General features: G+C 44.1%; 2 protein-coding genes and 1 long non-coding RNA gene across 4 annotated transcripts; 1 reads left to right on the top strand and 2 right to left on the bottom strand.

Annotated features, from left to right (window-relative positions):
• Positions 1-14,537: 14,537 nt before the first annotated feature.
• PCTP (phosphatidylcholine transfer protein) lies at positions 14,538-34,127 on the bottom strand. The gene is made up of 6 exons (XM_080995023.1): positions 33,755-34,127; positions 25,735-25,852; positions 18,474-18,553; positions 17,991-18,162; positions 15,898-15,965; positions 14,538-14,774 (listed from the first exon to the last, which is right to left on the bottom strand). Exons 1-6 carry the CDS (start codon positions 34,112-34,114, stop codon positions 14,712-14,714), a joined length of 861 nt encoding a protein of 286 aa, XP_080851149.1. The 5' UTR covers positions 34,115-34,127; the 3' UTR covers positions 14,538-14,711.
• A 9,750-nt stretch (positions 34,128-43,877) lies between these two features.
• On the top strand, positions 43,878-62,544 carry TMEM100 (transmembrane protein 100). Of its 2 annotated transcripts, none has more exons than XM_080995122.1 (4): positions 43,878-44,026; positions 44,120-44,225; positions 55,561-55,745; positions 61,076-62,544. In XM_080995122.1, exon 4 carries the CDS (start codon positions 61,141-61,143, stop codon positions 61,543-61,545), a length of 405 nt encoding a protein of 134 aa, XP_080851248.1. In that variant the 5' UTR covers positions 43,878-44,026; positions 44,120-44,225; positions 55,561-55,745; positions 61,076-61,140; the 3' UTR covers positions 61,546-62,544. The 2 variants fall into 2 exon arrangements, with proteins under 2 accessions (XP_080851248.1, XP_080851249.1); XM_080995123.1 differs by having other exon boundaries at positions 44,120-44,229.
• Positions 62,545-65,793: 3,249 nt separating this feature from the next.
• Positions 65,794-67,227, bottom strand: LOC308470749. Its single transcript, XR_013982625.1, has 2 exons — positions 66,570-67,227; positions 65,794-66,350 (listed from the first exon to the last, which is right to left on the bottom strand). It is a non-coding gene; the product is annotated as an uncharacterized lncRNA (long non-coding RNA).
• Positions 67,228-71,615: the final 4,388 nt, after the last annotated feature.

Genomic DNA, 71,615 nt, shown 5'->3' with positions numbered 1-71,615 from the left:
GGGTCATGTGGCCAGCATGACTAAACCGCTTCTGGCGCAACGGAACACCATGACAGAAACCAGAGTGCACGGAAATGCTGTTTACCTTCCCTCCACAGCGGTACATATTTATCTACTTGCACTGGTATGCTTTCGAATTGCTAGGCTGGCAGGAGCTGGGGCAGAGCAACGGGATCTCAATTTGTTGTGCGGATTTGAACTGCCAACCTTCTGATCGGCAAGCCCAAGAGGCTCAGTGGTTTAGACCACAGCGCCACCCACCTACATGTGAGGGAGTGTAGTATGGACAAGCAGGCATGCTGTTGCTGCTCCAGTTGCCCTCCATGAGTTGGAGGGCAAACTTCTGAAATAGGGAACCTCCTGTGGTCATGGAGGCTCCCCACACATCTTAGACCCCTGATTCTGCAGGGTGGACAACCTGTAAGAAGGCAGGTTCGCTTCAGAAGTTAGCCCTCCAACTTGTGCATAGCAATAAGAGTTATAATGTGGAGGGGGAGCAACCACACTCATCCCTGCAGGTTTAAGCATTGCAAAGAAATGTTCAGAACATTTCACCATTAAAATGAGTTGCCATGGGGATTTATGGATGCTTCCTTCTTGTGCGCAGATATGATGAGGAGACCTTAGGCAGAGGATGGTCTGATTCAGGGCAGGAAATGGTGCCCCTCAAACTCTGCTCCTGAAATATACTCGAAGTTGAGTGTTGATTTCATGCTCCTTATTTCAGCTCATGGTCAACAGTGAGTGAGTCTTCCCCCAAAACCTCTGACTATATATACATTATTTACACAATGGGTCCCGCGTGATTAGCTGATTCACTTCCTCCTGGAGCCTGATTGGGCTGCTCCTGCAGGCCAATCAGGTTGCTGATTCACTTCCTCCTGAAGCCGGATTGGGTGGCTCCTGCAGACCAATCAGGTTGCTGCCTTCTAGGATCCTACCTGTCTATTGTTCTAGGAGCCAAGCTCAGTACATAACAGCTTCCCTTTTGTTCATTGGATTTAAGGTAGGGTTGCCGTATTTCAAACAGTGCAAGCCCAGACAGAAAAGTTGTTGAGCTTTCTTTCTTTGAAGTTTTTGAGCTTTTTTAAGGGAAATCGCCAAAAACGACACTGCCGACATGGGTTGCCCTACATCTGGATTTCCCCAGACCATTTTTGTTTTTTGTTTTGGCAATTTTCGCTTCTGCCGGTATTATGGATATCTCCAGGAAATTCCGGACCTTAAACCCTAGTTTAAGGATGCTAGCATAAGGAATGCCTTAAAAGACAGAAGGGATGGGAAGTAACCACTATCCTCTAGCCTTAGGAGCAGAGATAGCCACAGGACAGCCATATTCTGTGTCCTGAACCCCTGGCATACCTGACAGCAAGACAGTATGCCATGTCCAAGTCTGAGGGTCAATCCACACAAGCAAAGTCCAAAGGTCAGGAAACACAGCCCAGGGTCAATCCAAGTAGCCAAATCTGAAGTCCAGTAGGCAGGATACAGTCCAGAATCAAACCAGAAGCAGTCCTGTAAAGGTCCTGGAGCATCCAAGCGCAGGTTCATCAACCTGGGCAGTTGAGCCAACAGAGCTCTACTGACTGCAGCACCTGGGCTTGATGAGGCAGGTGACCCTCACCTGTTCTGAGCCAAATCCAGCTGAGGAATCACACATCTCCTCCCATAGCTACTAAGCCCCACCTGGCCAGCTAGTGAGCTGGGCTGTGGGCCCTTGCCTGCCTCAACCTTCTGGAGCATCCCTCCTGCTGCTCCCTATGGCTCAGAGCCCACCGTGTTTGAGGAGACAGGGGGGCCTCTGGCTCTGGTGATGGGTCCTGCTGCTCTGGTTCCTGTGTGCACTGACCCCCATCCCCTCACAATCCTCCGTCATCCTGTACTTCCTTCCCCATCCCCTGCTTGCCCCAATGTGTCCCGGTCCCAGCTCTGCTGTGATCCTCTTCCTCCTCCCCACCATCCTGCCACTTCATGACATTCTATCACTAGGTTCCCACAAAAGAACAGGGAACTTAAGGCAGAATTGCTAGGTTTAGTCATGGAATTTCTTCCAAATTTTGGCTGGATGTGGCATTTCTCTCCTCCATCCTTTGTCTTGTGGCTCTTCTTTTTGAGATCTTTTTTAAAAATCACAAGTCAGCACGTTTTCCTTTAATCTCCTTTTTCCTAGGCAGTGGTATTTTATCACAGGTATATGGAAGAAAACATTTGCTTGGTGCAAGAAAAAGCCACAGCCTGACATCCCATAATGCTCCCACGAAAGGTTTAATCTCTCAGCCTGACAAGGTTTCAGAGTGAGCACTAGATGGCACTAGCATATTGGATTCCCACCCAGCAGCAAAATCCATCCTTTCTCCAACACACTGTGTGATAGAAAACACAAATCAACAGCAAAATTGGGGCAGACGTTTTGAAAAAGAAAAGTGCATTCATTTTCCGTTGCAGCTGATTTAAATTGACTATAATATAATCTCTCTTGCTTCATTCTACCACTTTGATGGCAAGGAAAGCATTCTTTGTATCTTGGCTAAGGTAACTGTAGCTATTGCCATCTTAAGAAGGGAAATTGGAGGGTGGGGGAAATTGCTCAGAGCATTTTGAATATATCCAGCCTTTCATCAACATGCATTCTGAAAGCACAGTAATTCTGGTACAAAATTGACATGTATCAGTTTCAAACTATACACCTCACTAAGCTTAGGTACACATTGCTGACTTAAAATTCAGCAAGGTCATTCCCTCCATGGTTGTATTTAAGCTGATTTGCCCATCATTGTATATGCATCAGCAGAGGCTGGTGTTCGCTAAAGTCACCACCTACTGAATGCCCATACTAGTGGCAAGTCTGGGCAGTGATGTCTTTACCTGATGGAATTGCCTGGTTGGTTTTCCCACCCTGTCTCCACTCACATAAATCCAGAAAGGAAAGGGGGTTTCTCCAATGTACATATTCAATGCAACTTGAATCAGTATTTAATAATAATAATAATAATAATAATAATAATAATAATAATAATAATTTATTATTTATACCCGGCTCATCTCGCTGGGTTTCCCCAGCCACTCTGTGTGGCTCCCAACAGAATACTTAAAACACCATAAAACATCAAACATTAAAAACTTCCCTAAACAGGGCTGCCTTCAGGTGTCTTCAAAAAGTCAAGTAGTAGTTTATTTCCTTGACATCTGATGGGAGGGCGTTCCACAGGGCAGGCGCCACCACCGAAAAGGACCTCTGCCTGCTTCCCCATAACCTCACTTCTCGTAGGAGGGAACCGCCAGAAGGCCTTCGGAGCGGGACCTCTGTCTGGGTTGAACAATGGGGGTGAAGGAGAGCCAATGTTACTTACTGAGAGCCAATGTTATGTGATCTCAGTGGCCACTCCCAGCATAGCTGTCAACTTACAGATTTGAAAATAAGGGACCAGCAGTCTTGAAAATAAGGGACCAGCAGCCAAAATAAGGGACCTGCAGCCTCACCTGTTCCAGGCACTCCAGTCTTCCTGTCCTCCTGCAGTCTGGTCAAACTCATGCTGGTAGCTTCGAGAACACTGTCCAATCAACTTTGTAACCAGAGGTTCAACTGAATAGAATCTGAATCACATGCACCACAAGGCCTATGCAGCCTCAAATTAAGATGGCTCCCCGGCCTGGCTTTGCACTGCAAAGTTTGCAGCAGCACGTGAAACAAAATGGTGTCCAGCATTCAAAACCCCCCTCAGCTTGCATTAACTAGCCACACACAAGGCATGCAAGCTCTACCCCCCCGTCGTTCTTAGACTTCTTATTGGGTGAGCAACACAGCCAAGCAACACAGTTGGAGTCTCCCTCCTCTCTGGCCAGCAGGGAGGGAGGGAGAGGAGCTGCTTCCTTTGAAATTTAAGGGACATCATTTAAGGGACATATAAGAGACATCCATCAATAAGGGACAGCAGCGGGACATGGCGCTGGAATAAGGGACTGTCCCTTCAAATAAGGGACACTTGACAGCTATGACTCCCAGTCACCAGTCTGGCTGCCGCATTCTGGATTAGTTGAAGTTTCTGGATCACCTTCAATGGTAGCCCCACGTAGAGTGCATTGCAGTAGTCTAAGCAGGAGATAACTAGAGCATGCACCACTCTGGCGAGAGTCTGTGGGCAGGTGGAGTCTCAGCCGGAGTACCAGATGGAGCTGGTACTTGGGGAAGCTGAATTGGGGAAAACTGTGTAAAATACAGCATTTCACCAGAAATTATAAGGTAGCTCTGGTTCCTGGGACTGATTCAGAAATGGGCATTGGAAGTGCAACAGAGCCTGAGTAAACAGGAAGTAATGTACACACTGCCAAAGATCCACGATCCTCTGCTTCCAAGAGAACAGAGTTATAATGCAACTTCAGGGATTAGGGATCACTTCCCCTCTCCCCTCCCCTGCCTCCAACTTCTTCTCTTTATCTATTCAAAATTCATATCCTGCTGTTCCTCCCTAAGAAACACTATAAAATATAAATGAACAATAGAAAACAGTAAAATATCACAGCAGGCTAGAGAATTCCAAGGCCAATTAAAGAAGTTTAACCTTACTTCGATTATCTAATATGTGCAAGTGTAAAATGTTTTAACACAGAATCAGCCTGTTAACAAATGCCTTTTCTCACGTCCTGATTTTTTTCTTTTTTTAAAATAATATTTATTAAATTTTAAAGGGTTACAAAAAGAACAAATTAAAAAACAGCATATTAAAAAGATACAAAACATCACATCGCAATAATAAAAAAAGAAAAAAGAGAAAAAAGAAAAAAGAAAAGAAACAAAAAAATGCAATGAATCTTCCCATAACTTATCTTTCATTTGCTTATTTCCTTGACCTCCTCACACCTCCCTTTTTTGTATTCTAGTTCAATTAGCTATTTCAGCAAGTCCTTTCCATCTTTTCCAGTTTTTGTCCTCTATTTTATCTTAATATAATGTAACTTTACTTTCCCTCCTTCACCATTTAGCAATCTATTTTTTCTTAATCCTTTATAGCATTTCTGCTAAAACCACATTATTTCATTCCAACATCCTTCTAACATTCCTTAATTTTACAATGTTTCTGTAAATAAACTTTAAATTTCTTCCAATCTTCTTCCACCAACTCTTCTCCCTGGTCTCGGATTCTGCCAGTCATTTCCGCCAGTTCCATGTAGTCCATCACCTTCATCTGCCATTCTTCCCAGGTGGGTAGATCTTGTGTCTTCCAATACTTCGTGATGAGTATTCTTGCTGCTGTTGTGGCATACATAAAAAAAGTTCTATCCTTTTTTGGCACCAATTGGCCGACCATGCCCAGGAGAAAGGCCTCTGGTTTCTTCAGAAAGGTATATTTAAATACCTTTTTCATTTCATTATAAATCATCTCCCAGAATGTCTTAATCCTTGGGCACGTCCACCAAAGGTGAAAAAATGTGCCTTCAGTCTCTTTACATTTCCAACATTTATTATCGGGCAAGTGGTATATTTTTGCAAGCTTGACTGGTGTCATGTACCACCTGTAGATCATTTTCATTATATTCTCTCTTAGGGCATTACATGCCGTAAACTTCATACCTGTGGTCCATAACTGTTCCCAGTCAGCCATCGTAATATTATGTCCTACATCTTGTGCCCATTTAATCATAGCAGATTTCACCGTTTCATCCTGAGTATTCCATTTCAACAGCAAGTTATACATTCTTGACAAGTTCTTAGTTTTGGGATCTAACAGTTCTGTTTCCAATTTTGATTTTTCCACCTGGAAGCCAATTTTTTTATCCAAATTGTACGCCTCCATTATTTGGTAATAATGGAGCCAATCTCGCACTCTATTTTTTAGTTTTTCAAAACTGCAATTTTAATCTGTCTCCCTCTTGATCCAAATCTCACGTCCTGATTTCAGGACAGCTGCATCTTTTCTGCCTGAGAACCATCGTTCCCCTACACTGTCTGAATTCAACAAGTTTCCACTGCCAGTTTCCTCTCAATGGCGGAGCTGCTTTTCTGAGTGTTTTGCCATTTGTGAACATTGCCTGAGCAGCTAGTCATTTTGCACTGCCATTCAGAATTGTGTCTTCCCTTGATGTTTAGACATCAGAGTGACAGACATACAGCAGTACAGCAGGCCTCTGTTGTGAAAAACCTCCAGATACAAGAAACCACCTCCAGATACGAGAAACAGCCTCCAGATACGAGAAACAGTCTCCTCGCTGCAGATCTTGGAGAGTCTCAACAGCAGGCTAGAGAGCTGGAAGGATCAGAGCAGCTGGCGTAGCCCAACAGAATGACGGCAGTGCAAAAGGAAAAAGCCAACCCTCTGGGTTTGTAGAGGGGAAACATGCCACAAGAAAGAGGCACCAGCTAGCACAAGCATCAAGGGACCCATCTGGCCTGCAGGCATCAGGCAGACTAAACCAGCATGGCCGCCACTTGAGAGAGGCTGCTTTCGGCCACCCAGAAGGCTCCTATAAAATTCATCAGAGTGTTATTTATATGGCACGCTTCAAAGCTTCAAAGTGTTTCATTTGGATCATCTCAGTTATTGAGATGGTGACTTTCCCCAGCAACTGGGTGACCATTGTGCTAAAGTGAGGCACACCACACACACACACACACACACACACACACACACACACAAACGCACTTGCTGCAAAGCATCAGGGGTTCAAAGGAAGCATTCGGGCAGCACAGTTTCAACCCACATACATATCTCAAGACCTAAAAGGTCACCTCTCCCTGTATGGACCAACCTGGACTCTGTGCTTCTCATCTGAAGCCCGTCTTTATGTCCCCCACCCCAGAAAGGTTTGGAGGGTGGCTTCAAGGGAATGGACCTTTTCCGTGCTGGCTCCCATTTGTGGAATGCTCTCTCCAGAGCTGCTTGCAAAATCATTCCTCTTTACCCAGGCCTATGGCTATTAAATAATCTATGGCCTGTGAAAGTGTGGGGAAGAGGGCTGCTGTTACGATGATTGTTTTACTATCAGGCTGTCTGTCGTTATGTTTTTTATTATGCTTTTTTCACTGACTTTCTGCTGAGGAAACTGAACCCTGGGTAAGCACTTGGAACCCCTAGAGTATCTCACAACTCGGAAATTGGGGTGACATAAACAATCTGTGAATATCTATCTCACCACTGGCTTAACACTCATTTCATGTCATCAAGTACCTGCCATTCTGTGAGGGAGGGAAAAACTTCACTAATGAATGCTTCTCAGCACCCTTTGTTGTTGTTGTTTAGCCGTTTAGTCGTGTCCGACTCTTTGTGACCCCATGGACCGGAGCACGCCAGGCACTCCTGTCTTCCACTGACTCCCGCAGTTTGGTCAGACTCATGTTTGTAGCTTCGAGAACACTGTCCAACCATCTGGTCCTCTGTTGTCCCCTTCTCCTTGTGCCCTCCATCTTTCCCAACATCAGGGTCTTTTCCAGGGAGTCTTCTCTTCTCATGAGGTGGCCAAAGTATAGGAGCCTCAGCTTCAGGATCTGTCCTTCCAGTGAGCACTCAGGACTGATTTCCTTCAGAATGGATAGGTTTGATCTTCTTATCAAACTACAATTCCCAATATTTTTTGGGTGGTGTGCGCAATGACAAACAAGTGGCAGAAAAACAAAAAAAGCACACCATCGTGCAACTTTGTAAACTAGCTGGACCTTTTGTCTGTGGGCAGTGCAATTTCTTTTGGCATTCAGCAGCCACTGGACATTCCTGTCCTTTACTATGCAACAATGGAAAACAATGAGCCTTAAAAACAAGCCACTGGTAGCGCTGGTTTTGATTGTACCCTGGGGAATTTTTTCCCCCCTTTTTTCAATTTGTTCCCCACCCACTACAAAGTATTCTCAAAGCAGCTCTCAAATGTCAAGCAGATGACATTCGAGTTTATCAAAATCCATACCATACTGTTGCATTTTAGAAAATGCCTTCAGCAGCTGGTGAAATCTCTCTAGCAAAAAAATTAAAAAAAAAAACCAAAGTAGCAGAGCATTCTCTATGACATCACTTTTGCCGACTGCCATCTGCAACCAGCACACATGGAAGCCTACAGCTGTTTCTAAGACATTAATCCTGCCGACAGGGCTGCTGAGATACGGCTGCAGTTACTGTCTCTTGGTACCCATGGGGCAGGAAACATAATTCTAAATTTCATTTCCCTTACTGTGATGAATATATTCTCTTTTTCTCTCTCTGTCTCTCTCTCTCTCTCTCTGTGTGTGTGTGTGTGTGGCGAGAGACAGGGTAACAGAGAGAGCATTAATTTTGCTGCATATCATGAAGAGATTTTTACACACTTACAGGTAAGAGTTACATAAGTAGCTATCATCTGCAGGAAAATGAACAGCCCCATGAGATAAATATTATTTTCCCTCTAGGCAATGGTAACTATCCTGATTCTACAGTGCCATTGCTTCCCCCCCCCAAAAAAAACCCAGAGAGACACACTGTCTCACTTTGTGCAGTATTAAAATCTGTGTAACTGAGTCCTCTTGAACTGAGAGTCATTGAAAAGTTAAACACTGTTCAGATAAAGCTGGCTGAGTTGTTTGTTTTGTTTTAAGATGCTTTTCCTTTTCCTAGCTTTCCATGGGGGTCACAGCACAAATGAAGCATTTCCCACCCCATCATTATCTGAGATAGGAGCAGGGTTTCTTGTCTACCCCCCATCTGTGTGTTCCCTTCTCATGCATCTCAGTCTGCTCACTGAATGGGATCAGATTATTCGGTTCAGCAATGACCTCACATTTCCTTTTGCTGATTGTAATTTTCTCCACCGATGGGATGATATAGCAGAAACGCCGCAAACCCCGATTTTTAGACAAGTCATTGGCCTCTCCTCTCCTTTCTTTTCTGGGCTTCTTCCAAACCTTGTATAATATCAGGAAAAAGGAAACTGAATGCTGATGTGACTTCTCAGATAAAAGCAAAGTGTTGCGTCCGCACTGCTTTCATTTCCCAAACTGCTTGCCGTTCCAGTCTGTGGGGCTCTGCAAATGGTGAGCGGATGACGCTGCCCTTGGATCGTACACTCTACCTGAGTCTCTTTCCTAATGCTTTGATCCTCTTTCCTGGCCACTGTATTCCTGTACCAAGCAACTTCCTTCAGCATTTCCTCATTGCTGAGGCTCTGTCCCAGGTGTCGATTTCTCCCAGTTTTTGTACAGCCACTTTATTCAGGTTGGTGGCATTTTGCTTCCCACAGACGCATTTCAAACAAGTGATGGCATCACTTTTCTGAAGGTGTTTCCCCCCCACCCCTCAAAACCAGATTCAAGCACCTCAAATCCTTTCCTCTCAAAAGCTCTATAAAGTCTGGGGTCCTTTCGGTTCTGCACGGCAAACAGAAACTGAGCAGGAAGACCAAAGACTCACATTCATTGAAGATATTTGTGGAGATACATACTCATATGAATGTGGCAAATGATGTTCGAATGTTGGATGCCACCGTGACCCATCCTGTAAGCTAACTGTGGGGAGCTTTTCACACACACATTCCTTGTGTTGTTCCTTTCTTTCGAAATGCACGTGTCCACACATAAGCCAAGGATCATAAATTGGGCCACAATATAGCTCCCCGACCGAACCTCAGCTTGACCAGGAGATGTAGCTGAAACCACAGACTCAGCACTCAGGTCTGCCAGAATGAAAAGTGTGTGTATACACACATGCCGTGTATGCGCAATCTATTCCCGAGAAAACCTACTGCAGCATATCGGATTTCATGTCCGTCCCCCCCATGTTAACCTTTTCCTATGTCTGAAAGAGAGGAAAACGCCTTTGAACGCGTCTGCTACCCTTTGTACTGAGATCAGATGCATCAAAGGCTTTGTAGTTCCAGCAGTCAGTGCAAAGGATGAAAGTTTCGCCTGTGCATATAAATTGGCTGGACTCTTGGTTTGCCTAGAGCTGCTGCCAGAAGTCTGAAAGCACATGATGTTTTTGTTTCTAAATCAGCATTCCTTGGCACCACTTCTGGGTCCGTGTAATTTCTAGTAAAATGATGAAGGGTTTAAATTAAAGCGTCGCCCTATGAGGAAAAGCTATGAACTTATCAACAGTGTGGAAAGAGGGAGGGAGGGGAGCCCCTCTTCATTCCCCTTCCTTTCCTCTCTTATTTGGTGATTGGCGTATATATAGTAAAGGTAAAGGTACCCCTGACCGTTAGGTCCAGTTATGGACGACTCTGGGGTTTCACGCTCATCTCCCTCTATAGGCCAAGGGAGCCGGTGTTTGTCCACAGACAGCTTCCAGGTCATGTGGCCAGCATGACTAAGCCGCTTCTGGCAAACCAGAGCAGCGCACGGAAACGCCATTTACCTTCCTGCCGGAGTGGTACCTATTTATCTACTTGCACTTTGACGTGCTTTCGAACTGCTAGGGGGGCAGGAGCTGGGACTGAGCAACGGGAGCTCACCCCATTGCGGGGATTCGAACCACCAACCTTCTGATCGGCAAGCCCTAGGCTCTGTGGTTTAGACCACAGCACCACAAGCGTCCCCTGTGTATATATGGTACTAAGGTTATTTTGAACCTTACAAACTTATTCAACAGAAACTGGAAATAAGAAATATTGTGTGGGGATGTTTTCCCCTTTGCTTGTAGAAGTTGTTGACCTTTGGCTTCATCCAATGATGCTGACGCAGCCTAGTGCAGGGGTTGCCAACCTAGCGCCCACAAAGGCCTTCATTGGCACCCCTGGAATGAACCAGAATCCTCAGATTCCCAGCTCTCTCTCTTTAAAAAGTAAGCTTCTAACATTTTTAGAACCTGTGATATAGGGCAAAAGTACTGATACCTTTCTTCCATATTTTTTTTAAAAAGAAATCAGCCTGCTCTATCCTTTCAGTGTTTTACTTTGCCTGCTCCCCAAGGAAATATCGTTCCCTGAAAAAAAAAAAATCCTGCAGACACCCAGCTGTGAGAGAGGGGGAGCATCGTTTGGGAGAGAGGGGGAACGACGGGGTTTTGTGACAGAGCGGGAGGAAGGTACAGAGTGTGGTTTGTGAGAAAGGGAGAGGTGTGTTTGGGAGGAGAGGGAGAGGTGTTTATCTGAAATGTGTGTATATGAGTGAAGGAGGGAGAGATGCATGTGTTTCTGTGCTCTGTATATGTGTGGTTAGCATGTGCGCAAAAGGGGGGCACTTTGAATATTTTTCCTGGTACAGTGGTACCTCAGGTTAAGAACTTAATTCGTTCTGGAGGTCTGTTCTTAAGCTGAAACTGTTCTTAACCTGAAGCACCACTTTAGCTAATGGGGCCTCCTGCTGCCGCCGCGCTGCTGCCACACGATTTCTGTTCTCATCCTGAAGCAAAGTTCTTTACCCAAGGTACTATTTCTGGGTCAGCGGAGTCTGTAACCTGAAGCGTCGGTAACCTGAAACGTATGTAACCTGAGCTACCACTGTACTAATGTTCCTGCTTGTTATTAGACAGCAATAGCATTATTGTGTATGCCTGGGAAACCCACGTTGTGTGAACTCCACAATACTGAAGTCAGCAGGATGACTATTTCCTCTCTTGTTTTGTGTTATGCCACCCGCCCCCCTCAAAGGCAGCCATGTTGTGTTATGCCATGCCCCCCCAAGAGAGACATTTTGTGACTGGCGCCCACAGCATTTTCTCCAATTTAAAAATGTGCCCTGTGTTCCAAAAGCTTTGGCAATCCCAGTCTCATGCTTCTTTAAACAGCATGATTCTTTAAGAGAATTTGCTACCAAAATATATGATTATGGCTATCTACTTTGATGGATTTGAAAAAATATTGGAAAGATCTATGGTTGGGGGGGGGGAAACCCCTATCAAAACAGCTGCTTAAGTCACAATAGCTACATGTAACCTCTTTGTACAATAGCAACATAGCTCTGATTCTCAAGATAAGTCTCTATTTTTGTGGGGGGGGGTTTTCTTTTTTGCATTTTTCCTGTAGAAATAAAGAAGATTGACTTTTCAACACATATCAAATGGGAAAAAATATTCCCACCAACCCAGCCATTAGCTTTCTGAAACAATGTCAGATCTGCACTCATCACAGCTCTGCCTCTTGCAAGATGATGTGCAAAGGGAAATACAAAGCTGGCTTATGCTCAGGAAACATCTGGCCAAACTTTTAATTCTCAAGCAGGTCACTGGCCATTCTCAGAGCCGATGGAACAGCAAAGTGTGGGAAGACAGGAGTATAGCCTAGCAGACAGCTATGGAACGGAAAGAAGTATTGGGAAATGTCTTCTTGCTGGTTGATTTTCTAAGGATTTGCTTCCAAACTGTACCATGTGGTCATAATTTTGAGCTTCCGATGGAAGAAATTACATTGTGCACAACATCTCAAAACTAGCTACCAGCAGAATTGTCTCAATGAACACTGCTTTGAACATCAGCGGGACTGGTGGTTTGCAAACTTTCAATGTAACTGACTATTTGTTTTCTCAATATGGTTATTATGTTATGTTTATCTGATAAAACTTAAAATAGTTTCTTAAATAAAAATAATAAAAAGCTAGCCACACGATGCATATGAGGCAGATCTCTGCTGAGTTGGTAAAGAAGCAGCTCTTTTAGGGGGTATTTTATTGATATTAATCTTTGTGTTCACAGAAGAGTTGATTGGGGGGGGGGGGCGACAAATCTCCCAAACAAGCCATGGGTTAAAATTAATTACTGGATTTATTGATAAATGTATACATGTACCAATGTTGACCGGAAAATGAGATTAGTGGAATATGCAAAATATAAAGCAGGCCTCCACACAGCACACCAGGCACAAATGGTGGCTCAATAAAAGTCCTGTTTTGTTTTGGCTGACTGCCTAGGACTGGGAGAAGGGGCAGGTGCCAAGCATGGCTGATAGGTTGAATTTGGCTTGGCAAACTGACTCATTGTTACAGATACATATTTATACATCTTCATTCAATACGGAAGTTTGCTGTACCCATTGCCAGGATGCAGTGCCTACTTTTGCTATACTGCACAGACCTGAGATTGTTCATAGAGGAAACTTTCTCCTCCGGTTTTTTTTTCCAAGGTTAAGGGGACCGCATAGAACTGTTTCTGTTAAGCGAAGTTTAGAATTATGCTACAACTAAGAGCTATTGGTCCTACCGCCTGTCCCCAGTCCTTTCAATCCAGTTAATAATGTGTATGTCAGAGCCCTCAGTTAAGGACAAAAAAACATGCTGAGACTTGTGCTGTTACTTTAGCCTGAGAAGCATTTGCGAAAATAAACAGCTTACAAGATTGTGGACATAGAGGGAAAGAGTCAATGGTGCCTGCTACAGCAGATAAAACATCACATTGAGATACAGAAGAAAGTCCACAATGGGACCTGTGCATCCACAAGAAACAGCTTCCTCTGTTGTTAAGACAGAGCAGAATGAAAGAGATCTGTGCAAACAGACTAACTAGCTCACTTCAAATGTCTCCCACAAGAAATAATAATGTTAATGCCCGTTTCACACAATATGACCAATGGGACACATGAGATCATATACTTTTCTGGGCTGATTAAACATAATGGCTATGATCCCGCGAACATGTGTGCAACAGGGCTTTGCATTCCTCTTTTTCCAAAAGCTTTTGCTGATACTGGGGGGAAACAGTGCTATATACCCAGGGTGTTGTTTACCTGGATGAGGCACCAACTCTCGAGAACCAAGAAAGCAGACAGATATGGCAGGAAATCATCATGTGATCTGTCTGCTAGGTCTTGGGCCTGGGTGATCAAAAACCACCTAACAGGAAAGATGCAAGCAGAAATATAAAAATCTGAAAATAAGGCAGTTTGTCAACTCTAATGTTGTTTCTTCCAATCTCGGCAGGCACAGAATGTATTGTTATATTTGCGAAGCTGGGCATCAAATGTGGAAGGCACACAACACGGAGGGAAAAAAAGTCCCACAGCGTTACCCAGTGTGCCTTGAAAGGTTATTAGCAAAGTTATTGCTAATCATTTTTGTTTTGCTCAGATGAATAACTTGACATTTGAAATCTTTTCGCACAATGGCCCCAACCCCAAAGAAGAAGTTAATTGTGTTTATGGCCTGCTGAGATTAATAGCCTTTAGTCACAACTAATGGATGTCAGTGGGGTTTATATAACTTTCGCTGGATGTCGACCAGTCGTTTTGTGACTATTTATTCCAATAAAAGATAACATCTCATTTGCTCATTGAAAATCCTGTCCACTTTAGCTTTTAATGAACTGTTTAAGTCACATTTCTTAGAAGACAGCGGAGGAATAGAGTAAGAAGAGATCAATTAAAAGGCACCCAACAGTTCTATTTAGCAGTGTCGACCAAAGTACAGCTAGTGTACTCTGTATCTTGAGCATCTTGATGCAGAACTCAGAGTGCACAGCAGTATGGGTTTCTCTACTAGTTTCAATGAAGGGAGAAGTTCTGCATGCACAGCCCTCTTTGAACATAGTGCTGTTCCCTCTACTGAAGCGATGCATCAGAGCTCCTGTGTTCAAAGGTGATCATTACATGCCTCAAATGTCGAAATGATACATGAAAGCCCTCAGAAAATTAAGTGGCAGTGCATCAAACAGATGGAAAATGAAAAACGAAAAGTTTTAATATGTTTCATTGTCACATGCCTGGGAACTTACATGGCTCATGATTACTATCCCGAAAGGCAGATGTTATTCAGTGATGTGTCCATGGCTCATTATCCATGCAAAATATACCTTTAAGCTATTGATCTGGATCACATTCAAGGAGCAGTTTTATCTTTTGCGGTAACTGTGGCAAGCTTTCTCCATATCAATCAAGAAGTTAGGCACTCCAGTCTGTAAAGAAAGGGATCACAGAATACTTATGCATCAACTTTATGGCCTAGTAGGCAACTACTGATGTTCAACTGTTTGTTACACCTATGCCACTTCAAACACAAAAGTAATTGTGCTCTGTGGCTTAAACAAGCATTATAAACCAGGTTAGAGGGGGATTCATAACTGGTTTTTAAAATTTGTTAATCCTGGTGACCCTCCTACACAATAGCAACATGCCGCCACCATTTGCAGCTTTCAAAATATACAGATTTATAGGATCCAAAGAATATCCAAACAATATCCCATGCTGCTAGCAGCACATAAACCAAAGGTTTAGAAGAAAGTGTTTTTGTTTGATATTATCAGTGAGAGTTGGAGGCTCTGAACAAGTTACTTAACTGGGCAGGGAAAGGATAGAAATGAAAAGATTAAAAGGGAAAGAAATGCACAAGCAAATCCTAAATGTGTATCATTCCCTGATGGATTTCTGAAGTAGAAAAGTTTTGTAAGTATTGGCCTCTTTAAGGCAGTATACTTGGTGCTGTGGGAGGAGCCCAGAGCACAGCCCTTCTCCCCTGCACTAGCAGGATGCCACCTTCAGGTGAGTACTGCATGAACAGAGCTATTGTCTCAGACTAGCAACTGACAATAGGGAATGGACACAAACAAGTCTGGATTGTTGCTCTGGGCTCTATTCTGAGACTGAGAGAAGATATGATAGCCATCTTCAAATATCTCAAGGGCTGTCACATGGAAGAGGGAACGAGCTTGTTTCTCCTGCTCCAGAGGGTAGGACTTCAACCAGTGGCTCAAAGTTACAAGAAAGGAGATTCCCACTAAATATCAGGGGGAAAAACTTCTGATAGAAAGAGCTGTGGAGGTTGTGGACTCTTCTCCTTTGGAGGTTTTAAAACAGAAGTTGGCTGGCCATCTATCATGGGTGCTTTAGCTGAGAGTCCTGCTTTGCAGAGGGTTGGACTAGATGACCCTTGGGGTCCCTTCCAACTCTACAATTCTATGACTCTTCCCCTTTCAGTACCTGTAGTTCTGCCTACAGTGCTGGCAACAGAGAATCAGGCCAGAAAAGCCATGGGCATAACCCACTGGGCTTGTTCCCTACAAATTCCAGCCCCCTGCTTACCTTGGTTCCCCAGTTGACAAGCCACGAAGGAACCTTGCCACCAGGGTCATCAAAGTATGACATGAAAACTTCAAAGCAAAAGAAAGGAAGAAAAGAGGCAGTCAGAATCTTATTTAAGCAACAGCAGCTATTCATTCATATATCTATTTTGTGGTCACCTGACTAGCAGCTATCTAAGCTGCTTTTAGTGTTGTTATTTAGAACCATAAATGTACAGAATTTATTCCCTTATTTCTCTGGAGTTTTCCACTGTTCCATCCCATGATATCAGATATATTTGCTGAAACCCCTCAACGGTTTCTGAACAACGTTTGCATGACTGCAAGAGGTTTTTTTCTTTCTTTCCCCAAAAAGCTCTTCTCCTCCACCCTCTTCAATTGTGCAGTGTTTTGTACACCCAACTGCTGTTCCTGTAAGTTCAGACCAATTGTACATTGTCTGGTCCCAGGGCAATAGCTGCAAAAAGCGCAGTGAAAGCAAAACACTTTATTCCCATTCAGCTCTGCAATAAATTTAAAGGTCTTTCTTCAATGTAGAGGCTAAACTGACAGAGGCTTCGAAAATCCTTCTCAGTTTCATCTCTGGAGTTATGGAGGCCTGTTGCAGAGTTGGAAGGGAAGTTTCCCAGTTTCAGCAAGCTCTGCCACTTTTGCGCATATCCAACCACATCTAATTTTTCTCTCTCTGATCACCAAGAGGAAGGGATTGTGCATACAACAACAAACGATTCCCCCTGCCAACCCCAACCCTGCAAAAATTTCTATTAGAAAGAATTATGAATAGTTAGGGCCTAGGATACTTGAACCCATTAGCAGAACTGAAATATCTGCATCAGAAGTCAACTTTGCTCATTAATGGGGCATCTGCAAGTTTTCCTAGTCTTAGAAACGAGGTATGACAAGAACCACAAAGCTAGAAGCGATATGACTGGGCTGGAGAGGTGGTAAAGAGGGGATTTAACTTGTTGTCTCCACTTCAGTCCAATCAGGATCACACACCACATGCCCCTAGTGGCTGCTATGTTCCTTGGGACAAAAACTTCCACTGGTGCCAATGGCAGCTTTCTTCTCTATGCAAATAGCAGCCACAGTGGAGGAGATTCAAAACAGCGCTGTGGGGTTTAACAAAGAGTTAATCATTAATTTTCCTATAACCGCCACAGTCCTGAAACAAATTACTCTCCCCGCAGGTATTTACTTCTACAGAATAAAGGATGATCATGCCATCACTAATTTTGCCCCTAAAGAATTTATACAAATCTGGTCCGATCACATTGTGGTTAAGCAACTCCTGTTACCAGATTACACAAATTAGTTGGCTGGGATGAGCACACATGTGTGCATAAGAATTAACCACCCAAAATATTGGATGCAAGCCTCTAGTGTTATTTTGTACACACCTGTTCAACTATCTTGCTTTCAATCTTAGCAAAATTTGTTAGTGTTAAAAAAGCAAGTGAATATGTTTTTCATAATCCTAACGTGTAAATTTAACATTTCTGCTCTAAAAAGGGATAGGCGTATCTGCCATTTGCAGTTGACAATTTTCTGTTTCTCCCAATCATTTTGCACACTTCTGTAGCAATTTGTAAATTGGTTTTCTAAAATAATCAGCAAAATTTGCCAACATTGTAGTGCAAAGCTCTCAAAGTAAGCACATTGTTGCATGTCGTTTTGACAAATATACACTTTTAATCAATAATTCTTAATGTTTTTATACTGTTGTAAACTGCTTAGAGGTTGCTGTGTTTACAGTCAAGCAGAGTAAAAAAAAAAGTTAAATAAATATAAATAAGATTTAGAAGCAACTTCCCCTAATATAATGCATTTCTGTATATTGTTTTCTTTAATATGTGCATTTATATGCACACTGTATCCTGAAAAATGCATTTCTGTACATGTTACTTGGCTGGGAAACTATTGCAAAATTCAGAGTAATGCAAATTTCAAAGGATAGCTCTGCTTTGGGTTTGTGCCTTGTTTTGAAAAGTGTGTATTAGGTAGGTTCACCTTCAAATGTGAATTGAATTGAACTTTCTCCTCATGCCTAGCTCTAAGCAGGTATTTCTATAAAGTTCTTTACTGATTTCTTACCTTTGGAGCCTTTCTTGCCATCGCTTTCAAAGGCCACACATTGTTTATAATTCTTTACTCTAACAATCCCAGTCTTCTCTGGGAATTTAGAGGTATTCACGCTTTTAGCCAATATAACATATATCTTCTTCCCTTCAAGTTCCATATCTTTACGCTCACGAACGAAAACATACTATGCTGAAGTTTAAGAAATAATCAGGATGTGCCTGTATATATAATATACATATATAATCGAGACAGAAGGTATACTGGTGCAAATACGAAAAGCAATCCTGTTTCAAGAAGCCTGCATTGGTTTTTGTTTTGCTCCTCAAAGGGTATGACAGAATATGGTTCACAAGAATGTGCATCAAAGTCTTAACTTTTTCTTTTCCCTTAAGAGTCAATTTTCCCCCCTCATTTAAACTTGCAGAACTGTGCTGTGAGGAGTTTGCAGCCTCAAATAGTAAGAGCAAAACTGCAACCCAAGACTTGAAAGGATACATCTCTATTTGCCATGGGGAAAGGGAACTTCACTTCCCAGTGGATTACTGTTCTGCCCTCAAAAGGTTTCTCACTTATATCTAAAAATCGGAGGGGAAATGCGTTAGATGCAGACTATGTTTTATTCAGCTGGACTTACATAAGGTTTTCAATGCATTTGGTGAATTGAAAATGTGAAAGGAGTCAGACACGAATCATAACTGTGTATGTGTCAGACCTCAACAAGGGTCGGGCACAAAGGGATAGACATAATTGGTTCTTTTTTTAAAGAATTTGACCCAAAAGCTCACCTAGTCAAGCATCCTGTTCTCACAAAGGCCAGTAACTAATGTTCAGAGGTACCAGAGGCAGTACATAGATACAGTAGCACAGCAAGTAGCCATTCATAAAGTTATCCCCCACTATTTGTCTAAAAAAAACCCTTTAAAACCATCCAAGTCAGTGGATAGAGTTATATCTTGCGGTAGCAAATGCCCATACAGTGGTGCCTCGCAAGACGAAAAGAATCCGTTCCGCGAGTCTCTTCGTCTTGCGGGTTTTTTCGTCTTGCAAAGCAAGCCCATTAGCGGTTTAGCGGATTAGTGCTACAGTATTAGCGGCTTAGCGGGCTTAGTGGATCAGCTGATAAGCGGCTTAACGATAAGCTGATAAGTGGCTTAACGATCAGCTGATAAGCGGCTTAACGATAAGCTGATAAGCGGCTTAACGATCAGCTGATAAGCGGCTTAGCATCAGCTGTTAAGCGGCTTAGCCATCAGCTGATAAGCGGTTTAGCGGCTTGGGAAAAAAGGGGGGAAAAGGAAAAAAACCTGGCAGGAACTCGCAAGACATTTTTGTCTTGCGAAGCAAGCACATAGGAAATTCGTTTTGCGAAGCACCTCCAAAACGGAAAACCCTTTCGTCTAGCGGGTTTTCCGTCTTGCGAGGCATTCGTCTTGCGGGGCACCACTGTATAACAGAGGGTTGTGTGAAGATTTCCTTTCGTCTCTCCTAAATCTTCCAACATTAAATTTCATTATTGTTTTATTATGATTATTTACTGAGTTTATATACCGCCCTAAACCCGGAAGTCTCAGGGCGGTTCACAGAAAAGATCAATATATGTAATCAAAATAAAAACAACAACCCAATAACCCCCCCCCCCAAAAAGAGTCACTTTTTAAAAGGGGATAGGACGTCAATCCGATCAACCAAAGGCCTGGTTAAAAAGGAACGTTTTTGCCTGGTGCTTACAGGTGTACAATGAAGACATCAGATGAACTTCCCTGGGGAGAGCATTCTGCAGATGGGGAGCCACTGCAGAGAAGACCCCGTTCTCGTGTTGCTACCCTCCGGATCTCTCAAGGAGGAGGTACACGAAGAAGGGCCTCAGAAAATGATCTTAGGTGACCCCATGTTCTAGTCTGGGGGGGGGCAAATTTCTCCACATTAAGCAAAATCTCATTCACCTCTATCATGTCCCTCCTTACTGATCAGGCCTGTCACCACCTGTTCAGACCCTGCAAGTGTATTTGTGAAACTAGGATTTTCCTCTCCCGTGTGCATCATTTGATACCTGCTAACACAGAACTGCTTTTACCATATTAATGCTCTTTCACCCAGTTTGTAGAAATCAGGCCTACAACAGCCCGATTACTTGAGAGGACATTTCTTACCAAGGACAATAGAAAAAAAAGTTGATGCCAGGCCTAATCAAGGAGAGAATTCTAAAACTGCAGTGCCATGACTGAAAAGACCCTAAATCAGTAATTCCCAAAGCCCACCCCCCACCCCCAATGGATCACTAATGAAGATTGTGGCAGACCACGTTTTTTTCTGCCTGTTGTACAGTTTGTAATGCACCGTGTTAGACGCTATAGTTTTTAAATGTATTTTACAGTTTCTTTTATTTGTCATATATTGCATTTTACTGTATTCCATAGAATTCAAATCATGACACAATAGATTACAATAAAAGAAGCAATTCAAATGCAATTTTAAAAAACCAACATGAATATTTAATGCAGTGGGTGTGTCGTCGCCAATATTTAACCAGACACCGACATGCCAGAGACCACCTGAATGACCGCTCCCCACATTAAACGGGGGGTGCCCTTTGCGTGGACACGCGCAGCCCCTGGACCCTGTGCGGCTCCATTAGCACAGGCTTGGCCAAAAACAGCGATTGCAGACCTGGAAAGCTTACATGCCACGCACCCCAATATCACGGTTTTCTGGTCAGAGCTTCTACCATGCTTACAATGGCGTGGCAACCTCAAACCCACCAGACTTAACTACACTGTTGAATTGCGCTCTGCAACCACGCGCATGGGAGGTCGGGTCGTGAAGCATCCCAGCATTAAAGTATACATGAAGGAACTATGCAGGCCCAATGGTGTGCACCTATCGGGCCTTGGTAACAAGTGTTGGCTGAGCGACATCAGGCATGGCCTGTCGGATTGGTTGGTGGATGGTGAAGGGTCTTTTCAGGTGTAGGTAGTCTTGGCGGCGAGACGGCAACTTTGCAGTCTCGGGTGGCAGTATCAGGCCTTGGGCGGAATCCTTTGGTCTATCTTCCTGAATGGGGGGGTATGCAGCGGTGACCCACGCCCCCTTCCTCTTTGTGGCGGTGATACCAGGGTTCCCTGTTAAAGGGTTTTTTGAGGGGAGGCTTTGACCGTACGCAGAGAGGTCATCATTGGTCTCCCCCGTAACGACGGCGTAACGGGGTCGGCTATCTCTGTTCTCCAGAGCCGGCCCATTCCCCCCCCCTCCCGGATAACCCTGATGTCCCCTAGATCCCCGGCTGGAGACTGGGAGGGATAAACGCCCAAGGCCTGAGCCAAGGTCTACCCACATCTGAAATATAATAAACTTGTGGCCAATTTAATCCCATAGCACGTTGTCTTGAGTCTTTATTCCACATGGGGGGGGGCCTCCCAGGGTCTGGGGGACTCCGCCTGTCCACGCAATTATTCTTGCAGTCCACTGATAGTTCACAAACCATGGCTTGGGAAGCCCTGCTCTAACTTAAGCCTTCTCAAGTAGGTAGGCTTCATGGACAGTTCTCAAAAGTTGGGGAAGTTCCAATGGGGCAGGGAAAGGTATTCTCTAAAGTTCCTTATCGTCCCAATTAGCTATGGCAGGCAGACCATAAAAGTCACTTCAGATGCTGTATTTTCTCCAATGAATGTGAGAATGGCTGCATGAAGGACTATTTTGCTGCAGACACATATGCTGAGATGCCAGTATGCCTCACAAATATAGGAAGGGGCCTAACAAGAAGTTATTGTCTTGGAATACATTATTTCCGTGCGATGCAATATGTAATGCCAGCTGTTTGATGGATAGTGCTGTTCCCACTATAAGACACCAAATAATATCACATTTTCCACCAGAGGTCACTGGAGTATTAACTTGGTGCCACTTGACAACCTATTCATTTTCCTACGTCTTAAGCAGCAAGCAAACTCAAAATTGAAGGTGTGAGAAAAAGAGTAATATTTGACATTTAATGGGCAATACAGGGAGTTCCACTTTAAATGGATATGTTCTCTCACATACCAGAAGGACAAACTGAACCCTATTATTTGAGAAGACATGCTATTATTGTATCTTAGGTCATCCTATTGCTTGCAGAGTCTAGCTTCTTTCAGAGTGAGATAGCCTAGATTAAGGACAGTGAGGATGGCTTGCTGGTTAATATGTCTCTGGTATCTGTAAATCTGTTCATATTTTTACCTTTGTTCAACTTTTATTGCCTTTCCAAAACAGCCTTTTCAAGCTCACTATCAAAGCATGGGCTGCCAAAATGTCCATGGGTTCAAAATCTGGGGAAATATGGTGAGATAAGCTACAGTGGCCTACTGAGATGCATGGGTTCTCAGATCACGTTTGTTTGTTTTTCCAAATCTCCTCACTGCCCCATAAAGCCCTCCCACACTGGGGGTCCTTGGAGAACAGCACCAAAAAGACATGAGAAGTTGCTACTGAAAGGACATTTTGCTTCTCCCCCTGCTAATCTAAGTGGCCTAATCAGTAGGCTTCCAGTATAGACGCTAAGGTGAATCCTGCCCATAGATATTAAAATCTCATTATTCATTACGAAGGTTGCTAGAATAATCTGCCGCTTCATTTATGTACACTGGAAATTATTGAAATGTTTCTTCTTGTGAATGTAGAGTCCCGTCGGGGAAAAGGTGGAGTATAAAATTAATAACAATAACAATAGTAATGCATACTTTTGTTCCTTAAAATTGATTAATCAAAGTATGCAATATTTTCTATACACACACACACAAATTGAAACTTCGCTCTTTGTGGAAGTTCCACAGTCTTAAGTTAAGAAATGCACCAGAAATATATTAGTATTCACCTTTTGAAAACATCTTGTCTGAATGACAATGGACATCTAATATGCTATATATATAGATAGATAGATAGATATAGATATATTATATAACATAGATGTGAGCATGGCATCACACAAGGGATAATGGAAGATATTTGAAACATTCCCTGCTTATCGTAGGCCAAAATATGTGAAGCTCTGCAAATCAGACGTGGTGAGTCATTTGCAGATGGGGAAATTCATATCCTATTGCCCCGTCATGTTGAAGTCATGGGTTTCCTTCCCCACCCTTTGTGTCTGTGGCATGCAGCAATAGAGTGTCATCCCAATGGAAGAAGTGTATCTGCTCTTATTAATCTCACAATAGCTAAAAGTTAGCCAAGATGACCAAGCCCTCCCCCGTGTATCTCAAGGGACACTCAAGTTAACTTCAACATATAATCGATACATGTGGACATAGTGGGAAAATCTACATTACATGGTAGGGAAGGGCAGTTGATGCAACTTGGAAGTGCTCTGTCAGTAGCGTGAACCAAGGAAAAATCAAAATATAATTAGAACAAACCTATTATAATCGAATGTATGGAGAGACAGTTCAGTGCAGGCAGTGTCCTAAGTCACTTGAGCAAAAGAGGTGGGTGAGGACAATGGCTGAAAAGCAGTTTCCACCAACTCAAGAAAAGCAGAGCACCATTTCTTTGGAAGGATACATCTTAAAATGCTTTTCCATGGGTGCTACTTAGAATAAATAGCTTTCCAACATCAATCGATGTCACCAAATTCAGTGTGATGTGTTGAGAAATGCTCTCTTGTTCTGGGGCTGAAAAGTCACTGCCATGCTATCTTCTAAAAGGTCTCAGCAGAAACATGTCATCAGAACTAGCTGTGCATGAAGAAACCCCAAGAGTACAATGGTATCTCTAGATGCGAACAGGATCCGTTCCGGAGCCCCGTTCACATCTAGAAGCAAACGTAACCCGTGTCCGTGCGTCTGCACGTGTCATGTTTCGGCGCTTCTACGCTTGCGTGTGATGTCATTTTGAGCATCTGCGCATGTGCAAGCGGCAAAACCCAGAAGTAACGTGCTCTGTTACTTCCGGGTTGCTGTAGAGCGCAACTCAAACGCGCTCATCCTGAAGCACATTCAACCCGAGGTATGACTGTAGTGGTTTCAGCAGGGAATAATCTTAGGTACAGTGGTACCTTGGTTTGCAACCGTTTTGGATTACAACCGTTTTGGATTATGATCACGTCAAACCCTGAAGTGCGTATCCCTTTTTTTTTTTTTCCAACCCATTTATTTTTTTAATTACAACCATTATTTTTTTTTGAGGCCCCAATGGCGAAAGCGCGCCTTGGGTTTCAACCTGTTTTGGCTTACAACCAGACCTCCGGAACAGATTATGGTTGTAAACCAAGGTATCACTGTACTGTTACAGCTGGATCACCATATGATATGTTGCACAACTAGATAAGGATCTCATGTATAGTTTATATGAAAAGACAAATAGTCACTTGTTTAAACTAAACATGGAGAAGAGTGTTAGTTTCTGTTTCCCTCACTGAGCAGCAGCTGCTAGTCACAAGACTATGTTTTCATTCCACAGTCAAGTTACTGTTGGATTCTCACGGGAAAGGGAGACTGGATGTGACGTTTACTGGTTTCCTGGTTTTTTTGTTCTTTCGTTTCTTTGGGGGTTGCTCTCTGCTCTCACAGAGGCAAGGTGTATATTTGTATGCTCTCAGCATAGCTTAGAAATAAAGCATAGCAATGTAGTACCATACCTGACCTCATCCTTTCGTTTGCGGACTCTGGGATTTAACTCTGCTGGGCTCAAGGCAAGATGAGCCGTATCAGCTCAAGGGCCAGAGCTGAACAATAAACTAACAAAGAGAACCGGAACTTTGAAGTTTAGGATAGGGATGGAAATGCACAAATGTCATTCCATTAAATAAAGATGTACACAACAGTATGACATGACACCACCTCTGACAAATTTCACCTAAAGCAAATTTTGAGGCAAAAGTGGAAGTCCTTGCTCACACAAAACTGCATCGGAATTAATGTTGAAGTAAAACAATAACTTCCAAGAGGACTCGTGATATTTCTCAGTTTCACACACCCCTAAGTTGCCACGAAATTCACCTTTAGTGATATTAAGAGGCAAATCTGGAGGCTCCTGCCCACGCAAAACATATGAGGAACTCTGAGGGAAAGAATTTCAATAACACTAGTTAAATTTCATAGGGGCATCCCTGATTTGGAGGAATGGGAATCCATGTAATGAATATTATTATAATTGTTTTAGACAACCAACTGGACAAAAATAAGGGGAAATTCTCTCCAGAATCAAAGAGATCAAAGCTAAAGAAGGTCTTAGAGTACAGTAGCCAATTACAAAAGGCTGCTTCATCTTTTCATAGATATTCAGGAGAGGGAATTTCAGCAGATGTGGCTTGCATAACACATGTGATTCCCTTTGCCTCCAAAATAATTAAAGTTTCTGCTTTTGCATCTGACTGCTCTAACAATCTAATAAAAACTGGTGATTACGGGGGTATCAAACACCAGTCCCCAGATTCCCCAGATGTCACATAATGATCAAGAGACAAGTCCATTTACCCATAAACCAACACAAGAACAGTGTCGATGGATCTAAGAAAGTTGGTTTTAACACAAGAAGTGGCTAGCAAGAAAAACATTGCTTCTTATTTGTTTTTCAGGGCATCACAAGTGGATGACTATATTAGCATTAACGCTTTGGTAATGGAAATCTACTTCATGCATTTTTCATACTGAAAAACTGTACAGAGCACTTGAAAGAGCGAAGTAGAAGAATCTTCAAAACAATGGTGGTCAAGAAGTGGAGGAAAAGAACCTATCACAGTGACCAAAGAAAATGACATTTTGGTCTTGAATAATTTACTGACCTCTAAGATACCGGTCCCATTTTGTTCTGTAGGTTAAATCCATGTACACTTCTGCACATACATCTGGGGAACAATCACCAAGAGTGGCATAGACTTTATACTCGTACAGTCCAGATTTCTGAAAAAGCAAGAGAAATAGGAGGGAGCAGGTAGGGGAGAATCAAGAATCCTGTATTTCAGGCCTTTGCTTGGTTGCACTAGCAATGTCCAAAAAGACTCTTTTATACCACTGTGCTTGCACAATGAATACATTTACAACATACAAATATACTCTGTGATGTTTGCGTTAAAATAGAGGTGAGTTGGTCCATTTGCCTAAAGAACTGGACAGCTCAATGACAGACTTATCTTAAAATATATACCAATCTCTCTGCTAGGCTGGATATATCTTTTTTCTGTATAGGTAAAGGGACCCCTGACCATTAGGTCCAGTCGTGGCCGACTCTAGGGTTGTGGCGCTCATCTCGCTTTATTGGCCAAGGGAGCCGGCGTACAGCTTCTGGGTCATGTGGCCAGCATGACTAAGCCACTTCTGGTGAACCAGAGCAGCGCACAGAAACGCCGTTTACCTTCCCGCCGGAGCGGTACCTATTTATCTACTTGCAGTTTGACGTGCTTTCGAACTGCTAGCTTGGCAGGAGCAGGGACTGAGCAACGGGAGCTCACCCCATCGCGGGGATTCGAACCGCCGACCTTCTGATCAGCAAGTCCTAGGCTCTGTGGTTTAACCCACAGCGCCACCCGCGTCCCTTTTTTTCTGTATAATCCTAAACATATTACTCAAAAGCAATAATGCTTTCTCATATTTACACACTAGATGCCATAGAAATCATCCTATATAAATGTGGGTGTTGTAAATATAACTCAGTTGTTTATTTTAAATATCAGAGACTACTGTATAGTCAAATGAAAGTCTTATCAGCATCTAATCCCCCTTTATGCTTTGAAACATAAACTGCAGCAGTCGTACTTCTGTTATGATAGTCAAGTGAAACAATAAATATATATTTCAGCATTCTGACTATATTCTACTTTTGTTAGACTCCAGCAAACCCCCCCCCATCTTCACCCTGACCAGTCCAGCCCTCTGCACAAATCAAATAAACCTTACACTAAGAGTTGGATAACCCTTTGTTCAGAGAGTTGCATTATTTGCTAGCAATACCAATTGCAGAAACAGAAGATTTTCGGGTCTAATTCATCGAGAAGATGCAAAAATGTCAAAGTACAGTACACGGGAATGGAATTTAAACTACCTTTTACCCTTTTCAGTCTTGTATTCTGTAAAATATTTTTTAACAGAGCTCTGTTATCATGAACTTTCTCATTCAATAAACATCACTTCATCCTTCAGCACCGTCAGCTAGACCCTTTATGAACCCAACATTTAAAGAAAGGAAATATTTAAAATAAAGATACGGCATGACTCACACAGCATTTTGTAATAAGGCATTACAACACTGCTTCACAAACAAATTCTGGCAATGTGAAGTAGACCTCCACCCAAGCCTACGCCCTCCGGAGTTCTATTTTCCAAAGATACATCAAGCCTGCAATTATTTAAGAGTGATTCCTGAAATTTTACACTCTGTAAAATCGCTCTACCTCCATTTATTTAAAGGACTACCCTTTACTGCAGAACATTACAAGAAGAGTCTAGACCATCATCTACCACAACAGATGGTTTTAGTTGTGGTTTTAGTTCACAAGGCTTGCAATATCTCAGATAATCTGAGCTTTCAAAGGTTAGCAGACCTATTTTCCTGTACGAAAGGAATGTGAATATCAACTGAAAGTGAGATTATGACGTGCCTGCAGATTACAGGAGATGTTTGTTTAGAAGGCTGGAAAACATACAGTACCATGAAGTGTTCTCAGACTGGGCCATTGCAATAACAAAACAAAACAAAATTGTTAAACATTAGTCTGCATTTTGTTTGCCTATAGCTAGTCTAGATTTTAGTATGATCCCACCGCTCTGGCAGTGTTAGTTGCTTTCCACCACGAAGAGACTTTCCTGTATTTAGAGATTTCTACCAAAGTTGCTACAGTGACACAGATTTCTTTAAAAGCAAAAAGAGAGGCGTGGGTTACAAAATATTTTGGACACTTTCAGAGCTTTTTCTTTCTGGTTTATTTTATAGATTTGTTTATTCGTAGTCTGCGATAAAGCTGGCTTTAGTCAGCAAGCAAAGCCTCTCTTTTTTTCTTTTTTAAAGCAACTCTGGGACACTTGCTAGAACCCTTAATGTTCCAGGTTTCGTTTCCAAATCTCTGTTCCTTAGGCATGTTTGCAAACTGCTAAATTATTATTACAATAATTTTATTACCCAACCTTCACCCTATGGTCCCAGGGCAGGTTACAACTGTTTAAAATACAACATTAAACATTTTAAAAACTTACAATTACGCACCCCTCCAAAAAAACACACAAAATAGGGTGTGTCCTAAAATTGTACATCTCAGGTGTCAAAGGCCAGAGCAAAGCATGCTACCACAGTATGATACTACCACAATAGTTAAAAAAGCTGTTCATCAGAGAATTAACAAGCCAACCCTAATTAAAAAGAAGTGCAAATATGTGAAGAAAAGCTATGTAATCCCAACTTATTTTGCATTCCTCTAATTACAGTGGTACCTTGGTTGAAGAACGGCTTAGTTTATGAACAACTTGGATTAAGAACGCTGCAAACCTGGAAGTAGGTGTTTTGGTTTGTGAACTTTGCCTTAGAAAAAGAACCATGTTTCGCTTCCTGTTGAGTGTGTTCCATTTGTAAACCGAGTCCCCCGCTGCTATGGGAAAGCACGTCTTGGTTTAAGAACACTTTGGTTTAAGAACGGACTTCCGGAACCGATTAAGTTCGTAAACCAAGGTACCACTGTACCTTGGTGGATTATAAGTGGATTATAAGTGGATTCCACCACTTATGCTACCTGCCAACCTGTTTTAACTTTCGCTGCTGGCATAAGTCTACAAATTGCAGCGTTTCTTTTGATAAAACAAATACAACAAATTGCTTCCTTTAAAACCGAGCCAAGTATGACATCTGCCTACTTTCTTCTTGAGGGATGATACTGCATTCCAGTCACCAAACAATCACCATGTAAACTTAGAATGACCTCCCAGGCAGGGCTTAAATGGCCTTTGAGCCTCACTGGGATGACAGTGTGATTGTTCCTATAGTAGAAGAGAAATCGGAAGAGAGGCATTTCTCATTTCAATAATCAGTCTGACCAATGCAGAACTTGTATTCCCATTTAAAAAAACAAAACAAATTAAACATACAAGCCACGTGTCAAATTGTTCTTGATCTGTGTCAGCATTTGCTGACTGGACAGAATTATCACACCAAAAAAACAACCTAGCATTTAAAATACATTACAGTGGGACCTCGGGTTACATACGCTCCAGGTTACATACGCTTCAGGTTACAGACTCCACTAACCCAGAAATAGTACCTCGGGTTAAGAACTCTGCTTCAGAATGAGAACAGAAATCGTGCTCTGGCGGCGCGGCGGCAGCAGGAGACCCCATTAGCTAAAGTGGTGCTTCAGGTTAAGAACAGTTTCAGGCTAAGAACGGACCTCCGGAACGAATTAAGTACTTAACCCGAGGTAGTACTGTACTTCCAAGCCCCCAATTATCCAAATTCCTGTCGTATCTAATACAGCAGGGCTATGCAACACACACCAAAATAGAAGAGGCTTCAAGCATTCCACCAACGCACGTCCCAATTTTGATAGCACTTCGGTTGGTAAAGAATTGGGCTTCCTGCCTGCACTAGACTCCACTTCCAGGCTTCTCTGCCAGCTGCTTGAATCACGCTGTCTCTGACCACAGGCAGCCCACAAAGTTTTCCTCTTGGCCAATAAACCAGCAGGGCTTCAGTATTTCAGTATTTCAAGGCAGAATGCCCTGCTGAGTTGGCCAGCTGTTTATCCTGAGGCGGAAGCAGTCTGAAATCTGTGCTGAGGAGGCTGGGATTTGTCCTCAAACGTATACAAGAGTGAAATCAATTTAAAACAGACAGATCTGGGCCAGACAGATCTAGGAATATGATGGCAAGGACTGGCATACAGGCTTCAGCAATGAATTAAGAGTGGCGTGCTTGCTGCCATCTAGGGCTGGGTGATACCTGGTTTTCAATATAGTGATATATCATGATGTCTGAAATAAGGATGGAGATATGTAGAGGCCCACACTAGACCACGGCCAAGATAGGAGCATGGTACTTTTCCACCTGAGTAAATAAGCTCATGACAAGAAATTAAATGGAGTAAATTTGAACACACAAGAGCAGCAAGCAGAAATCTTCCAGAAAACAAGCCCGTATTTTTTGCTCTATAAGACTCACTTTTTCCCTCCTAAAAAGTAAGGGGAAATGTGTGTGTGTGTGTTATGGAGCGAATGCAGGCTGCGCAGCTATCCCAGAAGCCAGAACAGCAAGAGGGATTGCTGCTTTCACAGTGTAGCGATCCTTCTTGCTGTTCTGGCTTCTGAGATTCAGAATATTTTTTTTCTTGTTTTCCTCCTCCAAAAACTAGGTGCGTCTTGTGGTCTGGTGCATCTTATAGAGCAAAAAATACGGTACTTAAAAGTAGGTTGCAGCGTTTAGAAAATAAATATTGTTCGTCTTCTAACTCTCAAGCACACTCCAGCTTTCCATACTCTTTCAGTAAGGGACAAAAAAGGAGAGGAATTTGTAGATTTTTTAAAAATGCAGTTTTTCCAAGGACACAAACTGCTTTGGAAGGGAGGGAAAGAATAAACTCTGCCTGTGTCTGTACTCCTGGCGTTCTGCCCACCTCCCTGACCCATTCAAGGATGCTGTAAAAAGAAAAAGAAAAAGAAAAAGAAAAAGAAAAAGAAAAAGAAAAAGAAAAAGAAAAAGAAAAAGAAAAAGAAAAAGAAAAAGCTAATCCTTGAACCAAGGATTAGATCAGCACAGGTTCTCAAACATTGGCCTACAAAACTTCCTGTGAAAGGGAGCAAGGGAAAAGAAAAACAGACAACTGTGGTGCACCCCCATGGTTAAACAAGACAAAGTCCAGCTGTTAGTACTCAGTCTCATCTCCTCTCAAGTCTGGGAAGCAGAAGACTAAAAGAAAATAGAAGCCTCAGGATCATGAAAGGTCATGAAGGATGGGATGACACAGAAGCAGAACACCCATGAAAAATGGAGCTAACCCCACTATAAAGGTAAAGGTAAAGGTACCTCTGCCTGTACGGGCCAGTTGTGTCCGTCTCTAGGGTTGTGCGCCCATCTCACTTAAGAGGCCGAGGGCCAGCGCTGTCCGAAGACACTTCCAGGTCACGTGGCCAGCGTGACAAGCTGCATCTGGGGAGCCAGCGCAGCACACGGAAACACCGTTTACCTTCCCACTAGTAAGCGGTCCCTATTTATCTACTTGCACCCGGGGGTGCTTTCAAACTGCTAGGTTGGCAGGCGCTGGGACCAAGCAGCGGGAGCGCACCCCGCCGCGGGGATTCGAACCGCCGACCTGATGGTCGGCAAGTCCTAGGCGTTGAGGTTTTACCCACAGCGCCACCTGCGTCCCCTAACCCCACTATAGTTATGGCAAAATGCTTGTCAATCTAAATCCAGAAGCACCCTTGAGATGCAGGTCTCCACCGTTCCATTTCAAATGGAAATATATAGCAATTTAATCCTTAATCTGTCTGGACTGTAAGTAGTTTTACAGGAGGATCACTTTGAGGAGGGGGTAAAGGTAAAGGTAAAGGGACCCCTTGGTCTAGTCGTGACCGACTCTGGGGTTGCGGCGCTCATCTTGCTTTACTGGCCGAGGGAGCCGGCGTACAGCTTCCGGGTCATGTGGCCAACATAACTAAGCCACTTCTGGCGAACAGGGAAACACTGTTTACCTTCCTGCCGGAGCGGTACCTATTTATCTACTTGCACTTTGACCTGCTTTCGAACTGCTAGGTGGGCAGGAACTGGGACCGAGCAATGGGAGCTCACCCCGTCGCAGGGATTCAAACCGCCGACCTTCTGATCAGCATGTCCTAGGCTCTGTGGTTTAACCCACAGCGCCACCCACGTCCCTAGAGAACGATTAGCCAATCTCATTTCCTAAATCAAGTTCTATAGTCATAGTAAGTGCCGCACATCCCTTCTGCTTGAAGTCTGGCATGGTGGAGGGAGCAGAGGACACTCCAACACCCAGCCAGGTTTGACCCACAGGCTGTCAGTTGCTGATCAGTACTCTACAGAAAGCTGTCAGTCCCTATTTTATGCTTCCTATCTGGAATACCCAAATACTGCTACTACATCTCAAGGGAGGACCCTGTCTATTTCAAGGTCACGTAATAAACACTTCTCTGCCCTTCTGCTCCCCTCGGTTGATTCTGTCCATTTGTTAACTCCCACTCCAGGGCATTAACTGGTTGTTTTTTTCCTTCCTGGCAGTGCTATTATATCCCTAACATCTGCATGACAGGTAGAAACACAACAGGTAAGCTGCTCCCTATTACTGCAGCTTTGATTTCTGCTTTTCCTGTACACAGGAACAATGCAATGGCCAGGGGCTGCCTTCTGGCATATGTTTTGCAATACTACACGCGTATCCTTTAAAAGTTCACTCACAAAAAATCTAATACTGAAAAGAGAGATGGAGTAGATCTTAATTTTTCAAATGAGGTTCAGGCCTTTGAGCAAGTCTTGTAATCTGTCCTGGAAGGAAGAAGCCCTGCTCCTACGTGGGTGTGGATAAACAAAGAATGACTATATAATGGAGGACAGGATTTTTTTAATGGCAACCCTAGGAACAATAAAGATCTACATTGGGATCTGCTGCCCCTGTGGATCCTGCTCCAAAACGCAATCACCTTACCTTGCCAGCCCTGTTTTGTTTGATACAGTGGGGCTTCTCCTTAAATAATGAGAGGCTGCTGTTGCCCAGTGGAAAGGCAAGGCATTTTGTACATGTTCAGGAACTTTGTAATCTATTTCTTTGAAGAAGAGACATGGCCAACAATCAAGAGCAGGCTGTAGTAGAGAATAGCAGTTGGCAAACCTGATACATTCCCCACTCCTCTAAAGGATGGAAGTGGTTTTAGAAGTGCAACGGAGGCCTCAGGCCGCTTTCTCTCAGCCTTGCCTACCTTGCAGGTCTGTTGTGAGGGCCACGGGGCATGAGGGGGGGGAGCCCCACTGGCCACCGTGGAGGAAAGGCCAGGTGGAAGTTTGGCCAGGGGGGTCTGACTAACGAAAAGAGCTGCTGTCCCACACAGTGTTTCACAACCTTGGGTCCCCAGCTGTTTTTTGACTACAATTCCCATCATCCCTAGCTAGCAGGATCAGTGGTCAGGGATGATGGCAATTACCACAAAAACAGCTGGAGAACCAATAACATTCAACCCTGGCCTGGCCTAGCTCTTGTTAGACTACAACTCCCATCATCGCTAGCTAAGCAGGACCAGTGGCTGAGCATGGTGGGAACTGCCACAAAAACAGCTGGAGACCCAAGTATGGGCAACCCTAGTGTTTCTCAACCTTGGGCCCGCAACTGTTATTGGACTACAATTCCCATCATCCCTAGCTAGCAGGATCAATGGATGGGAATTGCTGCGAGAACAGCTGGAGACCCAAATATGGGCAACCCGGGCCTAGTGTTTCTCAACCTTGGGCCCCCAGCTGTTGTTGGACTACAACTCCCATCATCGCTAGCTAAGCAGGACCAGTGGCTGAGCATGGTGGGAACTGCCACAAAAACAGCTGGAGACCCAAGTATGGGCAACCCTAGTGTTTCTCAACCTTGGGCCCCCAGCTGTTATTGGACTACAACTCCCATCATCCCTAGCTAGCAGAATCAGTGGCCGGGGATGGCGGGAACTGTAGTCCCCAAACAGCTTGGAGGCCTCTTCTTTCCCTCGCGTTTCCACGGCAACGCGGCGCCGGTCCCTCAGGCTCCCTTGCTCCGTCTAGGCCTCGGCGGCCTTTTCCCCCCCTTCCCTTCTGGTCCGGCCGCAGCGCCGGCGCCGCTGGGCCCGCCGTCGCACCTCGTCGAAGAGCCGGAAGATGCAGAAGCTGGCGGTCTCGGCCATGAGCTCCCAGGCGGCCCTGGCCGCTTCCCGGGGCTTGGTCGACTCCCGGCAAACGGCCAGGAACTGCTCTTCGCCGAAGGGGCCGCGGGCTTGCTCCGCCTTGCGCGAGGAGCAGCACGTGGAGGACGAGGACGAAGACGACGACGACGACGACGAGGGGCCGGCGCTGGCGCCGCGGGACATCCCCGACCACACGGGCAAGCAGCGGGCCGGCCACCACCGCCACCTCCGACGCCCGCCCTTCGCCTCCTTCGCCGGCGGCAGAACCTTCGGGCGCCTCTGCAGCAGGGCGCGGAGGGCCTCCGGGGGGCACATGGCCCGCGGCGGCGGCGGCTGGGAGTCTCGACGGCGCCGGAGGCCGAGCTGCTCGCGACGACTTTCTGCCGTCGAACGGGGCGCGGGCGGGGGCGGTGCCGCGGTTAGAGTGCCGGGGTAGGGACGCCGAGGAAGGCCTGGGTTCAAATCCCTCCCCAACACCCTCACACCCTCGAGGGGGGTCTCTAAAGCTCGCTTGTCGTGCCTCCCAAGCGGGGTCGTTGTTGGGGGGGGGGTGCTTTGTTATAGGCCGCCCTCCAGGATTTAATTTTGGGGGGGTTATTGGGGGGAGGGGAGGAGCCGAGTTATCTGCAACTCAGTTGGCCAGTTAAGTATTTTTTTATTTATTTACTTATTTTAGTTAAGTTTTTATTTATCGACTTGGTTTATAGAGGCTGATTTACATTTAATGAGGGGAAATACAAAAACGAGAGAGAAGGTAAAAAAAGTGGTTATAGAAATGCTGAGAATAAAGTAATTATGTATGGAAGTCAGAAAGAGGGGCGGGGGGAGGTTGATGCTCTGTTAGAGCAATGCTTGGGTTTATTGAATTATGTAATGAAACTGATCGTGATAAAATTGAAAATGCAATAAAATTATTATTTTTTTAAAAAAAGACTTGATTTATAGGGGCAGCTGTACCCCCCCTTCCTACGCCCATGCTGCCCTCCCCTTTGGTCGAAAAGTTGGGTTGCTGCTGCACAGGGCACCCCCTCTGCTGTTTGTCCCATTGGTTAGAGGTTAACGCATGTCTTGAGTTCAAGCTCCACCACCCTCTGTCTGAAAGGGTCTGCCCTGCGACATGTGAAGGAAAGATGGTGCCTCTGAGCATGTGCAGGGCGCACTCATGTTCTCCTTCCCTGTCTTGTAGTGGGCGTTCTGTGGGATTTATTTGAGCCAGGATGAGGAGCCTGAACATCCGAAGTAACTATAAGGGGCAGGAGAAGGATTTATCTGCTGTTTCTACCATATTAGAGATTCATATGTGTCTGGCTTTGATCTGAGTTCAGCCTCACCACCCTCTTTCTGAAAGCCATGAATCTACAGTACCCTGCAATATAGATTGTGCCTCTGAGTCTGTGCAGAGTGCACTCAGGTTCTCCTTCCCTCTCTTGGAGTGTGGGTCCCATGGGTTTCATTTGAGCCAGGAGAACCAGCCTGAACATAGGAAGTAACTATATGGGGGGCAGGAGAGGGATTTCTCTGGGGTTTGAAGAGTCCTGTTCACCATGACCTAGCCCCATGTCTAGGAGTGCATTTTTCTCATCCCTACTGACACTTCATACATGAGATAATACACCTGTGAAACACTTAGTGGTTACATTGCAGTAGCTGCTCCCACCTCCTTCTGTACTCAACATAAATTGGATGGATTAGAATCCCCATTTCACCGGTAAATAATCCAGTTTTTTGCTGTAGGCGGAACAATGATTTACAGCCCCCTGGTTTAAGAGGAAAGCCAACCAGAGCTCAGCATTTTCCAAGGATTCCCCACCTGCAGCTGAAATAGCTATTAAGTTCTGCCAGGGTTCTCTGGATGTTGAAGTCAAGAGTTTTCCTTCCCCTGACATCAGTTTGAAGGGTGGTGATTACTCCCAGTCTGAAGGTGTTGTGCATTCAGTCTGACTAGGGAAACTGAGGTTTTGAATAAAGTACTTGAAATGTTTCCAGATTATGCCTCAATTATTGCCTTTTCTATGCTTTCGTCTTGCACTCTGTATGTTATCTGCCAGTAAGGATCCTCAGTTGCTTTAATGTGTTGTAAATACAAAACAGTGAAAAGAACTAAAACTAAATGAATAGAGGGAGATATTCCAGGGCAACCTTTAAGACAAAAAGAGCCACTTGGACCGAAGGGGAAAAAACTGGGAGCCGCAAAACCATTGCGACATTTAAAACAGTGGGGAGTGTCGGGGCACACAATGCGCCTCCTCCCCTCGCTAGTATCTGCCCCGGAGCCGCGGCAAAGGTGTAAAAGAGCCACATGCGGCTCCGGAGCCGCGGGTTGCAGACCCCTGTTCTAGGGCTTCTAAATCATGCTGAACAATCAGACCAAACAGTTGCTTTTTAATAGTGTTGGATGGGAACTTCATGGTTGCTTATCTTGCATTTTTTAAAAGTCTTCTACAAAGGCTGGGATTGTGACTGTTTAGTTTTATCTGTAGTTTTACAGGGAACGTTCTGCAAGATTATGTTGCTAATGTAGTGTGGAAGTAGCAGTTGCTTGGCAATTCAACAGCAACCCACATGTAAAGAGAGCGAGAGAGAGCAGAGCACCTCTCAAAGCTATCCTTATTAGAATAGTATTAGCATGTTTCCATATAGCATTGTATCCCTTGGGTAAAAGATTGGGTTTTAATGGGTTATATATTTTATGGCTACATTAAATGCCACATATATTTTTCTCTTTAGTGTGTGCCACAGGTCTTCTTAGCCAGGATCCAAAGAGTCCAAGTGCTCACTGCTTCTGTAAGCATATTAGTCCCTTCCAGATTTCTTCTCCGACTGCTGCACTGGAGATTATTACTGAGCATCTTTCAAATTCCCAGAATGACTTTACAAAGGATGAAAGAGGCGCTGGTGGGAAGTGGAAGCCACAGTAATGCCATTCATGAGTCTTTAGATCCCACCGTTTTAACTCTGCAGAGTTGTTACATGCACAGAGAGAGCTCAGCTGCATGCACATAAAACATTAAAGCAGAAGTTGTAGTGGATTTTTCTCCTTTTGCCCTGTACTTGACATATGTATTGCTGATTTGAACACCAATTAGTCTTGCTCCCCACCTATGCTTTAGGGAAGGTTGTTCGCCATTTTAATTCTGTGTTCTTGATTTAACTATGCTCACCTTAAAAAGAAAAACTCATTTTAAAATGTTATGGGGGGTACGGGTTCATGACAACACACGTGCTGCCCAATTGGTGCTGTGCATAACTGCCTTTGTTTGACCATTTGCAGCCTCCAGATAACCTCACACAGCAGTTTTCATTTAGATTGGAGATGGGGAAACTGTAGCCCTCCACAAGGGCTACATGGCCGCCAGCCTACATGGCCTGTAGTCAGGGATGATGGGAGCTGGAGTGCAGCAGCGTCTCAGAAGCCACAGGCATCCCTGATGCAGATGTTGAAAAAGGGGAACTTGTGACAGCCTATAGTTCAAGGGTCATGAAGTGGAACAGCAGTTCCCTAGCACTACCTCCGGGAAGTTGATCCAACAGGAATAACTCAGGCCACTGCGGTACAGTGCCTCCCACTCCCAGTGGGAAGGGAAGGAGCTAGGGAAGCCCTCAGCTGTTTCATAAGGAGGTTCTCCATCCCTGCCATAAACAATACAGAGTCAATGAAGCAGGAGAAGTCAAAGAGGTAAAGTCTGGGATTAAAGTTTGAATGCTGCCTTGAACTAACTAGCCATATCTGCAGGTCTCTTAATTCCCGCATAATTGCACCACAGCAGGGGCCTCAATTTGATTTGGTCCTACTCTGGGGCTTATTTTGTGTAACCGTTTGCAAAGCTGGTGTTTTATATCATTAAAAGAAAACAACAACCCAACATTGTTCTTTTAAGAAGAATTGAAGCCACCTAAATCCAGTCAGCTGCATTGGTTCCAGTCTCCTTACGTCTGCCTAATTGGAAAAAACATTTGGTATTTCAAAGGGTCTTTTGGCATTCTCACAAAGCACTCGGAACAAATCATGATTATGAAAAGTTACACCCTATCCTTGGATTTGTTAGTTTTCCAGGAAAAGAGACCTTGTTTTCTTAATAACAAGGGGGAGTTTATTAAATCCAGGCACTGACTTTATTGCATCTGGCAGACAGCGCAATGAGAAATAAAAGACTTGCTCCTTGCTTTCACACAGATCTTTTTAAATTCTGCCTCCTGGCCCCTGCTGGGAATTTCCCATTCCAAACTTCCTATGCTACTTGTGGAAGAGTGAACACCTCCCCTTTCCATGTTGCCATGAGGATTTTTGCAACCATTTTGGCAAACAAGTCACGTTCCCTCTTTCTCCTCGTTGAGGCCAGCCAGCCGTGACAAAAATGCAGATCGATATGATTTGAAGCCCTTGCACTAGAAACCGCATGGCATATGAGACCAGCTCCAGAGAGTATCAAAGTTCAAAAAACTGACCAGGGCTTCAATGGACCATAAGGGCAGTGGCTACTAAAAATGACTTACCGTATTTTTCGCTCTATAAGACGCACCAGACCATAAGACGCACCTAGTTTTTGGAGGAGGAAAACAAGAAAAAAAATATTCTGAATCTCAGAAGCCAGAACAGCAAGAGGGATCGCTGCGCAGTGAAAGCAGCAATCCCTCTTGCTGTTCTGGCTTCTGGGATAGCTGCGCAGCCTGCATTCACTCCATAAGACGCACACACATTTCCCCTTCCTTCTTAGGAGGGAAAAAGTGAGTCTTATAGAGCAAAAAATACGGTAATCTCCATGTACCGATCCACGTGCGCCCCATTATATTTTAAACTTAGAGAGGCCCATGAACATATGTTTTACTTCAGTGCATTGACTTTTGTACAACTCCGGAAAGCTTTTACAGAGTTACGATTAAATACAATAAACTCTGCTTATAGAGATGGGAGACATAGAGGCGTACCAGTAAATGAACGTGTTTGTATTAGGGGATGCCCTGAATTAGAGGACCTTACGCATTATATTTTACGCTGCCCCTTATATAATGAAGCAAGAAAACAGCTTTTGACACCTATAACGATAAGGTCCCCTGGCCAGAACCCTCCTGACATGATTCTTTATCTCCTTGCAGACATAGATAAGTATGTGACCTGGCGTGTAGCATTTTTTGCAACTGCCGCCAGGAAAATTAGAAAAAATTATATAGCCGAGATAGCTATCAACTGTAAAGGAGATGAATTTATTTGACCCCCATCTACACCAAGCTGTGGGACGGGGGTGGTGCTGTGGGTTAAACCACAGAGCCTAGGACTTGCTGATCAGAAGGTTGGTGGTTCAAATCCCCGTGACGGGGTGAGCTCCTGTTGCTCGGTCCCTGCTCCTGCCCACCTAGCAGTTCAAAAGCACGTCAAAGTGCAAGTAGATAAATAGGTACCGCTCCGGCAGGAAGGTAAACGGCATTTCCGTGCGCTGCTCTGATTTGCCAGAAGCAGCTTAGTCATGCTGACCACATGACCCAGAAGCTGTACGCCGGCTCCCTTGGCCAATAAAGCGAGATGAGCGCCGCAACCCCAGAGTCGGTCACGACTGGACCTAATGGTCAGGGCTCCCTTTACCTTTACGATGATTTTAGCTTATGAATTTTATTGTCTAATGTTTCAATTTGTATATTAAGGAGTTTCTATAGCTTTGTGCAGATTAGGTCATGTTTTGTCAATGTAAATGTTTTAAGTTTGTGTATCAAACTAGTATATATTTTATTGAATGACATTGTATACATTGCAGCAGCCTTTGGCTATAAGCAATAAACTTGACTGACTGACTTATTGCACATACAGAATCTGACCAGATTGGTTGTTGAATCTCATTTCTCTGGAGGTGACAGGACAGCATCTTCCACTGCATCCAAGGGGAAACTGACTAGCTTATGGGATGCAAGGCATCTCTTCCCTCCAACACTTTGCCTGCCATTATCCACTGCCTCCTCACTCTGCCTAATGGTAGGACCGGTTCTGTCCTGAAGAATATATTGCTCTAAGAGCACCACTGTGCTGATCTTTCTCAGAGCAGCTTAGGAAGCCAGAGGTAATGTGAGAGGATACAACCTCCATGTCTTCCAGATTAATGGGGTCCAATGGCTTGCCCAAGAGCCCCCAAAATACTGGACATGAGCCCTGAAAGCACTGTCGCTGAGCCCAAAAATAAATCTGTGGCTCAGAATTTAGAGAGGAAGAGTTCCCCAGCCCCTCATCACTGAGGACCATGCTCCTCTGTGCAGTTGGTGGTGGTCTGGTATCATTCCTGTAGGATTTGTGGGAAATAAAAAATAGTGACCACCAGTCATACAGAGAAGCACCATTACTATCAAAGCCCACATTTTTTCCTAAATCTCCCATTCACCAAAATGTTCCTCCCCAATTTTTATTTTGCCAGCTGCAAATGGGGCAGTGAAATGTCGGATATCGGAGAGTATTCCTGGTCAGCAGTATAAAAATAATAATAATAATCTTGATTCACTTACAGTGGTACCTCAGGTTAAGTACTTAATTCGTTCCGGAGGTCCGTTCTTAACCTGAAACTGTTCTTAACCTGAAGCACCACTTTAGCTAATGGGGCCTCCTGCTGCTGCTGTGCCGCCGGAGCACGATTTCTGTTCTTATCCTGAAGCAAAGTTCTTAACCCGAGGTATTATTTCTGGGTTAGCGGAGTCTGTAACCTGAAGCGTATGTAACCCGAGGTACCACTGTATTTACTAGCTTTTTACTAGTTTGTATACCTGTGTATTGTTGATTGATTGATTATTTATATTCTGTATTTTGTGTTTTAATATTGTAACTTTGTGTTGTGAAATGCCCCGAGACCTATGGATATAGGGCGTTATACAAAACAAACAAACAAACAAACGAGTGTGTGTGATTGTGAAGAGTCTGACATACTTGGAATGCACTATGTAAAATGGCAGGTCAGGCAGGAAGGAGGGAACCGGTTTTATTTCCGACTGAGCAGATGAGTAGAAGCCTGTTTGCATGTTTTCCCTTTTGACGCAACTTCTTCTAATAGCAAACTCCGGTGGTGAGTGGTGATGGAAATGAAGTGAAAACAGGACTGCATAGAATCCAGAGTGTGGCAGAAGCAAACTATCCATCCATCTATCTATCATCTATCTATCTATCTATCTATCTATCTATCATCTATCTATCTATATATTTTTTTCTGGGGTATGCATACCCCTAAACATTTTGTGAATCTAAGTTTGGCCTCATTGAGGGGCAGTATTTCAATATGAGTAGGAAAATGAGAGTACCCCTAAACTTTTTCTCTCTTTTTTAGACGCTGGTGACAATAATGGTGAGCCCTTTAAGAAAAGTGGATTTATAAATTAAGAGACTATATAGAATTGGCAAAATTAACTTCAATTATAAGATATCAATCAAATCAAAAGTTAAGAATGCAGTGGAAGTATTTCGAAGATTATATGTCAAAATATTGTTCTAAAAATGACATGTTAATAGGCTTAGAATAAAAAACGTAAGCAATAACAAAACCAATAAAGAAAGAAGGAAAAATCAGAATTTAACAAAAATAATTTATTAAAGAGTGCAAGGGGAAAAAGGTAGAAAGAAATATAAAGAAGTTGAATTGCTGTGGAGAGAAGTAGAGGGGTGGAGTTGGGTTTTAGAATTGTGTATAATTATGCAGCTGTTGTAATTTAGATATTTTATGTGAGGGAATCATTGGGAATTTGGGTTATTAGGTATATATGTTAAGTTTCAATAAAGATCTTTGAAAATTAAAAAAGAAAAAAGGCTGAAAAGCAGAGAATGTTTAGCCTAGAAAAGAGGCCGCTGAGATATGATAGCAACCATCAAGTATTTGAAGCCCTGTCACACGGATTTGCAGCAAATTTGGAGCTTGCTGCTGTTGTTTGCTGTTGATTCATTGGTTCAAATGACAATAAATGGGATTCTTACTGATCATTAGGAAGAATAGCCCCTCCTCTGACTGGGGAAGATCCTTCCCCACTTACCAAAGGTGTCATGGACTTTGAAGACGCTCAAACTCAGGCCAAAAGGGAGAAAGAGGAAGCGCTTGTTTGGCAAACCATGATCAACTCTTGTCCCGAAACCTATGTCCCCACTGTGGAAGGACGTGTGGATCCAGAATTGGCCTCCACAGTCACTTATGGACTCACTGATAAAGGCTGTGTTCATGGAAGACAATCTTACTCGGCTACAAGTTGTCACCAAAGAAAGAAGACTTGGCAGAGGCTGACCTGCAAACACTGGTACCTGAGTAAAACTCTGCCCTGATATCAGCTGGGCATGTTAGTGTTGTGGGGAGCCTGACGGTTTGCAGGGTTAGCTTGTGCAACCAGCATCAGAGGGTATGGAATTATTTGACCCCCAGAGCCATCTGAAGGCAGTTCTGTATATGGAAGTTTTAAAAAATGTTTAATGTTGGCTCCCAGTACCTTTCTGAGCACAATTCAAAGTGTTGGAACTGACCTTTAAAGCTCTAAATAGCCTTAGCCCAGTATACCTGAAGGAGCATCTCCATCCCCATCGTTCAGCCTGGACACTGAGGTCCAGCTCTGAGGGCCTTCTGGCGGTTCCCTCCCCGTGAGAAGTGAGGTGACAGGGAACCAGGCAGAGGGCCTTCTCGGTAGTGGCTCCCAACCGTCAGATGTCAAGGAAATAAACAACTATCTGACTTTTTGAAGACATGTGAAGGCAGCCCTGTTTAGGGAAGTTTTTAATGTTTGATGTTTTATTCTGTTTTTAATATTCTGTTGGGAGCTGCCCAGAGTGGCTGGGGAAACCCAGCCAGATGGGCAGGGTGTAAATAATAAGTTATTATTTTTATTATGTTTTTTATATATGTTGAAAGCTGCTCAGAGTGGTTGGAGCAATCGTCAGATGGTGGAGAATAATAATAATATAGGTAAAGGTAAAGGGACCCCTGACCATTAGGTCCAGTCATGGCCGACTCGGGGGGTTGCGGCACTCATCTTACTTTATTGGCCGAGGGAGCCGGCATAAAGCTTCCAGGTCATGTGGCCAGCATGACTAAGCCGCTTCTGGCGAACCAGAGCAGTGCACGAAAACGCCGTTTCAAACTGCTAGGTTGGCAGGAGCTGGGACCGAGCAACGGGAGCTCAACCCGTCGCAGGGATTCGAACCGCCAACCTTCTGATCGGCAAGTCCTAGGCTCTGTGGTTTAACCCACAGTGCGACCTGCAGCCCCAATAATAATACAGTGGTACCTTGGGATGCGAACGGGATCTGTTCCGCAGCCCCGTTCGCATCCTGAATGGAACGCAAGATGCAACAGCGTGTGTGCTTGGGTCATGTTTCACCGCTTACGCGGATGCGCTTGACGTCATTTTGACTGCGCATGCACGAGCAGCAAAACCCAGAAGCGCTCAACCTGAAGTGTATTTATCCCGAGGTATGACCCACAGGACGCGGGTGGCGCTGTGGGTTAAACCACAGAGCCTAGGACTTGCCAATCAGAAGGTCAGCGGTTCGAATCCCCGTGACGGGGTGAGCTCCTGTTGCTCGGTCCCTGCTCCTGCCAACCTAGCAGTTCAAAAGCACATCAAAGTGCAAGTAGATAAATAGGTACCGCTCCGGCAGGAAGGTAAACGGCGTTACCATGCGCTGCTCTGGTTCGCCAGAAGCGGCTTAGTCATGCTGGCCACATGACCCGGAAGCTGTATGCCGGCTCCCTCGGCCAATAAAGCGAGATGAGTCAGCCACAACTGGACCTAATGGTCAGGGGTCCCTTTACCTTTACCTTATGACTGTATAGGCTGTCCCTATTTCCATCAGAGCAGTGTTGGAGGGTACCCTAATGTACGGGTTACACACACGCAGCGGAACTAAATGTTAAACACCCTCCTCTGGGGGAGCCCCTAAAATGAACCATTCTGAACTTTCTGTCTCTCTCTCTCCTCCCTATCTCAGAGTCAGGCAACAAAACAAAGGATCTATTTTCCTTTTCTACTGCAAAACGTCTTTCTGTGGCGCCTCCCCCTTTTGCGCAGCCCCCCAATCAGGCCAGTGCTACCCATGATGAGCGTCTGTTCCCTCCCACACAACTTTCCTTTAATCCTGTGAAATTGTCTCCGGTCCCTTGATCTTTTCCTCTCTCCCACTTCTTTTTTTTAAACTCCGGCTCAGCAGTTTGTTTACGGTCCCTTGCTTCCCCTTCTTCTCGCGCTGCCGGACAAGTGTCTGCCCAGTGGCATTCCGGGCGAGCGAAGGTAAGCTCCGCGCACGGCTGGCTGGATTTTGTCCCTTTTTTATTCTTATTTTTGTTCCAATTTTTTTTTATATATTATTATTTTTTGCTCCAGCTGTTGGTCGCGCTCGAGGGAGGGAGCCCAGCGTCAGAAGCGTCGGCGGAGATCTGCCAAGCATTTGCTGAATGGGAGAATATTCATCGCATTGGAGCTTTTGAAAGTGGGTCTATTTCTTTTCCTTCTCTCCCCGCTCCTGGTTTGCTTTTGTATTTCGCCTTTTCTGCTTCTTAAAAGCGGGGGAAGTATTAAAGTGGATGGGGAAACCCGGCCAGTTGGGCGGGGAATAAATACATAAATAAATTTATTATTATTAGTAGTAGTAGTAGTAGTAGTACCCGCGCCAACTCCAAATTTCACTTTTCCTGGACTTTATATCAAAATGCCATGCTATGATACTATAAGAGAAAACGACGTTCTTTCTTTCTTATGAAATGATGTGCTTGTGATAAACTTCGATGGTGGTGGAGTGTTCAAATGAGAGATAAATTGGGCAGCGAGCACTTTTCTTAATGGCTTGGGAAAAAGAGACCACCCCCATCCTTCCAAGATTTCTTGGTTTCCTAGTCCTCTTACACTCTCCCCCTTTTGGGCTTCCAACAGTGCAATCGTCTGCCAGTCTACTCGGAAGTAAGTCCCATTGTGTGCAGCGGGGCTTACTCCCAGGTAAGTATGCATAGGATTGCAAACGTAGGGCGACTTACTGGAGAGTAAGCCCCCATCGAACACAATGGGACATACTTCTGAGTAGACACACGTGGGACTGGAACTTATGGTTGCTACTCTAATAATTGAATTCGAACCTCGAAAGAGAATTTCCTAAAAGTTAATGCCCTGGGAGAGCTAAGCCTCTGTTTTCAGAACTGGCTTCTCTACCAGAATCATGGGAAGGAGAGACTGACCAAATTAAAAAACCCTTTCCCTATGAATCCCCATTAGAATCTTATTATTGAACCCAGGTCTCTTGTCGCCTTGAGAAATATATTAAATATTTTGCATTTCTCTATGTTACTGTCCTAACAGTTTAGCAGTTTTCATCCTGCAGCAGACACAGGACCAGAGTGGTCTTATTTTATTTTATTTTTTGAGATTAGGGGAAAGAAGGGGGGGCATGAACTTTTACTTTTAATGCTTGTATTGTGGTGTACAAGGACACCTCCCAGCAAACCAAGTATGCAGGGCTACGCTCAACAAAAGGATCTGATCCGGTAGACATGTGGCTCAAATCACCTGACATCAAATGATCAAAAAGTGTGTGTGTGTGTGTTTGGGGGGGGGGGGGAGGGAATTGTGGTTGCCAAGGAAGGAGCAAGGGAGATGGCATGGAAACTCTCCTGTACGTTACAATTTTCTTAAAAAGCAACAGGTCTCTGTTTTATTTATTGGTGTGTGTTTTTAAGTGGGTAAGCGGAAAAGCAATTTAACCTCCTTCTCCCTTCCCTATACAAATACTACTGCTCTAATTATAGCATTAAGGCTGCAAGCCCATGCAGACTGTGTCAGGAGTAAGTTTCATGGGTAAAGCTTACTTCTGAGTAAGTTGCATGAGATCGCATTAAAACTGCAGGAAACTGTTACACCCAGCAAGGGTCTTCTTCTTGTTGTTGTTGTTGCTTATTGTTTACTGGATCTTTGTATTTTTAAAGAGGAGCAAGGACACAAGTGGCAATTCACATTCTTTCAAAGGCGCAGTGTTGTAGTTAGTCATGGAGATTTACTCTGCATGTGCTCAGTGACTTTCTCAGTGCTTCAAATACCCCCAGGGCTACATCCTAGCCTGAAAACAGGTTCTGAGGTGACCACAGATTTTCTTGATGATGATTTAATGTACTGTAGCCCCAGGAATATTATAGGAGACATAAATGCCCAGAGGACTTGCAGTCTAGTTCATACAGTTCTTGTGGAGTATAAGGAGACATTTGAGAATGTATAGCAAAGGTTGGTTAGAAGGGATTTTGCAGGTGATGGAGGGACAGCTTAGATGGTACTAGGGCAAATCTGAAAGGGGGCTGAAGATAGAACCCACTTCTCACCCTCTCCAGAATATCATAAGGTTAGATCCATTTTGGTGGTCACAGTCATCCTGCCACAACCCCTGTCCGTAAAACTCTGCAGAGATTTAAATATCTGCAAAACTTTCCTGACGGGAGATGACAGTGGGACAAGATGAATGCCTTATGGACCACCGCAGCCTTCTGAAAAGCCAGCTATTATCTACCTCTGGCCTTGGGTGAAGAAAATAAAGTGGTCATTAGAAGGACACTGAATAGATTAGAGAAGCGTGTTCTGAACCCACATGGAGTGTCGTGGCAGGAAGACATAGGAAACAGTGCTTTTCAGGCTGAAATCTCTCAGAAGAAAAATTTCTTACTTCATTAGTGGGGCATTACTTCCAAGTAAATATGCTTAAGGTTGCAGCTGTTGGCTGCAATTGTGTTCCCACTTACCTGGAAATAAGACTCATGGAACTAAATAGCGCTTACAATCTGAGTAGACATGCCTTGAAATGCGCAGTCAGTGACAATCTTGCATATGTCAAAGCAATATTTATCGTCCTAACTCCCTTTGCGCCTGTTCTGTATTACCTCTCCTGAATCAGTCCTGACGCATAAATCAGTGCTCCGTTTATTCCTAGTTGATTACCGCTTATAAAATTGGTGAAATTTGAAAGTGCTTACTCCTATGTACTCAATGCTCGTTCTGCTTGGGGTTCTTCAGCTGGGTCCCATCCAAACGGACTAGGTCTACATCTAGGAACACAGGAAGCTGTTTTATACTGAGTCAGACCATTGGTTCATCTAGCAAAGTTCTGTATACACCAGGGCCCTCCAGAATTTGCTGCACTACAACTCCCCAAAGCCCCAGCCAACAGAGCCAATGTTCAGAGGCACTGGGATCTGTAGTCTCACCGCATCTAGAGGACCAGTGATTCCCCATCTCTGTTCTGTGCTGCCTTGCAGTGGATCTTTGGGATTTGAGACAGGAGATTTTCCCAGCACCACCTAGAGATGACAGTAATGCCTACTGCATTCATAACATGAGATAACCCTTCCTTTGACACCAGGTTTCCCAAACCTGGGACTCCAGATGTTTTGAGACTACAATTCCCATCATCCCTGACCACTGGTCCTGCTAGCTAGGGATGATGGGAGTTGTAGTCCAAGTTTAGAAAACCCCAATTTGACACAACATCACCTACATCTAGTAAACAAATCTGAACAAAAGCTTGATAAAAAGGGTTGTCTGGAAGCTCTGCTTTGTCTCCATCCTCCTCAAACAATTTAAACCTTTTGTCTTTTGGGATTTTCTGTACAGTAGTACCTCTGGTTACGTACTTAATTCGTTCTGGAGGTCCATTCTTAACCTGAAACTGTTCTTAACATGAGGTACCACTTTAGGTAATGGGGCCTCCCGCTGCCGCCACTGTGTGATTTCTGTTCTCATCCTGAAGCAAAGTTCTTAACCCGAGGTACTACTTCTGGGTTAGCGGAGTCTGTAACCTGAAGCGTCTGTAACCCGAGGTACCACTGTAGTAGCCAGTGAACTGAAACCAACAGCTTGTGTCTCACATTTTGCCTCAAGGCTGGTCAGTTTCATCTCAGCCTTTATGCTAGCAGAATACGGTTTCCTCGTCCCCATGCACTGAAACACCTATCGGCTTGGTTTTAAACAGGGCTGCCCTAGGTCCGGAATTTCACGGACATAGCCGGGATTCGTCCTTCGAAAATGGCGTCTGGGGGGAATTTTCGGAAAGTGGCAAAAACGACGGGGGAAACCCTGGTGTATGGCAGCACATATTGGAAATGTTGCTTTTGGGGGGTGATTTTTCCAGGGGGGCAGGGTACCTTCATGGGGGGGATTGTGCAAAAGCTAAACTCCCCCCCCTCAAAAGTAACAACTTTGCCAAACAAAAAGCTCAAAACCCTTTTTGTGTCTGGATTTTCACTTTCTGAAACATCAGGGAGAAATGGTGTCTGTTATGCCCAAGGGTAATTTAGTCCAATCCCCTGCATTAACTCAATCAACTCAAGCATTAATAATAATAATAATAATTAATAATAATTAATAAATAATAATAATTTATTTATTTATACCCCGCCCATCTGGCTGGGTTTCCTCAGCCACTGTGGGTGGCTCCCAACAGAATATTAAAAACAGAATAAAACATCAAACATTAAAAACTTCCCTAAACAGGGCTGCCTTCAGATGTCTTCTAAAAGTCAGATAGTTGTTTATCTCTTTGACATCTGATGGGAGGGCATTCCACAGGGCGGGCGCCACCACCGAGAAGGCCCTGTGCCTGGTTCCCTGTAACTTGGCTTCTCACAGTGAGGGAACCGCCAGAAGGCCCTTGGAGCTGGACCTCAGTGTCCAGGCTGAACGATGGGGGTGGAGACGCTCCTTCAGGTATACTGGGCTGATCCATGACAGATGGATACTTTATACGGGATTCTTCACAACATGTTTGCCCTGGGTATAAGAGTGCTTAAATGTCTGGTGTGGGTGTGACCAATGGCTGCTCCAAAGTCCTGTGGCTGGCAGGAACTGAATGGTGCACCATGTGCACAAAGGGCTCCTGTTGCTAGCAAGGACATGTAAGTGGGTGCTGGGTGGCATCTTTACAGGTCTGCCACTCCTATGTTTTGGTGGCGCAAGACAGAATATGTGCACACATGTGCGCCAGCCCAAAAGTGTGCTGCCGATCTCTGCTTGGGAGTCATTTCCTCTGAGTCTAAAAAAAGTGATTGCTGAACTTTCCCTAGGTATTTGAACCATCCGTTGACTTGGCTTGCCTGTGAGGTAGAGGGAGAGTCTTGTCCTATAAACCCTGATCTCGATTGAAAATAGATCGTGTCTCATTGACATGCTCCACTCTTTTGCATTCGTTGAGGCATCATAGCAGGGCTTTGTTTTGTTTGCAGGTTGGGTGATAGCTAACCCTCATCCTAAACACATTTACTTGGAACATAATATTAAGGAACAGCACTCCGTGGAGCTGGAATGTCGTTGGCAGTGTACCTAATCCTGAACTTGCATTTAGAACTCATTGTTGTTGTTGTTGTTTAGTCGTTTAGTTGTGTCCAACTCTTTGTGACCCCATGGACCAGAGCAACGTCAGGCACTCCTGTCTTCCACTGCCTCCCGCAGTTTGGTCAGACTCATGTTTGTGGCTTCGAGAACACTGTCCAACCATCTCGTCCTCTGTCGTCCCCTTCTCCTTGTGCCCTCCATCTTTTCCAACATCAGGGTCTTTCCCAGGGAGTCTTCTCTTCTCATGAGGTGGCCAAAGTATTGGGGCCTCAGTATAAAACAAATGCCCTACTAGAACAGCTACATGAGAAGACGAATTTGATGGCTGATTCGATTAGAAATTTTGAACAGGCAGTGGGAAATTTTGAACAGGCAGTGGGAAAATATGTGGAGCCCACCCAGGAATTAAATCAGGAGTGTGCCCTGACAGAACAGGCCCAACAGGAATATGAGCTTTCGGATTTGACAAATGAACTTGGAAAAAGCCAGATTTGGAAAGAAAAAGTTTGGTTTGGTTTGGAAATGGGGGACTGGATAGACCCTCCTATGCAGGGATGTTTGGACTTTTCAAGTCTGGCAATGGGCCGTGAGATGTTTGGGATTGTGGGGGCTCTCAATTTTGGAGGGATTTTGAAACATGTTTTTAAATACCACATGGAATTTAGTGTCGATTATGGAAAAGGGGCTGATCTGTCGAGAAGGGTCAAAAATATTGCTAAGCTGGAATTCCCACGAGTGAAACGAGCAGGAGACAAGGGAAAATACAGTTACAAATATGAAGAAGAGCTGCGGAAGGGACATGGAAGAGACTTAAGGGCCTCGGATATAAGGTTACCAGGTTAATGCGCCAGATCGATGGGATAATAAGGACTGACAAAACCCGGGACCAGGAGGAAGGGATGCTGGATGAAGATTGGATTTGTTTTTATTTCTTTTTTTCACTACTAGGACTGTTTTATAAAATTGATGAATGTTAGAAAAATGTTGGAATGAAATTACTTGGCTTTAGTAAAAATGTTTAAAGAATTATGGAAGAATATTATGGTTATGAGAAGTTGGTAAAAATAAGATTTAAGTTTTAAGTTTCAAGGTTTTTTATAGTAAGATAAGATTAAAATAGTTTAAGGTAAGGTAATGACAGAATATTATGAAATATGGAAAGGATCTGCTGTGACAATTAACAACCAGGACACAAGGAAGGGGAGGAGGAGGAGGTCAAGGAAAGAGGGTAATGACAGTTGAGGAGTTGAGAATAATGGATTTGTTTTTAAATGTTTTTAAATGTTTGTGGTGTATTTTTTGTTTATTTCTCTCTTATTTTGAATTTGTATTTGTATGGTTGGAAGTGGCTTGTTTTTCTCTTTTTCTACTTTGTTTTCTTTTGTAACTTTAAATTTTTTTTTTTTCAATAAATATCATTAAAAAAACAAACAACAAAGTATTGGGGCCTCAGCTTCAGGATCTGTCCTTCCAATGAGCACTCAGGGCTGATTTCCTTCAGAATGGATAGGTTTGATCTTCTTGCAGTCCATGGGACTCTCAAGAGTCTCCTCCAACACCATAATTCAAAAGCATCAATAGGATCACTTAGTCCAGCATTTCCCAGCAGCAAGGCTCTGGGGTGATATCTGGGGTTTTTTAACTGTAAATCTAAGATAGATCTTTTGTATGTTCTCTGTCTTGGAGCTGCATACAGTCCCTTCCCCTGAAGGTGTAACTTATCTTCCCTAAATTTCATAGATTTGTCTGGGAAAGGAACTCAGGGCCTCTTAAGCAGCTGCTTCCTCCATTGAACTGAACAGGGTAGACCGGGAGGGTATAGACGATCCAGGTGTGTATCAGGGCTGCCAGGATGAATTGCTGGAGCAGAGCGAGGAAACATGACTCAGCAAAATAAAAGAAACATGACCCAGCAAAATAAAGGAGGCCCATTTTGCACTACTATTTCAGTTGTTTAAGCTCTGGTTGTTTAATTCAGCTGTGCAGTTTCGAGAACCGCAATGGGAAAGGAAGGACAGATTAATGTTTTCCTCCATGACCACTGTTAAGGCTGCTCCTTTGGGACGTATCATGTGTGCTAGGAACATGGGGATTTGCTTTACAGTGGTACCTTGGTTCTCAAACTTAATCCGTTCCAGAAGTCCATTCCCAAACCAAAGCGTTCCAAAACCAAGGCGCGCTTTCCCATAGAAAGTAATGCAAAATGGATTAATCCGTTCCAGACTTTTAAAAACAACCCCTAAAACAGCAATATAACATTAATTTTGCTATCTAGCGAGACTATTGATCCATAAAATGAAAGCAATAAACAATGTACTTCAGTCACACAATCAGTCAATCAAGAGCCGCAAAAACACAAAATAAATAGCAAAAACAGACAGACCTCAGTGTAACACTCAAAACGGAAGCGTAACACTCAAAACGGAGCACATTCAGCTTCCAAAAGAAAGTTCGCAAACCGGAACACTTACTTCCAGGTTTGCAGTGTTTGGGTTCCAAGTTGTTTGAGTACCAAGGCATTTGAGAACCAAGGTACCATTGTATATCAGAACCACTAGTTCATCAGTCATGTGTACACTGACTGACTGGTAGTAGCTGTCCGGGGTTTCAGGCAGGAGTCACTCCCAGCCCTACCTCGAGTTGCCAGGGATCGGGACCTTCTGCCTCCCAAACAGAGGCTCTGCCACTGAGCTACTAACAGTCACGGCGCTGAATGTTGCTCTTCCTCTTAAATATCCCACACCTTTCCAGCTTGCGCCGGCTGCCGTGTTGAAATGGCCCTAACAATCCCTCGCAACCACACATGCGTACCAAAGGAATGTCGAGTAAGCTTAGTAACAAATCTTTTGCTGGTTCAGAAGGTTAACCCGGCTGCCTGGCGGTTTCACAGCTGTTGCTCCTGTTGACAATCGCTTTGGCTCTCTCTTGGCTGAGATGTGTCACGGAAAAGTGTCTGCCCTGAGTTCTGGCTCGTCAAAGCGCAGGTGGCTGAAGAAATCTCTTAAACATGTTGCATTTAAACAGGGTCTTCTCCTAAACGGCCACCCAATGGGGCATGGCTTAGGGCTGGGGTGTTTGTTAGGAATGAATATTTTTTCATGATAGTGTGTGTGTGTGTTTGTATTCTAGAGACAACCTGTGGAGGACCCATGCAATCTAACTTTAGTGCTGTTCTTCTTCCAGCACTACCTCGGGAATTTTTCTGACCAAGGATGGGAAATACCGTATTTTTCGCTCTATAAGACGCACCAGACCACAAGACGCACCTAGTTTTTGATGGAGGAAAACAAGAAGAAGAAAAATTCTGAATCTCAGAAGCCAGAACAGCAAGAGGGATTGCTGCGCAGTGAAAGCAGCAATCCCTCTTGCTGTTCTGGCTTCTGGGATAGCTGCACAGCCTGCATTCGCTCCATAAGACGCACACACATTTCCCCTTACTTTTTAGGAGGGAAAAAGTGAGTCTTATAGAGCAAAAAATACGGTATCTGTGGCCAAGGCATCCTTGAAACTATAATCAATTATTTCAACAGGCAACAATGTTTTCAAGCGTTGCTTATCCCATTCTACGATAATTGCATTTTTGCATTAAAACAAGCTCTTTTCCTCTGCAGCAGACGCTCCAACATTTCTCCGATGAAAATAAGGACGTCCTATTCCATACTAGTAATAATAATTTTATTACTTATACCCCGCCCATCTGACTGGGCGGCTTCCAACATATATAAAAACATAATAACACATTAAACAACGTCCCTATACAGGGCTACCTTCGGATGTCTTCTAAAGGTTGTATAATTACTAATCTCCTTGGCTCGTGGGTGGCATATCTCCATACACTCCAACGTTTCTCTGAGGAAAATAGGGATGTCCTAAGGAAAAGCGGAACATTTCAGGATCAAATCAGAAACTGGGACAGCTTCTGTAACTCTGGGACTGTCCCTGGAAAATAGGGACACTTGGTCTTCTCCAGCAACAGACTGCCACATTTATTTTCAGTAACTTAAAAAGAAAATAACCTTCTCAGTGTTATTTCTGCACCTTCCTGCTGCTGCCACTAAATGGGGTATGGATGCGGAAAGAAAAACAATTTCATAATGGGTTTGTGTTTGCCTCTACATAATTCCATCCTTATTTCAGACAAAGTGATATATCCGTATATCACAATGTTTAGCTGGTGATACATTGCTATGTTGATAAGTAGATATCTCCCAGTCCTACTCCAGTGCTGGGCTTCTTCCTGCACAGAGGGAAATACGAACCTTTTATTCCAACTACTGCAGGGATGTGTGGTTAGGGAAAGGGCAATCATAGAATTGTAGAGTTGGAAGGGGCCCAACTCCATCTAGTCCAGCCCACTGCAACGCTGGAATCACCCGTGTTCCCTCCAAGCTGTTGCTACTCCCCTCAAAAAATCAGATTTTTGCACAGTGGAGGTGTGCTCAGGGAAGTGTGAGTTAGAGCTCGCTTTCAAGCGCCGTCATCATACAAATCGGAGTGAATTCTTATTAAATAGCGTGGCCTCATTGCCCTGAAAACAGACCAGGCTGAACCCTCAATAAACAAGTCTTTTGGAAGCATGCTGTATCTCTTTGTCAGATAAGGCTGCTTGTGGGAAGAATTATTTGGAAAGCTTTATGGTGAGCAGTGAGGTCCAGCTCCGAGGGCCTTCTGGCGGTTCCTTCGCTGCGAGAAGCCAAGTTACATGGAACCAGGCCCTCCCACCAGATGTCAAGGAGAAAAACAACTACAGTGGTACCTCGGGTTACATACGCTTCAGGTTACAGACTCCGCTAACCCAGAAATAGTGCTTCAGGTTAAAAACTTTGCTTCAGGATAAGAACAGAAATCTTGCTCCAGCGGCGCGGCGGCAGCAGGAGGCCCCATTAGCCAAAGTGGTGCTTCAGGTTAAGAACAGTTTCAGTTTAAGAACGGACCTCCGGAACAAATTAAGTACTTAACCCGAGGTACCACTGTACCAGACTTTTAGAAGACATTTGAAGGCAGCGCTGTTTAGGGAAGCTTATAGTGTTTAATAGACTATTGTATTTTAATATTCTGTTGGAAACCGCCCAGAGTAGTTGGGGAAACCCAGCCAGATGGGCAGGGTATAAATAATAAATTATTATTATTATTATTTATTATTAAGAAGGAAGGCAATAGCAGGCCACGCAACATGAACAATGGAACTTGTGGAGCTATGGATGTCTGTTCTATGAACTTCTAGAGGAAAATGTTCTGCTGAGTTTTGGAAATAGCCTGGAATCAGGGTGATTCCCGTAGGTGGGGAGGGAGATCTGGCAATATTTGATTCCAGAGAATCCTTCACAGAGTGGTATTTTATTACGGAAAATCCCTGAACCCCCACATTTGAGGAAGGAGAGATTGAAGGAAGAAGTGGGTTTGTTTCCTACCCACTGTGAAGCAACAGAACTTTTCTTACATGGAATGCTGTTGAATGGTTCATATAACTATAGAGTTCTCTTTTTAATATATATTTTTTGTTTGATTTTAGAAAATGTAAACATACAACAGGAAACAATTCAAAATCCAAATATCGAGATTGCTCTGAATCTCCTGACTTCCCCCTATCCCTTCCATGGGTCCTAATGGTAATATTTACAACTGCGTATCAATACTATCCAAGTTTTATCCTTCCAAATTGTCCATGCTTTCCGTCAGTTTACAAGTGTGGTTAAAATCCTGCTAACATTTTAACCTGCTTATGTTCTGGTAAATAGAATGTAAACTTTTCCCATTCTTTTTTAAATTTTTTGTCCTCTTCATTTCTAAGCTTCCCAGTTAATTTTGCCATTTCAGCCTAGTCCATCAACTTGGTTTGCCATTCTTCTTTGATTGTAGTTATTTCTTCCTTCCATTTCTGGGCTAATAGCAGATGTGGTATGTATGTATGTTGTCGCATACATAAACAGTCTTTTCTGATCCTTTGGCATCTCAGTAACTGTAATTCCTAATAAGAAGGCTTCTGGTTTTTAAACAAAAGTTATTTTAAACATTTTTTTATTTCATTATATATCATCTCCTAGAATTTTTTTATTGCTTTGCACATCCACCACATATGATAAAAGGTAAAACCTCAGCGCCTAGGACTTGCCGATCGCATGGGCGGCGGTTCGAATCCCCGCGGCGGGGTGCGCTCCCGTTGCTCGGTCCCAGCGCCTGCCAACCTAGCAGTTCAAAAGCATCCCCGGGTGCAAGTAGATAAATAGGGACCGCTTACCAGCGGGAAGGTAAACGGCGTTCCTGCTGCGCTGGCTCGCCAGATGCAGCTTTTCACGCTGGCCACGTGACCCGGAAGTGTCTGTGGACAGCGCTGGCTCCCGGCCTATAGAGTGAGATGAGCGCACAACCCTAGAGTCTGGCAAGACTGGCCCGTACGGGCAGGGGTACCTTTACCTTTACCTTCGTATAACTATATAGATCTAACATCACATCTTCTTCCTTCCTAGGTCACCTCTCTATCTGGTCCTCTGTCTGGTTTTACAAAGAAAAGGAAGCCACATCAAATCGGTTTATTTCTGGTGTTTGGGAGAAGAGGTGGTGGTGGGAAACCCAGTGAAGATTTCCAGAACATACCCTCAAGTTTATCTCTTTGCTCACCAAGCCAAGCCATCATGGACTTCCTATGGATGAGGTAGGTGGATACAGGTAGTGGTGTGTTGGTTGCTTGCTGTTTCTTAATTTTAGAAGCAAACAGGAGGATCTCTCTGTTGATAGCAGGCAACCCTGGTCAAGTCTAGCACTCGCTAAGCTGGAGCTACCTAAAGTAATATGCCATCCCAAATAGGTGCTGTGTGCCCCCTTTTCCCCCTCTGCCTGGGCAATTTGTGGAAATAAAAGTTGTCAAAACAGCAGGAGAAGGGACAGGAAAGCAGGTGTGTGTGCTTTGGAGTCGAAAGACAGAGCTTTACCAAACACAGGCACACAGATTTCCCTGTCCCTTCTCATTTGCAAAGATGCTCGGGCTGCTTACTTAACTGGGAGTAGGTGCACTGAACTTACGTACAGGTGTAGGGTACAAGATGGGCAAGGTATTATTATTATTATTATTATTGGAATAGGACGTACTTAAGGGACGCGGGTGGCGCTGTGGGTTAAACCACAGAGCCTAGGGCTTGCTGATCAGAATGTCGGTGGTTCGAATCCCCGCGACGGGGTGAGCTCCCATTGCTCAGTCCCTGCTCCTGCCAACTTAGCAGTTCGAAAGCACGTCAAAGTGCAAGTAGATAAATAGGTACCGCTCTGGCGGGAAGGTAAATGGCGTTTCCGTGTGCTGCTCTGGTTCGCCAGAAGCGGATTAGTCATGCTGGCCACATGACCCGGAAGCTGTACGCCGGCTCCCTTGGCCAATAAAGCAAGATGAGCGCCACAACCCCAGAGTCGGTCACGACTGGACCTAATGGTCAGGGGTCCCTTTACCTATACCTATGATAAAGCACTACTGGGTCACTGCCACCAGAACTGTATGTGGAACCCCAAAGCAATTCTGTTCTGAGATGCCTCTAGCCTCCTGAGCTGTAACTCTGGAAAGATACGCAGGAATCTATAGGTCTAGTTCTATGACATAGCTAAGCCCACAGACCCTTTTAAGCTACGTAGACTTGTGGCACCTATGCCACAATTTGGGCACCCCTACCATAAAGCGATTTCCAAGAGATGTATCTATTGAAGAATCAGATGGGCAACCTCTAGGTGCCCTTTATATGTTGCATCCATGCCTGGATAGCTCTACTACTACTACTACTACTACTACTAGTAATAATAATAATAATAATAATAATAATAATTTATTATTTATTCCCCACCCATCTGGCTGGGTTTTCCCAGCCACTCTGGGCAGCTCTCAACAGAACACTAAAAACAGAATAAAACTTCAATCATTAAAAACTTCCCTAAACAGGGCTGCCTTCAGATGTCTTCTAAAAGTCAGATAGTTGTTTATTTCCTTGACATCTGATGGGAGGGCATTCCACAGGGCAGGCGCCACTACCGAGAAGGCCCTCTGCTTGGTTCCCTGTAACCTCACTTCTCACAATGAGGGGACTGCCAGAAGGCCCTCGGCGCTGGACCTCAGTGTCCAGGCTGAACAATGGGAGTGAAGACGCTTCATCAGGTATACTGGAACGAGGCCGTTTAGGGCTTTAAAGGTCAGCACCAACACTTTGAATTGTGCTTGGAAGCGTACTGGGAGTCAATGTAGGTCTTTAAGGACCGGTGTTATGTGGTCTCGGCGGCCACTCCCAGTCACCAGTCTAGCTTCCACATTCTGGATTAGCTGTAGTTTCTGGATCACCTTCAAAGGTAGTCCCACGTAGAGTGCATTGCAGTAGTTGAGCATCCCCTTTCAAGTGCATTTCCTACATTCTTTCCTATGCCAAGGAAGCCCCTCCCCCCTTTTTTTGCATGGTCTCTCATCCCTCAGCACTGCTGTCGTAGAACCATAGAATTGTAGATCTGGAAGGGACCAGCCCTCTTGCAATGCAGGAATATTTACCTCAGTGTGGGGCTCAAAACCACAACACTGAAATCAAGAATCTCATGCTCTGCTGACTGAACTGTCCCATGTTCAAGACCTGTAATGTTATAGCTGCATAATGGGGAATGCTGCTTTCATGGCACTGCAAGTGTGAGCTAGTTGATATAATGAGGCGGCTACAGGCCTGACTCTCATATAGCCTCATTCTTGGCGATTCCTTTCCATCATGGAGGGATAAGTGATAGAAAGCCTTTGGGGTTTTTTTTTGCTGGGAACCATCTTTCCCTACAAAGGGTGCCTGCTCAGTGTTCTTCTTTACAGAGCACAGTCCTCTGCTTGAAGGCATCCTCTTTTTAAAGGGATGCTGTGTCCAGTTCATTTTAAAGACAAATTACCTTAAAAAGGAAGAATGGGGCTCTTGAATTTGCCCATCGAAAGTTAGCAGCTGGACAACAGACTTGATGATCATGTTGCTTTAAGAGCAGCAATCCATTCTCCGAAAAGAGGTGTGTGTACTAGGCAAAGGAACTACATGGTATATGGACCCAAACTGTCCAAAATAGAATTCTGTGCTAACAAAAGTCTTAGTTAGATTCCCTCTGATGCCTGCTAAATCTACATGGCACACAGCTTGTGGTGATCACCTGCAGCAATACACTTTACAGCACACTCACTGTGATGAAGAAACTTGTCAGGGTGCAATAAGGTCTGTTCTACCATGACTTTAGTCGTCTTCAATTAACCCAATTGAAAATTTCTTCTGATTGTGGAATGGTTGAGAGGGTTAGTTAGATATCTGTTGTGAACCTCGAAACTAGCCAGGATTTTTCTTGAAAGAAGCATGCAAGAACTTCCAGAACAATGCCACATTTTTTTCTAATTTTTTTCAAAGTTTAAAAAAACAACAACAACTTTTTTACACACACACACACGTTTACATTAAATCATAGTCCATATCAGTACCTTTGTGGGGTTCCCTGAACCCCCAGACTTCCCCCCCCCACCCCTCCTTTGGCTTCCAAAATTTCTCTTCCTTTTTTTTACTGCATCTAATTACATTTATCTAAATTATTGCACTCCTTTGCCGTTTTAAATTACAAGTGCTATATCAGTCCTGCTGACATTTCTATAAATTCTTTGTTGAATTTATTATCCTCTCCCTAGTCAGCCTTGCCATTTCCGAATAGTCCATCATCTTCATTATCCATTCTTCTTTCGACGGGGTTCTTTCTTTTTTCCATCCCTGAGCAAATAACATTCTTGTCGCTGTCATCGCATAGGTAAACAGTACTTTTTTATCCTTCGGTAATTCTTCTCCTGTTATACCTAACAAGAAGGGCTCTGGTTTTTTAACAAAAGTTATTTTAAACATTTTTTCCCCAGTTCATTTTAAATCATTTCCCAGAAGGCCTTTGCTATTTTACAAGTCCACCACGTGCCACATTTTTAACAAGAAGAAAAAAAGAAACTCTCTCAAAAACTAATATTGGTCAGATCACCGCTCCTTCTCTAATCCCACGTAGCAACGCAGAAAGGCAAGATTTTTCATCAAGGATGGTGTGTTTTTTCTAATGAAGTCCACTTTTAAGTGGAAACAAAATGGCCTTAAAAGGTTTTTTCTGAGAACAAGTTAAAATGGAAGTGAACAGAGAAGCAGCTGCAACAAGCGCCACAGTCACTCTGTGACTCACCATCAAAGAATCTGAAATCAGAATTAATATTTGCAGAAAATGAGCTTGTGTGGGGTTTTTTTTTGTGTGTGTGTGCAAGGAATGCTTGATAAGCAGTTAAGCAAGCTTGAATGCTGCTAGGCCCTAGGAAATTGCAAATGAATCTTTGGTCTTGCTTATTTGGCAACTATTCCTGACCAGCGGGCGATATCTTATGATTTAGGCAGTGATGGCAGTTTACTATGCTACAGGCGAGAACAAAGATTGATGAGAAATGGGAGTGTGCAAAAAAGGTTGTGAAGTATTTATAGGCTTCGTTTTTAAAATGCATCAATATCGGATGTATTATTGTGTAAAAAAAATAACCTCCCTGTGTTTCATAGCTATGCTCTTCTTATATAGAAGCCATAAGGGTTTCAGTTTCATTAATTTAAACGATGAAGTAGACTGCATTTTAAAATGGCGTCTGAGTGTTAAAACTGTTGATCGCTGAGATATATGTGTCTAAGAAATGTGAATGTATCTATCGCTCTAAGGACAAATTTAGGTAACTTCTGCTTATCAGTTTTGAAGCAAAAATAAGGTATTAGTTTCTGTAGATCCAAGGTGAAGAGAATCTCCCTTGGTATGCAGATATATATGTTCATAAATTAAGAGAGAGAGAAATTTTAAAAATCAGGATAACTGCCAAGGAACTATGAACCTCCAGTTGGGCTGTGTATGTATTTTACTCTGGCTCCAGTGGGACACCAACAGTGTTTGAAGCTGTGGACACAGGATGTTAGCCACAATCCGTATTTATCCTGTGGTTTCTTGAGAAATATTGCTGTTTGATCAAACCAGCCCTCAAATCAAACCAGCTTCCATTTGATACAAATAAGTAAGCTTTGGTTAAGTTGAGGTCTATAGCAATTGGGTGGAGACATCCAACCGTATGTTTTATGTTTTATCAACATAAAAGTGAAACTCGAAACACAACCTCTCTGCATTTCTGTTGAATTAAGGGTAGCAAAAATGAATTGAACCAATGTCCAGACTTTCAAAAACTTAACTTGCAGAAACTTATCGTTCTAGATCAGGCATAGGCAAACTCAGCCCTCCAGATGTTTTGGGACTACAACTCCCATCATACCTAGCTAACAGGACCAGTGGTCAGGGATGATGGGAATTGTAGACCCTAAACACCTGGAGGGCCAAGTTTGCCTATGCCTGTTCTAGATGAATTAAAACATAATATTTATAGTCACATGCTCATCCAAGCATGGGCTTACAAGTCTCTTCATCTAGCTTCTAAACAACCGTGTTTTCCTTCCTTTCTAGAGCTCAGCACTCAGTCTTCTGTATCTCAGTTAGGCCATGCCTTGCAGCTCCTATGAGAGATTTCCTCTTTTACTTTCTCCTGCAGCTTCGCTCTCTTTCTTTCAAACCGAGAGGAAGCACTCACACTATGCAACTTAGCAGTGTTCACAGTGGAATCTAAAACACAGTCATCTTGCTTCACATAAAATGGCGTCTCTCCTTCACTAGATGGTCCCATGTGACCAATGTTAGCCAATCCCATGAGGACTACTAGAGAACTCTCTAGTTGCCAACCAAATTTGAGCACATAGTAATGCATGCAAGCACTTACAATTTCAGTGAATTAAATGACCGTACTTCACCATTTCAAGTTGCTAGTGTGTGCATAGCCTTTGTTGTTGGCGGTTGAGCCTACAGAGAGAAGAAATTCCAAAGTTTCACCCTCTTGTCTGGGTGAATCATTCTAAAATCCACCCTCAAACACTCACCCATTCCAATGCTTCCCCCCCCTTTCCACAGCTGAAACGTTTTCAACAGCACCCGGTCTCTCTCCAGCCGTGCAAAATCCAACCAGAAGTTGCAAGATGACCGACGAGCCCATCAAAGAGATCTTGGGAGGTTCCAAATGTCCTCAGTGTGCAACGCTGGAAAAGTGCAACAACAATGACTGCAGGGTGACAGCCGTGCCTCTGGTGAGCGAGTGCCGGCTGACAGCCGCCACGGGGGGAGCCGAACTCTCCTGCTACCGCTGCACGATCCCGTTTGGGGTGGTGATCCTCATCGCCGGGGTGGTGGTCACAGCGGTGGCGTACAGCTTCAATTCCCATGGATCCATCATCTCCGTGCTTGGGCTGGTCATACTGTCCTCCGGACTCCTTTTGCTGGCGTTGAGCGCGTTGTGCTGGAAAATCCGACAGAAGAGCAAGAAGACAAAGAGGCGAGAAAGCCAGACGACTCTAGTGGCAAATCAGAGGAGCCTGTTTGCTTAGAACAGAACAAAACTGCAAGCGAATAGGGATGGGGGGAGAGGTGGATCGCGGAACGGACGAGCCTATTTATTTGCAGTTGGGCTGCAGGATTTTATTAATGGCTGAATCGGATTTATTAAAAATAGGAGCTAAAACACGCTTAACAGCTCAGGCGTCCTTGGTATCTGTTTAATCGCAAGCGTGCTTCAAGATGCACTAGGTTCGGTGTTTTGCGTTGGGTTTTTGTCCTCCTCTTCTCTTTCAGCTGACTTCTGTCTTTCGGTTACCCAACTTGCATCGCAATGGTCAAATGTTATTGTTTTCATTCTTTGAGGGGTGGGAGGGAGTTGCCCTCCATTTTGTAGTGCAATTGTGGCCAAGCACCCAAGTCAGAAGGCCCAGATGGGAAAACGTAGTCTGGTCAAAGGTAGCTGCGGGAAGCTGGTAATGCATGTCTGAAAAATTGACAGAAGCCAGGTAACCAATAATGGCCGGTTCTCTGATTTGTGGTAGAATTAACATGTTTCATGTGTCTGCATGTGAAGAGAAGCCTGGTTTCATTATCCTTTCCTGAGAAGGACTGTCTTAAAAACTTGGGACAAGGTGTACAGACAGTTTTATTTATTCATTATTAAATTTATAGCCTGCCCTTCCTCCAGAGGCTATTTAACCTGTCAGTGTTGATCTGCCATAAATTTGGAAGGGACCATGGCTGCATCTTATGTGGAGTTGACAGGGAAAGGGTCAAATGCCCCCCTCAACAGCTGCCTCTGTGCTTCAAATTCTGCTAGAAAAAGTAGCTATCATTCCTTTGTTCCGGGAATTCCTGTGCATTCTGCAAATCTGGGGTAGGGAACCTGCGTGGACCTCCAGATGTTACAAGACTCCACATCCCATCAGCCCCAGACAGCATGACCAATGTTCAGGGATGATGGGAGTTGTAGCCCCAAAGCAGCTGCAGGTAGTTAAGTCCCCCAGCTCTGGTGTTTCTTCTGGATTAAATAAAAAAGTTGCACAGCATGCCATGTTAAATTCATGTTTGTTTGCTTTGACTGTTGAAAATCGTCCTCCTTGCCGTCGCTCAGGAAAGCACTTTCCTCTTTCCAAGGTAAGGAAAACTCCTCTGCCTGCAACTCTCCCTTCTCTCCGCTCCAAAAATACACTACCTGCCACCCAAGGTAATAGCAACAGACCCGCCAAGTGTCCCTAATTTTCCAGGGACAGTCACAGATCTACAGAAGCTGTCCTGGTTTTTGATTTGATCCTGGGACATCCCACTTTTCCTTAGGACAGACACCCTTATTTTCATCAGAGAAATGTTGGAGGGTATGGAATAGGACGTCCCCAGGGTTTGTTTGCTTTTCCAGTCGGAACTCAATTCCGGCACCTCTCAGGTGGGCACCATTGCCGTTATGTAAGAGAACAAGGGAGGCATTCACGGTGAGTTCCGGCACCTCTTTTTCTAGAAAAATAGCACTGGACCGTCCCCATTTTCATCGGAGATATTTTGGAGGGTATGGAATAGGATGTCCCTATTTTCATCGGAGAAATGTTGCAGGGTATGTAGCAAATATTTGGACAATACAGTGGTACCTCGGGTTACATACGCTTCAGGTTACATACGCTTCAGGTTACAGATTCCACTAACCCAGAAATAGTACCTCGGGTTAAGAACTTTGCTTCAAGATAAGAACAGAAATCATGCTCTGGCAGCAGCAGGAGGCCCCATTAGCTAAAGTGGTGCTTCAGGTTAAGAACAGTTTCAGGTTAAGAACGGGCCTCCGGAACGAATTAGAAGAAGAAGAAGAGTTTGGATTTGATATCCCGCCTTTCACTCCCTTTAAGGAGTCTCAAAGCGGCTAACATTCTCCTTTCCCTTCCTCCCCCACAACAAACACTCTGTGAGGTGAGTGGGGCTGAGAGACTTCAAAGAAGTGTGACTGGCCCAAGGTCAACTAGCAGCTGCATGTGGAGGAGCGGAGACTCAAACCCGGTTCCCCAGATTACAAGACTACCGCTCTTAACCACTACACCACACTGGCTCTCAATTAAGTACGTAACCAGAGGTACCACTGTATTGGAGAAGAATATCAAGAAAAATCAAGGATGTGACCCAATGGTTCCAGGGACCTGCTCCTTAGCACTGTTTTTCAACAGACGACAAGCCTATGGACCAGCTTTTCCCTCCGACATGTTGCCCTCTAGATGGTGTTGGACTCCCCGCAGCTCCAGCCAGCATGGCCAGTCGCTAGGGATAATGGGACTTAGAGTCCAGCAACACCTGGATTGCAGCAGGTTAGGAAAACTGACATACATGGCTTTGACTTACATATGTAGAGTTGGGGCTCCTCGCCCCTCTCCAAGGAACTGTGATAGCTGCATCAGCCCGGTTCTTGGGTATCAGCTTGGCTCTCCATTTTGTTCCCGTGACGTTTCTCTATGGTACTTTGTAAAGAGTAATATTGATTTTCTTTTCTTTTTTAATGATTATTTTATGGGAAGGGTTGCTATTGTTTAGATACAGGGTGCTCTCTCTGTACTTATTAGCCCGAAGTAAACAGAAAGGTATGTTTATAGCTTTTTTAAAAAGTGACTTTTTTTTTTGGTAAGTTAACTATTATAACACTGTCATACTTAGCACTTTGGGTGGTTTTGATATAAAAAAAATGGTTTCTAAAAATTGTACCCTCCATTTTAAAATAATAAACCATCTCTGCTGCTAAAGCATTAGAGAACCTAGTCCTTTGCATCCTGTTCTGAAGCTTTTTGCCCCAGTCCATCAAAGACAATCTCTGCAAATAGGTGGATTTTCTTTGTGATGCTCATCCCAGCTCCATTGAATTGGATGGCTGCATCTCATACAGGAGAGGAATCACAGCACCATCCAGGACAGTTAGTTGGCATTGGTCACAGCACGTCAAAGGTAGGGTAGGGTCTTTATCCATGCCTGAGCGCTTCTTTTTTATTATTTATTTATTATTTTGACAGAGTAATCACAAATCAATAAGAATCAAAATGTGCACCCCACCCCTGCAACCATTCCATTGTAACTATCCAACCTCCCAAAATTTCAACACCTCTTACGATGGTTTGACCCTTTCTGTTTTAACAGTACAAATTCTACAAACACCTTCTGTATCTCTTCGAAATCATTTCTCCTGAATATTCCCAATCTTACCTTAATGGCACATGTTAATCTATCATTAATAGCTATATCCCACACCTCTTTATACCATTCTTCCATTTTATATCCTGCTTGCCCCTTCCACCTCCTAGCTATCCTAATCCATGCATCTGTCAATAAATTTGTGAGCAAGTCCTTCATAGCGAGGAATTATGTTCACATGTGGTGGGGGTGTAAATATGTACAGTTTTTCTGGGAAATGGTGTTTAAGAAGATAACAGAAATCCCTGGGTTAAAGCTGACCAAAAGTCCAGAGATATTATTATCAATTTAAGATGGGGTGGAATGTTCACAGGCTATGAAGGCCTGAGCGCTTCTTAAGCTATGGATAACTTTCTTTTTGCACCTTTAAACGCTGACCCTTATCTTCTGTAACTCATTCATGGAACTCACTGTCAAAGGATGTGACAGTGGTTGGTAGCTTATAGGCTGTTTTCAATGGGGAATTGATTGAGGATGGAGCTCAATTTAATATGTAGATTATATATTATAAATTACATATTATAAATTTGAAGGAAGTGCCTTTGATTTGTGTTGTGGCATCTTACATGATAGAAAACAAGGTAGAAATGGATGGTGGACACCTGTAGGGTTCTTACATTTAAAGAGTACAGACATGGAGATTTTAATGCCACATTGTTAATGATTTTAAAGCACTCTCTTGGATAGAAACAAGATTGTGGTCCAATCCTCTGCGGAATAGGAAGAAACCCTACTTTCTCCAATAGGGCTTCCTCCTAGGTAAGTGTGCACAGGATTGCAGCCTTCAAATGATTGCACACATAATACTGTCTTGCTGTGCATTGACCAAGTTTCAAAACCATGCCCCAAAGCATATGCCCCTGATTGTTACTTCTTCCAGATGAATGAAACCCTGAAGCCCATCATTGCACAGATAGCTAGCTTATGTTTATATATTGCTTCCCACCGGTGCCTTTCTTCTGAGGAAAAAAAAAGTGGGGGAACTCACCACCAAGTTCATTTGTTCATTTATTGCGGGCCCAATCGCAGTGCCACCCCAACCGCAACCCCCAGGCATGTGCTAAACGTAAGGTGTGTTTAATAAACTCAAGCAGACAATGATCTAGATTAAAAATGACCACAACTTTATTGATTACAGATATTCTTCTTCTTCTTTGGCGATCACTCGTAGCCGAGTCAGATTGTCTTCCATGAACACGGTTTTAGCAGTGAGTCCGTAAGTGACTGTGGAGGCCAATTCTGGATCCACACATCCTTCCACAGTGGGGACGTTGGTTTCCAGACGGGAGTTGATCACGGTGAGGGTTTGCCATGCGTGCCTTCCTCTTAGCACGTTTCTCCCTTGCATCCTGAGTTTGAGTGTCTTCAAAGCCCATGACACCCTTGGTCAAGGCTGTTCTCCAGTTGGAGCACTCGCAGGCCAGTGTTTCCCAATTGTCGGTGTTTATGTTACATTTTTAAAAAATTGCCTTGAGAGAGTCTTTGAACCTCTTTTGTTGACCACCATCATTATGCTTTCCTTTTTTAAGTTCAGAATAGAGTAGTTGCTTTTGAAGACAATAATCAGGCATCCACACAACATGACCAGTCCAACGAAGTTGATGTTGAAGAATCATTTACAGATATAGACAGATTTTCAGCTCAGGCATTGGGTGTATATCTGTTACAGCCCCCGCAAACTAACAAAAAATCAATTATTTAATTTTTTAAAAGGTAAGGGAATTCAGTTCCCCTGAGTTCCTACTGGGGGGGGGGGGGAAACCCCTGCTTCCCACAACCAGAGGTGTTCTGATGCTATTTTATAATAACGAAACGCAGAATATCCCCTTATCCCTTGCGCAGCACTGTTCAAGCTTATTTTAAAAATCCATATACCCACACGTATATACCCCTCATAGCTGAGATCCCTGGCCTTGTAAAGTGGAAGCTGTGATTTAAATAGAGCAGGCGATACCTATGGGAGGGGATGTTTAGAGTTAGTATTTGTGTTGCTACACTCCGCTGTTACCAGACGCTATAATAAAATCGCTTGCATCAGAGGAAAGCTGACCACACATTTTAGCACTTTTCATAGCTCGGACTTAATCACGGCAGGAAGCTTTCCTGCTACTAGGGGAACATATTGCGTCACCAGAACATCTGACACGGGTATCGTGTGTCAATCACTTTGCTTAAGGTCATTAAAAATATTAGGGGGTGTCCTCTTACAATATAAAGCCTTTGCACGGAGCGACAATTAACGGGGCCCGTAGCAATGACAAATAATTGAACAGGTGGATTAAAAATCAACATCCCTCCCGTTCGTAGCGTGGAAAGTGATTAACATCAGCAAGACTCCGCAAACTGATCTGTTGCCGAAGGGAGAGCATTTAGCAGGTTTCAGCATGGGAAATAAAAAGGATATCTTCCGATGCTGTTCCCCTTTCTGTTCCACCACCACCTCGTCATTTACTTAGTGCAGCAACCTGCTTTGGTCATATTTTGAGTTTAGATGCACTGAAAACTCAGTTGGGAGACTGACATTAGCCCTACCCCCACCCCCCACCCCCGCTCCAACTGACACAGTTTTTTAAAAAACAAAAATAATTTTTATTTCAGTTTTTTTAGGTTACAAAACTACGTACACTGTCTCTTCCCCCACCCCACCCCCACCCCGATCATAGAGTCGTTTCAGTAGATCAGTTCATTCAATGTGAGACTTTACGGGTGTATACAGTACAGTGGTACCTCGGGTTAAATACGCTTCAGGTTACATACGTTTCAGGTTACAGACTCTGCTAACCCAGAAATATTACCTCGGGTTAAGAACTTTGTTTCAGAAATCGCGTCGCGGTGGTGCAGCAGCAGTGGGAGGCCCCATTAGCTAAAGTGGTGCTTCAGGTTAAGAACAGTTTCAGGTTAAGAATGGACCTCCAGAACGAATTAAGTATGTAACCAGAGGTACCACTGTATAGGTTTGGGGGAGAAGAGAGGGTGGGGTGGTAAAAATTGCCTTCTTTTACTTAGTGTATGGGGGGGGCGCGCGTTGTGTTGATGTTGATATGATACAGCCAAGCTTGTCCAGGATGTGGACTTCATCCCATGATTGCCTCTCTTCAGTGGTTTTTGTGAGGCTTCAAAAATTCCCTAAACCTGTTTCACGAGACATGATTGCACATGGCAAGTTGGTGAGAAACTGCCCTCTTTAGTTGACTGGCATTTGATAACCTCATGTGCAGATCACCTTGAGACAGTTGTTTAGCTATTAATAAATCAAGGATAATTATGGCGGTGGTGATAATTAATCAGTCGAGGAGGAGAGTTTTGCATCTATCTCTCTGTGTGTGCATGCATATGGGGTAAGGTAAAGGACCCCTGGACGGTTAAGTCCAGCCAAAGGCGACTATGGGGTTGTGGCGCTCATCTTGCTTTCAGGCCTAGGGAGCTGGCGTTAGTCCACAGACAGCTTTCCGGGTCATGGGGCCAGCATGACTAAACCACTTCTGGCACAACAGATCACCGTGACGAAAACCAGAGTGCACGGAAACGCCATTTACCTTCCCACTACAGTGGTACCTATTTATCTATAGTGGTACCTCGGGTTACAGATGCTTTAGGTTACAGACGCTTCAGGGTACAGACTCCGCTAACCCAGAAATAGTACCTTGGGTTAAGAACTTTGCTTCAGGATGAGAACAGAAATCGTGCGACGGCAGCGGGAGGCCCCATTAGCTAAAGTGGTGCCTCAGGTTAAGAACAGTTTCAGGTTAAGAACGGACCTCCAGAATGAATTAAGTTCTTAACCCGAGGTACTTGCACTGGTGTGCTTTTGAAGTGCTAGGTTGGCAGGCAGGAGCTGGGACAGAGCAACGGGAGCTCACCCCGTCATGGGGATTTGAACCACCTACCTTCTGATCGGCAAGCCCAAGAGGCTCAGTGGTTTTGACCACAGTGCCACCCGCGTCCCTGCATATGGGGAGAATACACTCACCACTGAAAGGTGGGCCCTGGAGAGTTGACCAAGGGTAAACCATAGAATCATAGAATTGCCGCCTCGGAAAGGTACCGTGCAGGGTCCTCTAGTCCAACCGCCTGCAATGCAGGAATCTTTTGTCCAACGTGAGCCTCAAACCCACAACCTGAGATTAAGATTATTGTGCTCTACCAGCTAAGCTACTCAAATGAAGCCTTTGAGACCAAAGAGAGAGAGAGAGAGAGAGAGGGATTGAGATTGCCAACCCCTGATCTAAAGCACACATGTTTTGGCTTTGCTTCAAAAAAAAATATCAAAAATTCACAGTGGCTCACAACAAAAATATGATAAAAAGTACAACAACATTGCTAACAGCGCAAAGTTATTTGCTTGCTCAGAAGTAAGTCTAAATGAATGCAATGCATTGGAAGGAGAACTTGGGGAGGGAGCATGAGTGATGATGTCATTTGCCATGTGACTGATGGACGCTCCTCACTCGGGGAAATGAATGAGGTGAAAGTGAGGTTTTTTGAACTATGCTAGATTAATGGAGAAGTTGGAGGAGGGAGATAATCACGAAGAGGCCGGATACTTCGTTTCTTTCCGACGTCACACAAGCAGTTCGCACAAGAGCATTTCTTTGCCAGGTTGTCGGGATTTCTTAAGAAAAGCGAAAGGTTGCGTTTCAGCTGGCTGGAGCTCTCTGGTGAAAGTTCAATCGGTTTTACGAGTGGAATTTATTCCGTAAATGTTTATACAAAGGCTGTCAGCTGATCCTACTAAACTGAGTATTATGCTATATAGTGCTGCTTTTGGCAGGAGGTCTATATGTACATAAATGGTTCAATACAGCGGCCTGCATTTCTGGAGACTTCTTGGAGGTGTGGCTTATGAAGACTGCCCTTGTAAGCTCCTGCGGTTAACAAAATTACCACAACACCACTATTCCTATGTAAATAAGGAATGGTGCTTAAATGACTAGAATCAGCAGAACCTCATACCTCTCCCAACCATCGAACTATTTACCCCAGGCATAGGCAAACTCGGCCCTTCAGATGTTTTGGGACTACAACTCCCATCATCCCTGACCACTGGTCCTGTTAGCTAGGGGTGATGGGAGTTGTAGTCCCAAAACATCTGGAGGGCCGAGTTTGTCTATGCCTGATTTACCCCTTCCAGACGCTTCAGCCCAACCACTGGTTCCCCAAATTCCCTTCCACCACAGTTATGAAGCAGGCTGCTATAGGAGCACTCCAGGAGCAACTGAAGAGAGAGAAAAAGATTAGAGTCTCATCTTCCCTCTTCTGCCTAGTAGCAGCTGGAGAAGAATTTAGAAGTCACAATACTCACCTCATTATTTCTGATTCACAAAGTAGGAGCACAGCAATAATTGCCTTTTGATAATGAATCTGTCATCTTAGGCAGGCCATCTCACCTTGTTGATTTCAGCATCCAGGTAGGCTCATATGGAGACAGGCGGTCCTTGAGGAGAATTTTCATGACAACTTTCTCTTTAAACCACAATGCTGTGGAAATGGTGAATTTTCATGATAACCTTTTATTTAAACCACAATGCTGTGGAAATGGTGAATTTTCATGGGGAATTTTCATGATAACTTTCTCCTTAAACCACAATGCTGTGGAAATGGTAATTTTCATGATAACTTTTTCTTTAAACCACAATGCTGTGGAAATGTTGAGTTTTCATGATAACTTTTTCTTTAAACCACAACGCTGTGCAAGTGTGACAAACAGAACTCAATACGGGGGGGGGGGACGGGGACCATTTTGTCCCTCACTCCCGCCCTCCCTCCCCACCCCCAGCGCAAACCCTCCAAGCCAGCCACAACCATTCAAATTCAGCCATATTCCCCTTTCTGCCTCAAGCACTCACTTTGTGAATTGAATTAACAGCTTTCCTGGAAAACTGGCCTGTGATGACATGATTTCCTTGTGAACTCCATCCACCTGTCATGTTAAAGTTTGGGAAGCTGCCAGAACTGGCAGGAAATAATAGGCAGCAGGATACCGGTGTGTGTCAATGCCCCTGACCCTCCCATTCCTGAACATGAATAAGTTTGAAGCTCGCAAGGCGTCAGAGCCCATCAGCTCCTGGATCCACAGAAGCATATGGGTGGGATGCACAGCTATTAAAATAACATCCAGCCGGCCAGGTTGCTGCAGAAACCCTTCGCAGCATGGGAAGCACAAGGCGGTGACATTCTCTCCAGCCGGTGGCTCCCCACGCATCCCTTTGTTCTCTGGCAGGCGTAAGGTTCTGACTGGTTCTAAATGAAGAACGAAACACAATCCCTCTACCAGTCACTGTTTGACACAAGCTGAAATCAAAGTTCACCCAAGGGAAACATGAAAACGAATGGTCACAATTTCCATGTTTCAAAAGCTCCTCTTTAGAAGGAAGTGTGGTCAACGGCAATGCTGAAAAATATCACAGTGGAAACGGGTTTCCAGATGATTGCATTGTTATTTTACAGCTTTTGTGGTGTGGGACATGGGTGGCGCTGTGGGTTAAAGCACAGAGCCTAGGACTTGCCGATCAGAAGGTCGGCGGTTCGAATCCCCGTGACGGGGTGAGCTCCCGTTGCTCAGCCCCTGCTCCTGCCAACCTAGCAGTTCGAAAGCACGTCAAAGTGCAAGTAGATAAATAGGTATCGCTCCGGCGGAAAGGTAAACGGCATTTCCGTGTGCTGCTCTGGTTCGCCAGAAGCAGCTTGGTCATGCTGGCCACATGACCCGGAAGCTGTACGCTGGCTCCCTCGGCCAATAAAGCAAGATGAGCGCCGCAACCCCAGAGTCAGTCACGACTGGACCTAATGGTCAGGGGTCCCTTTACCTTTACCTATGTGTTCAAAATCATCATCATCATAATTTATTATTTATACCCTTCCCATCTGGCTGGGTCCCCCCAGCCACTCTGGGTGGCTTCCAACAGAACACTAAAATACAATAACC

Source organism: Podarcis pityusensis (assembly GCF_964106645.2).
Source record: "Podarcis pityusensis genome assembly, chromosome: 2".
In the NCBI taxonomy this organism is placed as follows: domain Eukaryota; kingdom Metazoa; phylum Chordata; class Lepidosauria; order Squamata; family Lacertidae; genus Podarcis; species Podarcis pityusensis.
This window is presented reverse-complemented; position numbering and strand designations above follow the sequence as displayed.

What these genes read in the sequence shown, in the direction of transcription:
- PCTP (XM_080995023.1), bottom strand. Translation starts at nt 34,114, where the DNA reads ATGTGCCCCCCGGAGGCCCTCCGCGCCCTGCTGCAGAGGCGCCCGAAG. An exon ending in TCCCCATGGCAAATAGAGAT is followed by an intron (nt 18,163 to 18,473) that starts GTATCCTTTCAA and finishes ACTTCAGCATAG; the next exon opens with TATGTTTTCGTTCGTGAGCG. An exon ending in TTGTCAACTGGGGAACCAAG is followed by an intron (nt 14,775 to 15,897) that starts GTAAGCAGGGGG and finishes CTTTCTTTACAG; the next exon opens with ACTGGAGTGCCTAACTTCTT.
- TMEM100 (XM_080995122.1), top strand. Translation starts at nt 61,141, where the DNA reads ATGACCGACGAGCCCATCAAAGAGATCTTGGGAGGTTCCAAATGTCCT.